Consider the following 68,511-nt stretch of genomic DNA (forward strand, 5'->3'; position numbering starts at 1 on the left):
ATAACAATTTTGGTATTTGTTAAGCGCTTAACTGTGCAGGCACTGTACTAAGCGCTGGGGTCGGACACAGTCCCTGCCCCACGTGGGGCTCCCAGCCTCTCCCGCTCTCCCAGGCTCAGGCCCCATTTTACAGAGGAGGTCACTGAGGCCCGGAGAAGTGCCGTGACCGGCCCAGAGTCACACAGCTGACAAGTGGCGGAGCCGGGATTAGAACCCAGGACCTCTGACTCCCAAGCCCGGGCCCTGTCCACTGAGCCACGCTGCTTCTCAAGACACGGGGAGCTGAGGCTATATTCTAGGCAAAAGAGCATGCAGCACGCGGTTCGTCTCCCGGGATTAACCCAACCTGTTGCTTCTTCTTTACTTCACCTGCAGTGAGGTGACTAAGGGTGAGTAGGAAGCGATTCGTGGAAAGGATTTAGGTTCTTTTGTTGGGTCCGAGCGATTAAACGCACTGCCGTGCTTCTGTCTACGGTAGTCCAGGCCGATCTTCTTGTGGCTCAGAACCCGGTTTACTTTTAGGACGAGGAGTCGTTCTAAGTCCCCGGTATCAGCGACTTAAGCTTTAGGAATTATCATCGCCGATAACAGCGTCTGTTAGCCCCCACTACGCCGAGGGGATCGAAGCAGACATTTGGGAGCGTAGGAACGAAGCCACGGAAGCCACGTGGCCTAATGGAAAGAGCACCGACCCGGGGGTCGGAGGGATCTGGGTTCTAATTTCGGCTCCGCCACGTGACTGCTGTGTAAGTCGCTTGACTCTCCGGTGCCCCGGTTACCTCGCCTTCAAAATGGGGATTGAGACTGTGAGCCCCACGGGGGGACAGCTCGATCAGCTTGCATCTGCCCCAGTGCTTGGGACGGCGCTTGGCACATAGTAAGCGCTTAGCGTGGCTCAGCGGAAAGAGCACGGGCTTTGGAGTCGGGGGTCATGGGTTCGAATGCCGGCTCGGCCATTTGTCAGCTGGGTGACTTTGGGCGAGTCACTTCACTTCTCGGTGCCTCGGTCACCTCATCTGCAAAATGGGGATGAAGACTGGGAGCCCCACGTGGGACGACCCGATCCCCCTGTGTCTACCCCAGCGCTTAGAGCGGTGCTCGGCACAGAGTAAGCGCTCAACGAATACCAACATTATTATTATTATTATTATCATTAACAAATCCCACAAACAAACAATCTCAAGCCGGGGGGCTCAGTGGAAAGAGCCCGGGCTTGGGAGTCCGAGGTCATGGGTGCGAATCCCGGCTCTGCCGCTCGTCAGCTGGGTGACTGTGGGCCAGTCACTTCGCTTCTCTGGGCCTCAGTGACCTCATCTGTAAAATGGGCATTAAGACCGTGCGCCTCACGTGGGACGACCTGGTTACCCTGTATCTGCCCCGGCGCTTAGAACAGTGCTCTGCACGTAGTAAGCGCTTAACAAATACCCACATTATTATTATTTCCCTCTCAAATCTCTCCAGCCCAGGATCAGCCAATCACTTCTGATTGGCCGACTGTAACCCCTTTGTGGGCAGGGATCGTCTCTCTTTATTGCTGCGTTGTACTTTCCGAGCGCTTAGTACAGTGCTCTGCACACAGTAAGCGCTCAATAAATACGATCGAATGAATGAATCAGTGAAGCAGCGTGGCTCAGGGGAAAGAGCACGGGCTTGGGAGTCAGAGGTCTTGGGTTCAGATCCCAGCTCTGCCACTTGTCAGCTGGGTGACTGTGAGCAAGTCACTTCACTTCTCTGGGCCTCAGTTCCCTCATCTGTAAAATGGGGATTAAAACCGTGAGCCCCGTGTGGGACAACCCGATTACCCTGGGTCTGTCCCGGCACTTAGAACGGTGCTGTGCACGTAGTAAGTGCTTAAAAATTACCAACATTATCATTATCTCAGGTTAAATTGAGCAAAGAAAATAGAACCACAGTAAAGATGACTTCACAACAGGTGACAGACACATCACGATCTGAAATTTTAATGGTCGGAGGGCAGTTCAATGAGTATCATATGGTTCGGGCATCGTTTGTATTCGCTGCTATGGTCCAGTGATGGTGAAATTTTCTAGGGTGTTTTCTATACGCCGCCTAAGATAGTATCCCGACGGCCCCAGCAACGCTAACCCTCGCCGGAGAAAAATAACCCAGATGGAATTATATAATTTGCAACAGCGGGGAAGTTTATTGAATTGCGGAAAGAAATGGTTAGCGGAGTCGGTTCTGAACAGCTTCGTTGGATTAAGGAGGAAGAGTTAGAAATGCTTAGTTGACCGCTTTGCTTGGGTTAGACCATTCCAGAAGGGAGATGGGGCAGGGCGGTTTTGTTCTCATTTCTCTCTAGGAGCTTACTGTACGCGCACTTCAGAGATATTGCTGACTTGAGATGAAACGACTTTACCATCTACTAGGTCTTCCACTATCGTCCTGGTTATTCTGGTTTTGTTGGAGTCTGAAAAGCAAAGGAGAACATCTGCAGTTGGAAATGAGACCACCGAGAACCCTTAGCAAATGCCCGTCGGAAGACAACGGCCAGAAGCGCAAATTCTTCAGTAGTGAGGCCAGGTTTGCGGGGCGGTGATTCCAACAGGACACTGCTAAATTGTACAGAGACCCTGGTAATTATTTATCAAGAGAGTTTGAATTACCTCTGCCTTGGATGCTTTTCCCTTCAGGAGGAATTGAGCTCTTGGATCCCGTACTCTTAGGACCTGATATCCGAGAACCGCTGGAAAAAAAGGGTAGAACAAACAGAGTGTCACAGCCAACTCCCTTGTTCCAAGCTCCTCCAACGTGACTGCTGCGTGACCTGGGGCAAGTCACTTAACTTCTCTGGGCCTCAGTTACTTCATCTATAAAATGGGGATAAGAGTGTGAGCCCCCTGTGGGACGGGGACCGTGTCCAATGGGATTATATCGTATCTACCCCAACTCTTAGAACAATGTCTGGCGCGTAACAAGCCTTTAACAAGTACCAGAATTATTACTGTCAATTACAGGAAAGCAAAAAAAGCCCGTGATTCGTTCCGGGCTTCCCAAAGGTTACACATGGAGACGTGAAATGTCCCAGTTTTTCTTTCTCAATTCGGTTTTCGTATCTGAGCCAAGGGAAGATTTTTCTGAGGGAAAAGGCACCCGCTCACCCCCCCTCTCCATCGAGGAGGCTGCGGTAGGTCTCGATCTCCATCTCCAGGCGGGTCTTGATGTTCAGGAGCTGTTCGTACTCAGCGTTCTGGCATTCGGACTCGCCCCGGATCTGGCAGAGTTGTTCCTCCAGGCTGCTGATCTGGTGTTGAATCTGGGAGAGTTGCAGGACGTAGCCGGATTCCGTGTCTGCCAAAGTGCCTTCCAGGGAGCTTTGCTACCAGTTTGCAGAAAGAACAAATTCCTGAAGAAGTGACTTGTAAAAAAGCTCCTTTTAAGCACTGTAACATTAATTCAATCAGATAACCCTCCTCCCCAACCCCCAAAGTCGCTGATTTAGTAATTCTAAATGGCGGCCTACTTGGTTCAAAATGCGCTTCGGAACTAATTCCGCCTTTTGTTGGGAGACAGCAGAAAAATTGGCACCTTAAGCTATAGCCGTAGGAGCTTTTCAGCTTCTTTATTGCCCTTATTTTGATCTGTGCCTCTTCGGAAGACTATGATTCTGAAGATCCTGACCCCGACGGGGGCAGTGGGATGCTTGGGGAAGCGGCAAGAGTTATGCTCCTTAATCACCTTCTGACACCGCAGATTCCCGAGGGTCGAGGACCCTCTCCCTTCTGCGTTGTCTGTACGTCTGCCCCGGGCTGTATCCTTTGGACATTTGGTATTCACCCCACCTACGTCCCCATAGCTCTTATTCACGTGTCCGCAGTTCATCTGTGTTAACGTCCGTCTCCCGCTCTGAACTCCGAGCTTGTTGTGGGCGGGGAAAGTAGTCCCCGACTGTGCTGCATTGTACTCTCCCAAGTGCTTAGTGCAGTGCTCTGCACACAGTAAGTGATCAATAAATACCGTTGATTGATCGATTGACCATGACTGATTCCCACCTGTGGATTTGCTCCCGGTGGTTTAGTACAGCGCTCTGCACCAGCTGAGCACTTAAAATAAACTACTCTGACTACATCCATCTGAAATGAAGCCTCATGGAGCCTTTTTGCTAGTTTTAAGCGATTCAGTAATTACGACAAGCGAATCCTTCTGGATTCCGATTTGTGACATCGCAAAGGTTTGCCGGTCGCCGCTCTCTCATACCGTGGCAAAGAGGGACTGGAGCTCGATCTCCAGGGCTTGGAGGGTGCGCTTCAGTTCCGTCATCTCACCCTTGGCCGAGCTGGCCTCCCCGACATCGGTGAAGATCTGGGCTTGAAGTGATGCGCTCTGCAGAGTGATGGTTCGCAGATATGTCGTCGGGGTTGAAACAGGAGCACGACGGCAGAATGCAGTGGGGTTTTATGATCGGCGATTAGGGTGACCTACCCGCTTATTGAACTGGTCTTCGGCCTCTCTGCGGTTCTGCTCAGCGAGAGCCTCGTACTGGGCACGCGTGTCGTTGAGCAGCTCGGTCAGGTCCGTCCCCGGAGCGGCGTTCATCTCCACGGTCACGTCCCCGCCGGAGTTTGCCCTCATGCTCTTCGTTTCCTGGCATTTGAAAGAGAAGAGCGTTTCGGTAGAAATCAGGCTGAGGAAGAGTAGACACCCGAGCCTCGTCCCTGGAGGTGAAGTGAGAATCAGAATGCCTCTCATAGGATGTTGGAAGCGGGGTGGCCTAGTGGCTAGAACACGGGCTTGGGAGTCAGAAGGACCTGGGTTTCTAATCCGGGTTCTGCCAGTTGTCTGCTGCGTGACCTTGGGCAAGTCACTTAACTTCTCTGTGCCTCAGTTACCTCGTCTGTCAAATGGGGACTAAGACCGTGAGTCCCATGTGGGACGGGGACTGTATCCGACCAGATTTCCTTGTATCTATCCCACCGCTTAGTACGGTGCCTGGATAATAGCAATAATAACGTTGGTATTTGTTAAGCGCTTACTCTGTGCAGTGCACCGTTCTAAGCGCTGGGGGAGATACAGGGTAATCGGGTTGTCCCACGTGAGGCTCGCAGTCTTCATCCCCATTTTCCAGATGAGGGAACTGAGGCACAGGGAAGTGAAGTGACTCGCCCACAGTCACCCAGCTGCCAAGCGGCAGAGCCGGGATTCGAACCCATGACTGCTGACTCCCAAGCCCGGGCTCTTTCCACTGAGCCACGCTGCTTCTAATCTAACAAGAGTTAATCAAAAGCCACAGTTTTTATGATTATTCCTTCACATGGATTATTTTCCATTCAGTCAGACAAGGAGGAAAATCCCCTGCTCACAACGGGGCAAAAATGTGTTTTCCTACCTCCTCGTGATTCTTCTTGAGGTAAGCCAGCTCTTCGGTCAGGCTTTCGATCTGCATCTCCAGGTCTGATCTGGTCATGGTCAGATCATCGAGGACTTTACGCAGGCCATTGATATCGGCCTCCACACTCTGGCGGAGGTACAGTTCATTCTCATACCTGAAATGCGAAGTGGAACGTGCATCATCTAGTCATTCAGTCAGTCAGTAGTATTTATTGGGCGCTTACTATGTGCAGAGCACTGTACTAAGCGCTTGGAATGGACGAATCGGTAACAGACAGAGACGGTCCCTGCCCTTTGACGGGCTCACGCTCTAATCGGGGGAGACGGACAGACGAGAACGATGGCGATTAAATAGAGTCGAGGGGAAGAACATCTCATTAAAACAATAGCAAATAAATAGAACGGATGAGCATCTCATTAACAAAATAAGTAGGGTGATGAACTAGGTAGGTTAGCAATACCCCGGAACGTTTAGTATTTCGATTAATGAGGTTAAAATGAATTAAACAACTGGACCGCAATTCTAATTCAAAAACGATAAAAATGGAAATGTCTGCCACTTTCTAATTTGTTCAGGAGGATTGCTTGGCGAAAAGAAGCTTCTGTTGTTTGTTACGTAATAGCATCTAGTCGTAACTTTACGCGTTCTTTGTGCGTCTTGGATATTTAAATCCAACATGCTAATAATTTTGGACAAACGAGATGAATTTTTATCCAAAAAACAGATTAGAGATGACAGGAACAGTTTTTCTCCTCAGCTGTAGTTGTTCTGTAGGTTTTATTCTACTCACTTCATCCTGAAGTCATCAGCAGCCAGTCTGGCATTGTCAATCGGCAAAATAACGCTCGCGTTGTCAACGGTAGCGGTCAAAATCTATAGGATGAAAAGTGGGGTAAGATGAATTTTTGTACGCTCCTTGCCCCCCTTGAAAAATTGCCCAGGCGTGCCTATTTTCTCACCTTATTCTTCAGATCTTCAATGATGAGGTAAAACTTGCCGTAGTCACGGCCGGAAGCAGGATCCCTAGAGCCAGGGCCCAAATTCACGTACCACTGCTTGATTTTGATCTCCAGATCGGTATTGGCCTCCTCCAGAGCCCGCACCTTGTCCAGGTAGCTCGCCAGGCGGTCGTTGAGGTTCCGCATGGTTTGCTTTTCGCCTCCGGAGAGAAGGCCATCCCCCACGCCACCGCCGGCGCCGCGGGCGTAACCGGAAAGCCCTCCTCCACAAAAGCTCGCCCCTGACCCAAATCCGTGACCGCCCACTACGGCGGTGCCTCTGTATCCGCCTCCGTAGGCCCCTCCGAATCCGCCTGCAGCTCCGCTGAAACCACAGGCCCCGGCCCCTCTAAATCCCCCCGCCCCTCCAAATCCACTGCTGCTGAGAGCTCTGCCCCTTCCTGGGCCACATGTACTTCCTCCACTCAGGCCTCTCCCCCCACCGGACCCTTTCGAGGATCCACTCCCCCCATCCTTGGAGGAAACCCTAGAGAGGCATGACATTCTAGAACCTCGAAGAGATTCAGCTTGTCTAGAGGTGAAGTAACTACAAAAAGTAGACTCAGCCGGTCGTCGTGGGGCCCTTATCGGTATATGTGTATATATAGGCTCCCAGGGTGGTTTCTTTCCAAATTCTGATTCTTCGGGGCAGTTGCCCACTAATTCCTCCCGGGATAATTTTCCCTTTGTGATATTCGTTGGCTTCATTTCTTTAGAAAAGCGAGTTCCCTGAGGGGATTTGGAATGTCATGATGCAGAAGGGAGGGGTGAAGCCACATTTTTTTCATTAGCTTTTTAATCCTTCGGATTCCGATGAGCAGGCATTTTCTCTCCTTTCCCTTTCATTCTATTCCATCTGCCGCAGAGAAATCCAGCGGCGGCCATAGCCGGGATGGGTTTGGCAGAGAGCGTGATTTAACCTGGAGGGAGACGAGAACCAGATTTCCCACAGAGACCCGTCGGTGTGGGCTCTGTACCTTCCTGGAAGGGTGTGAGCCTCATTATTCTAACCCTATTAATGCCTTTTTTGTCTTGGGAAGCTTTCTTCTCGAGCCTGGGAATGGAATTGTTTGTATTTCTCTTTGGCATTTCTTAGGGCAACAAAATGGGGCGTAATTTACCCGATGTGGACATTTCCTTGGAGGGGAATCTTTAGCTCCCATAGATTTGGGCACCATTCAAGAAGATAGATCGGCACCCAAAACATTTATCACTGGGAACAACTAGGCTCTGTTCAAATGTGTAAGACACAAACTTCTTCTTCAGGACCTTGATGGCTCTCTCATCCAGAACAAGGAGAAGCGCGCTTGAAAATTAATAAGAGATATAAATATGCAGACACATAGTTGCTGTGATGTAGAGTGGCACGACGGGGAGAGTGTGGAGGAAGCAGTCGGAGGCATCTTCTTGGAGAGGGGAGTTTTTAGTGGGATTTTAGTGGGGTTTTAGTGGGACGGGGGGAAATCCATTTTAGGGGGAGGGAGGGAGGAGGGAAATGCCCTGAGCAATGGGTCAGAGGAAGGAGACTTGGGATTAGGTGGTGATGAGGAGATTGACTTGGCAGCTACCGAATACTTACAAGTGGGGTGTAACAGGAAAATAAATCAGATAAATAGGCGGGGGCCGGTTCTGGGAGAGCCGTGAAACCCATAAGCAGGACTTTGGGATTTATAGCACGAGAGCCCATGGGGAGTTAGCTATTGGAAGTTTGGACAGAAGGTGTGTCGTGTTCAGATGGTGGTTTGGAAAGATGATTCGTGTTGCTGCTTGTAGAATAGACAAGGAAGAGTTTGGAGGCAGGAGCCCTTGTAAGGAGACTGAGATGTGAGTTGGGCTTCTCCCAAGGAAGAGGTGAACCCATTGGGTATTATTGAGCAAGAACTGGCAGGATTTTGAGGCAAAATGAATGCCTCTTCTCCACTCTCTCACCCCTGAATCTTCTGGAGAGAAATTATTTAATCCTTCATTTCCTGGATATCCTTTTAATAATAATAATAATAATGATAATGTTGGTATTCGTTAAGCGCTTACTGTGTGCCGAGCACTGTTCTAAGCGCTGGGGTAGACACAGGGGAATCAGGTTGTCCCACGTGGGGCTCACGGTCTTCATCCCCATTTTACAGATGAGGTAACTGAGGCACCGAGAAGTGAAGTGACTTGCCCAAAGTCACACAGCTGACAAACGGCCGAGCCGGGATTCGAACCCATGACCTCTGACTCCCAAACCCGTGCTCTTCCCACCGAGCCACGCTGCTTCTTCAGATAGGTCTCATCTGAAGACCTGTATCTCTATACATATGAAGATGCAGAGATGAATAGAAACAGAATCTTGCTAAAATTCTCTCGCTAAGAGTTTTTGATCCTTCAGATTCTGGATCTCTGCATTTATTAATTCACATTATTGATTTCTAGACCCAGGTAATAATAATAATAATAATCATGTTGGTATTTGTTAAGCGCTTACTATGTGCAGAGCACTGTTCTAAGCGCCGGGGGAGACACAGGGTCATCGGGTTGTCCCACGTGAGGCTCACAGTCTTCATCCTCATTTTACAGATGAGATCACTGAGGCCCTGAGAAGTGAGGTGACTTGCCCACAGTCACACAGCTGCCAAGGGGCAGAGGCGGGATTTGAACCCATGACTTCTGACTCCCAAGCCCAGGCTTTTCCACTGAGCCACGCTGCTTCTCAAGAAACCCCGGAAACATAAATCATACAAAATATATCCCTAAAAAGGATGGAAACTTCAGAAAAGATGATTAAAAATTCTCGGTTCATTTGCACATTTGATTTATTTTGGTTTCCGAAGTATTTCCATGACGACGGTTAAAACTACTTGAGATTCTCAAACTGGGTCAGTCAAAAAACACTTAGGTTACAAGAACTACACTAAGTTAGGAGAAGCAGGGGAAGCAGTGTGGCTTCGTGGAAAGAGCACGGGCTAGGAAGTCAAAGGTCGTGGGTTCTAATCCCGCCTCCACCACTTGTCAGCCGTGTGACTTTGGGCAAGTCACTTCACTTCCCTTGTGCCTCGGTTACTTCACCTGGAAAATGGGAATTTAGACCGGGAGCCCCACGTGGGACAAGCCGATTTCCTTGTTTCTACCCCAGCGCTCAGAACAGTGGTTGGCGCATAGTAAGCGCTTAACGAATGCCATCACTATCGTTATTTATTTTTATCCATCAGATGAACGGATCACATGAAGAGTAAAGCAAGGTTGGCGGTTGGCCATAATTCTCCAGGTGTCCAATACGGGTGAGTTGCCCGTTCGTCATGGTGGTGACCGAAACCGATTTTCATGAACCGAGTCAGCTGATGATTTGTCCGGAGAGATTTTCAAATCAGTACTCGGGCAGTGGTAGTTATCGAGCGCTGACTGTGGGCAGAGCTTTGTTCTCAGTGCTTGGGAGAGTACGATGAAGAGAGTTAGATGTGCGTTAGATACGTCTGCAGAAATCACCCCTCTTCCACCCGATCAGATCTGGCGTGCACGTTTGCTTTGCTGCCCGTGATTATTCTAGCGGATGAGTTGCCATTTACATTTTGTATTTTTCCACCCTTTCCACTGTTGGGTGACCGTTGCTTCAATTTATGCGTGTGGATAGTTGGGTGGCTTGCATTTTTCACTACAGTTCATTTTTTATTTGTGTAGTTTAAGTACTTGAATCAGGCATTTATTTAATTGATCGTTTGCAACCGTTGCCTTTTTATATATTAAGCATAAGTGCTTGGGGGTTTGACCAGATTTCTTAGGAAATATCTTGACTCCTTGAACTCTTTTCCAGATTATCCCTACAAGATTGCAAGTTCTTTGAGGGCAGGGATCGTTTCTACTAATTCTGCTGTGCTCTGCTAACCCCTTAGAGAAGTGCTCTGCCCTACTCAGTAAGTACTTTTTTTGGGGTATTTGTTAAGCGCTTACTAGGTGCCAGGCACTGTCTTAAGTGCTGGGGTAGACACAAGCTAATCAGGTTGGACATAGTCCACATCCCACATGGGGCTCCTAGTCTTAATCCCCATTTTACGGACGAGGTAGCCGAGGCACAGAGAACTGAAGTGACTTGCCCAAGTTCAAGCAGTGGACAAGTGTCGGAGCTGGGATCAGAACCCAAGTCCTTCTGACTACCGGGCCCGTGCCCTATCCACTAGGCACACTGTTTTTATTGCTCAAGAAGTAATATAAATTTCATTCAGTAGTATTTATTGATAAATAAATATAATATATATATGGATAAATAAATATAAATAAATACTATTGATTGGATTGATTTTTTGAAGTTGAGAGGGATTTTAAATAGGAGAAGAGAAGGTAAAAAACGCGTTTTAAAATCCCAAGAACTAAGGCTTCGAAGCCCAGATTTGATCATTGAGGCCATCTCGTTTTGATTGTGGCTCAAGGTCAAATTCATGATGATGGGATCTTTGCTATTTGCATTTTTCGTGAAATTAGACATCATCGGACCAAAGTCAGTGAAGAATTCCTGAACAGACTGACCATGTAATTACGAGAGAGAGATTCCTTAGCCGGGGAACGAAGAAATTACACTTGCCTGTTCTCCCGTTGAGGTTTACACTGAGGTTCACTAAGGAGCGGAATGAACTCGCCGACCGTAATGGTCATCGATTTGCTCACTGGATCTTTAGGAATAATTCCATAGTATTTATTGAGCGCTCACTATGTGCAGAGCACTGTTCTAAGCGCTTGGAATGTACAAATCGGTAACAGATAGAATCAGTCCCTGCCCTTCGACGGGCTTACAGTCTAATCGGAATAATAATAATAATAATTCGACTCTCTCAACTGGAAAAAGTTTCCCATTTGGAAATTTCTTTTTTCCATTTGATTTCTCTTGTGGTTGTTGAAGCCCTCATTCTCTAAAAGCCATAACATCCATCCTTCCCCTTTTCCTCCTCATATTTGGGACTTAAACCCAGCTCCAAGTAAGATTTCTTTTTAAAACTAATCATCTGCTGGGGCCGCACAGTGATGTGGAGTAAAACCAACGATCGGTTGATAATGTTTTCAATCTTTTTAAACGTATTTGTTAAGCGCATACTCTATTGCAGGCACTGTACGAAGCACTGGGGTAGATACAAGTTCATCTGGTTGGACACAGTCCATATCCCACATGGAGCTCACAGTCTTAATCCCCACTTGACAGATGAAGTAACCGAGGCACGGAGGTCTTGACTTATCCAAGGTCAAACAGCAGATGAGTGGCAGAGCCAGGATTAGGACCCAGGTCCTTCTGACTCCCGGGCCCGTTGCTCTATCCACTAGGACGTGCTAAAATCTGCTTGCTCGGAGAACAGGAGTATGAAAGGAGCAAGAACAGACAGTCAATTGATTGGGTAGCCTGATATCTGAGCAGACAGAATTAGTTTATCTAGGTTCAAAAGTGTCAGTCCTGTTGGCACGGTATCATAGAAGCAGCGTGGCGGAGTAGAAAGAATACGGGCCTGGAAGTCAGAGGAACTGGGTGCTAATCCCAGCTCTGCCAGTTGCTTGCTGTGTGACCTTAGGCAAGTCCCTTAACTTCTCTGTGCCTCAGTTTTCTCAACTGTAAAATGAGGATTCAATATCTGTTCTCCCTCCTGTTTAGACTGTGAGCCCACGGGGACTGTGTCCAACGTAATTAACCTGTACCTACTCCAGCGCTTAGAACAGTGTTTGACACGTATGAGGGACTTAACAAATACCATAGAAAAACTTCACTAATAATGGGTCGTTGCTTAGTATTCATGTTGCCTTCACCTGATGGGCCCCAAATGGAAAATTCTCTCCAGAAACTTCTCCTGGCTTGGGCAGACCTACACCCTTCGAGGGGCCTCCACCAAATTTTATGGCTTCACCTTCTTTTCACCCTAATGGGCACCATCTTCCGTCAAGCTCTCATCATACCTGACTTTATCAGCATCCTCATCGTTTCCAACCTCTCCCCCCCGTTCAATCTACACTGTACCTAGCTTCCTGGACCGTCTTTCTAAATCATCATTCGCCGGATGGCTCTGCTCTCCTCAAGTACCTCCAGTGCTACCAGTTTCCCAGCTCATCAGGAGGACGAGCCTTAGGAGGCTTTCAAGGCTCTCTGTCACTGCCCTCTTCCACTCTCCTGCCCGCGTTAAGCTTGACTCCCAGCCCGTGCTCTTTGCTCCTCCCCAAATTACCTTAATATTATAGCCTGCAACCTCTCGTTCGTGACTCACGACACTGCCTTCCCCTTCGGATCAGTGGACCACAGTTCTCCTCATCTTCAAAGTCCTTCCGAAATCCCACCTCCTCCAGGAAGCCTTCAATGATTAAATTCTGACAGCTTTAGTCCTCATGTATTTTAGGATACATGAATTCTTTTTTATTCATTATCTATTCAGTCACTCTTCTTTCCAAACTTTCTTTCTTTTCTCTACTTCCACTGTATATAAATAATACTGGGTTTGCTCTCTCTCCCCATTGGAGTGTAAGCTCTTTGAGGGCGGGATCCAGGCCTTTTGCTTCTATTCTCCTCTTCCCAGTGCTTATAAAGTGTTCCGCTCACAGTAGAAGTTAAAGAAATACTAATGATGATGACGACGATGACTTTCCTTCCAACGAACCGTTAGTTGTCATAAATTAGTTGCGTATGTCGTGCCCGCTGAATGCGTAGCTTCAGGGTAAAGGACAGTCATGATCTAAAATTGATTTGCAGATGTTAAGGTTTATTAAAGCATTAAGAAATTGAAACAGAATAAAATTTTCAGGATGCTAAACAGGCTAGTAGTGGGAGCGAGGATTGTCTTTCGTGCACAGTGATGATGCTTCCAGATGCATCACTATCCACGGATATGCCCGAGAATAGTCAGACAATCTCCCCCTTTTGATTGAAAGCGAAGAAGGCAAGATCTCGGTAAGTGAAAAGGAAGCGGCAGAAGTTTTCTTTAGAGTGGTACGTTATCCAGGTGAGTGCTGAATTCTTCCCCTTGTTTGAGGATGTCTGAGCTGACAGCTCCGGTTTTCGACTCATCTTCATTTACTCTGAGGCTTCTCCTCCAGTGAGTGGAGCCGGGTTGTAAGTACTTTACTGCGCTGGTCCACCTCCTCGAGAACTTTTTTAACCACGATAGTTTTGGAAGGTTCTGAAAGTGAAATTTTTAAAAGCGATCAGCTCACAGAAATAGATACGCCGTACACTTCTTAACAAAACTTCAAGGAGCTTGGGTTTCTCACAAGCCGAACATACGGAGATGGTTTCTATTTAGTTTCCAAACTAGTTTGTTTAAAAGCACTTCTCAAAATGGGGCTGCAAAGGGAATTTGTTATTGTGATGTTTTGTTAAAGTGGGAGATGACTGTAGCAAAGTCTCTCAAGAATAATTGTGTTTTAGTTAAATAGAGGGGGGTGTTCAGTTACTGTATTTAACAGGGTCGGAGGGTGGAACATCTAGCAAGGGTGACTGTCATCCTTGTTATCACATCATCTTCCTCAGACCGTTGAAGGTATGACCACTTGTTACTTTCATTTAAATCAGTCTCCACAGTTGAAGTGTTGCACCCAAATTCTTATTTTTAAAATAAAGTGTGTGTGCAAGCACATAAGACCATTAGAAATATCATTATTGGCTCAGCCTGGGCCATCCAGTTCAGAATCCCATCTCCCGTAGCGACAATATGTGCTTAACGGAACTGCGCGATGACTCCCTATCTATCCTAATGTTTAGAGATGAACCATTTAGCAAACTTAACTTACCCCTTTATGGCCCTAACTTTCCCTTTAGTAAATCGAAGAGTCAACGTATTTATGGAGCGCTTACTGTGCACTTCCTAAGCACTTGGAAAAGTACAATCGACTTGGTAGATGAGATCCCTGCCCAAAGGAGCTTGTTCATCCACAAATTCATCCAAACCACTCCCTACGCCTTCCGCTGTATAAATTGACGGACGAGTGGTTCACAGTATCTTCGTACACACACACATGTATATGTATTTAGTGATATGTAGGGATGGATAGAGAGAAAGGATTGGAATCTTTCCTCAGGAATGATGAGTGAACCCTGAGACTTCGGGGTTGAGAATCTCAATTGATTCGAGCGCTGAGGACTTGTCAGTCGCGTTCTCGTGGGGCATGAAATGCAGTGAGCAGGTTGACGGTCAAGGGTACAGCACAGTGCAAAAGGCAGAGTCTTTTGTATGTGCAAGATCTACTTATGGCCACGATGACCTCAGCAGAGAGCTAATTCTGTGATGCAGTGCTCTAGCCTGGCACGCGGCTGGTTGCCTTGGAAGTTGCTCAGGTCTTCGTGCCCACATATTTTAGGGGGTCCCGGGGGAGTCCGTCCCCTCTGTGGAATGCCCTGGGTGGTTCGTCAGTCATCGCTGTTACTCACTGACGGCACAGCCCCAGCAAACGGAACTGGGCCTAGGACCCGGGTGTCCTGATTTTTAAAGCCGGGTTCTTACCACTGCATCAACAGAAGGGCAGTGTATGTGTGTGTGTGTGTGTGTGTGTGTGAGAGTGATTGTGGGTGTGTGTGCACATAAATACATGGAGAGAGAGAGAGAGGGGGGGGGCTGCCAGAAAAAGAATTCCATTCTGATTACCTTTGAGTTGACTTGCCAGAACTCCAGATGCATAACCTGTAGACTTGAAACTTCCAGACTTACAGGCACTGTGAAAGGATCAAACAATTTATCGTATTTATTGAGCGCTTATGGGGTATCGAGCAGCGTGGCTCAGTGGAAAAGAGCACAGGCTTTGGAGTCAGAGGGCATGAGTTCGAATCCCAGCTCTGCCATTTGTCAGCTGTGTGACTGCGGGCGAGTCACTTAACTTCTCTGCGTCTCAGTTACCTCATCTGTAAAATGGGGATTAAGACTGTGAGCCCCGCGTGGGACGACCTGCTTCCCCTGGGTCTCCCCCAGCGCTTAGAACAGTGCTGTGCACATAGTAAGCGCTTAACAAATACCAACATTATTATTGAGCGCTTGGGAGAGTTCAGTGTAAGAGAGTTGGTTGATACAGGCTTGAACCCATTGTCCCGGACGATGTTTGAGGGAGAGATTATTCCAGACCTTAAATGCGCTACTCTAATGCTCCTCTCCAATTAATAGAATTGATTGACAGTGTACAGTGTTTGCAGTCCTGTACGAGGCATCTGGGACGGTACAATGCATTTAAAAGGCAGGTGCCCTGGCCGCAAGAAGCGTACAGTTTAATAGTGAAGACGGAGAGAAAATAATTTAATCTGATTTATCTAATTTATCTAATAATCTAATCTAATCTAATAATTTCCAATTCGATTAAGGGAAAGGAAGAATGCCTATGGAAGCGAGTAAGTGCTGAACTCCTCGGGAGCGCTACGGGTGGGATTGAGTGCGTGGGTGTGTAATTGGCTGAGTGCTAAGTTGGAGTGGTTGGAGGATACAGCCTGGGTTGGGAGGCAAAAATGAATTGTCAGAAAGTGTCCTTCTGTCCTACTGAAAGTTGGCAACATTCTATGGCAGATTCAGAAGGTAAAATTTTTAATGCTTTCTTTCGGGTCCCCTGAGATGGTGGCACGATGCTTACCTACCATAATAATTCATCAAAACATCAATCGACTATCGGAACTCCCTGCACATCTCTCAGGAGAAATCTGACCAGCTGACATTCATTCTTTCACTCCCCGACAAGGAGTGGCAGAGAGATCAAGTGGGATGCAGAGGAATCTCTCAGCCCCTCTTTGCCCAGATTCCCTTGGGCCCCCTCTGTCTGGCCGCCTCACCCACCATGAGTCCTGGCCTCCCCTTCAAGCCGGTTGTCCCGGTTCCCCGACCTGAGATTGCTTAAGGGAAACCTTGTAATAATCTATTTTCAGAATCGTTTTCTTCTCCAGGCAGAGAGTGAGCCATTTGGACTCCCTCCCCGCTTCCAGCACCCTTCCATTCACGTCCATTTTACTTCCACAGGCAAGGCTGTGTTATTCACACCTCCAGAATAGTCCCACCTACCCATCCTCTCCGTCGATCAGGCGGCAGTAGGTCTCGATCTCTTTCTCGAGGTAGACCTTGATGTCCAGCAGCTGCTCGTACTCCAGTTTCTGGCCCTCGGTTTCCGTTCTGACCTGTTGCAGCTGTTCCTCCAGGGCCCCGATCTGAGCCTGGATTTGGGAGAGCTGGACGCAGTAATTGCCCTCCGTTTCCGTCAAGGAGCATTCCAGCGAATGTTTCTGGGGGAAGAACGTGGATGCGTATCGTGGATATCTCAAAGGGGAAGTTCGGAAAGCCGCCTGGCCTAGAGGAAAGAGCACGGGCCTGGGAGCCGGAGGACCTCCGTTCTAAATCCGGCTCTTCCACTTTCCGTCGCTTAACTTCTCTGTGCCTCAGTTTCCTCATCTGTAAAATGGGGATTCAATGCCTATTCTTTCCCCCATTTAGACCGTGAGCGTGTAGAACGAGGACTGTGTCCAACCTGATTATTTTGTACGCACCCCAGCCTTAGTACAATGCTTGGCCTCATAGTAAGTGCTTAGAGAAGGAGCGTGGCTTAGTGGGAGTCAGAAGGACCTGGGTTCTAATCCTGGCTCTGCCACCTGTCTGCTGAATCACCTTGGGGAAGCCACCTCACTTCTCTCTGCCTCAGTTACCTCATCTAGAAAATGGGGATGAAGACTGTGAACGCTGTGTGGGAAAGGGACTGTGTCCAATCCAATTACTTCGTATCTACCCCAGCGCTTAGTACAGTGCCTGGCACAGAGTAAGTGCTTAACAGACACTATTATTAACCGATGTCATTATTATTATTATTATTATTCTATTGTTGGCTGGACGCGGACTTGGAGGCATAGCTTTTTTACCTCTTCCATTTCATCTCTCACCCGCCTCGGCTCTCAACGAATCAAGGCATTTCCCCCTTCAAAGGGAGCACATCTTCCCACCCCCTTCTCTAGTGCCCGCAAACCCTCCATTTTCCGGTGTTAATGAGTAAATTCGGTAATAGCAACCATTGAAGAGCTAAAGGGAAGTGGTCTCCTGCCTACCGTGGCCAGAAGGGACTGGAGCTCGATCTCCAGGGTCTGGAGGGTGCGTTTCATCTCCGTGAGCTCGTTCCTGGCCGAGGTGGTGGCCCCAACGTCTTCGGAGATCTGCTGCTGCAGCGACGCGCTCTGAAACAGCAGAAACAAGCCAGTCCAACCGCTGTTTTGAGCGTACCTTTGAGACGCCCGATGGGTCTGTTACCCGAGACTGACTCACCTTCTCGTTGAACCAGGCTTCGGCATCTCTGCGGTTCTGCTCAGCCAAATCTTCGTACTCGGCCCTCATGTTGTTCAGGAGGACGGTCAGGTCGACGCCCGGGGCCGCGTTCATTTCCACATTCACGTTCCCACCGGCGGCGCACTGGAGAGCTTTCATTTCCTGGAAGGGAGGAAAACATGAATTACCCCAGAAATGCAGAATCCCTGCTCGATCGATCGTATTTATTGAGCGCATATTATGTGCAGAGCACTGTACTAAGTGCTTGGCAGAGCACAACTGAATTAGCAGGCGTGCCTTCTGCCCATAACGAGCTTACGGTCCGGAGGGGGAGACAGACATTAGCATGAATAATTCAGAGACTACTTCTGAATCTTTTCATCTAAAAGTCCAGTGCAGGAAAAAAAAAAATAATCATGAACTCTAGGATGTAAGAAATCTCTGCGCTGGGTCAAACCATTGATCCATCTAGCCCAGTATTTTGTCTGTGACAGTGACAATAGGATATTTAGAGGAACCACACGATTACTGCCTCATGCACATCCATCCTAAACGTTTGGATTTATGGTGAACATACCTCTCCTTCTAAAAGTCCTTGATGGGTCTGTCGGCCAATAACCTACCAATTCCCTCTGTGAGCCTTCTCAACATCTCAAGCTTATCCCCCCACGGTCTTAAATTCCTCCCTCGTGACTTGTTGCGGACCTCTCGTCCATTTATATTGCCCAACCCCTCGTGAACCTGCTGATCTTTTCACCCTGAACAACTTCTGTGGAAAATATCAGCCACTTTATAATAATCGCGGTATTTGTTAAGCACTTACTACGTACCGGGCATTGTACTAACCCCTGGGTTGAATATAAGCAAATCGGGCTGGACACGTACACATACAGATGAAACCTCGATACAGTGAGAACTGATACAATTCCATAAGCAACTTGCAATAACAAGGGCACTCACTTTAAAATTATCCTCACAGCTCTACGTGACAGTGGCATCGCTATTTCCGTTACACTGTAATTGGGTTTTCCCTACAGATTGCACTTGCCTGGCAAATTTTCACCTCTGTTCCGGCTTATTCTTTCTAATACGTACTATTATCATTCCTCCTCTAGACGGTAAGCTCCTTGTGGGGAAGGATTGTTTTGTATGCACTCAATACAGTTCCTTGCACACACCAGGCACTCGATAAATAGCACTGATTGATTAGTAATAATGTATCAGAATGGGATGAGAGGACAACACTACCTTCTTGCCAAGGCTTTAAATCTGTCTTTTGTGATTACTCATTTCCCGAAAGAGACATCTGCCCTTCAGAAATATTCCTACCTCCTCGTGGTTCTTCTTGAGGTAGGTCAGCTCCTCGCTCAGGGTCTCGTACTGGATCTCCAGGTCCGTCCTGCACAGGGTCAGCTCGTCCAGGACTCGCCGCAGGCCGTTGACGTCGGCCTCCACGGTCTGGTGAAGAGCCAGCTCGTTTTCAAACCTGAGGAGAGTTTTCAAAGGCGGTTCAGGGCCAGGCGGATCAGTTCGGGAAGCGTCGACCACAAAACCAAATCCTGCGCTATCTGAACTTTGCAATAGAGAAAGCTCCAAGTTGTTGAAATGTGTTGTCCTAAGGACAACAGATGGGCTTTCAGGTGGTAGTTTCTCTTCAGCACGAATTATCTGGGGAAACAGCCTCATAACTTGGTAAAGATTGAACTTTGATTCAATAAGGCCGTCGGAACGATCACAGAAACATTTCACGCGGGGGACAGAAAATAAATGAACCCTTTCGTTGTGCATTAGTAGCAAGGACATTTTCCCCCTCTATTTACTTCATTCGGAAGTCATCAGCTGTCAGTCTGGCATTGTCGATCTGCAGCACGGCACTGGCATTGCAAGTGGTGGAAGAGATAATCTGGAAACAAGATGATTGATTGTGAAAAACACTGAAGGGCATCACATTTACATTTCAAGAGCTACAGCTGAAGAGATGGAAAAAAAGAAATAATATAAAGACCCTTCAATGCTTGGTATCACTTTTGTCATGGACTTAAACCTTCTCTATCCAATGAGGATAGATATAGGTAAGGGTATGGGTAGAAATACTGCAGTCTATGGTGGATAACTGAGAGGATTTGTACATTTACTGAGTGAAGGGAATCTACGGTCTTAAAAATTTCACCAACGTTATTTCTCCTCTGGAAACCTGCCAGGTTTCCAGCCGATTGCACTTTGTGATACAGAGGCAACATCCCTAGTGGGAAGGAGACCTGGGCTCTTATTGCGACTCTGCCCCTTGTCCGCTATGTGACCTTGGACATGTCACTTCACTTCTCTGGACCTCAGTTACCTCATGTGTCAAATGGGGATTACGTCTGTGAGCCCCATGTGGAACAACCTTAATAATAATAATAATAACCTAATCATTTTGTATCTACCCCCAGCACTTACTACAGTGCCCGGCCCACACTCGCTTAACAGATGCCACCTTAAAAACCCCCAGGAAATCCTAATGTCTTACTAATTTTTTTTTAAGTGTAGGTGGACAACGAGTTTAAGTCATCTACTTTTGGGAGACGTTAAGCTTTCCAGCTAACTAAACTTCAAATGTCAGTTCAGGATCAAAAGCCAAATCTAAGGTTTCTCACCTGATTCCTCAGGTCCTCGATGATAGGGAAATACCTACTGTAGTCATGGTCGAGTCCCCGGCAAGAACCGGGACCGAATTTCTCGTACCAGCCCTTGATCTTCTGCTCCAGGTCGGCGTTGGCCTCCTCCAGGGCCCGCACGTTGTCCAGGTAGGAGGCCAGGCGGTCGTTCAGGTTCTGCATGGTCACCTTCTCGTTGCCGGACAGGAGCCCGCCCTCGGTCCCGACGAAGGCCGAGCAGGAAGCGCTTCCCAGGTTCCCTCCGGACGAGCCGCCCCCGAAAGCGCAAGAAAAGCCGCTCCCGATGCCCGGGACCCCGCAGCCATTCCCGGCCCCAAAACCGGCCCCGCTGGCGGACAGCCTGACGGAACCCGCCGGGGGACGGGAGCAAATCCTCCTGGATCCACTGGAAAGTCGGAGAGACATCGTAAGGCCGAGATTAGAGCGTGCCGAGGTCTCAGGGAAACGCAGGTGGAGCGGATGAGGTCTAGGTCGCCTCGCTCGTCTTTTTATACTCAGTCGGGCCAGGGTTTCGGCCTGAATTCTGCCAACCCAGAGAAACCTTGGTATGCCAGCTCAGCAGCTTACCCTAATTGAATGGTCCTCGCTAATGAGTATTTAACCCTCGTCGGTCCATTCCCGTAGGTGGGTAGTTGCCCTAGGGTGGCTTGTTATCTCCAAAATGGGGCGCGGAGCATCAGTGTCAGAGCCCTTAGTTCATTTTTAATTTTGGATGATTAATCCCTCCCTTCGGACCTCCGGAGGATAAACGCCCTCCGTCCGACCTTAATGAAATGAGGAGGATAATTCAGCTTCGGGTTTCGGGGACCACGGTTCGATTCCGAAATCCCCGAGGATTCTCTTTTCCCAAGAGTTGGGGTTGAGATGATAGGATGAGGTCCGGACCCCCGACCCTCTCCTCGAGCTGTCCGAGTTTCCATCCGTAGCCATTTCTAAAGAGACACGAATCTGGTAATCTGACAATCTCCCAGGTGAATCACGCTACTGATTATTCCTCAGTTTTGGGAGATATTCATTTCTTCTGATCTTCGCCTGTAATTACCAGCCAAGCCGTAATTGCTGTTGGGTTTGGTGGGGGGAAGAGGTGTCATTTGGGAGAGTTTCTAGCCCTACCCATTAGGAAGCTTCCCTGGAAACTGGCCCGACATCATTCTCTGCTTAGGTTGCAGGTGAGCAGGGTGGAGTTGGATAGCTTAAAGCAGTCAGGGGATTCATCTTCATTTCCTCAAATTCTTCACTGAACACGTGAGGAAATGTGATATCAGATCCCGTCCTTTTCATCCTTAAAAGCCCCGGGAATCTGTAACGTACGATATAGCGTAAACAGTACCGGGATCTTGATGTGCCGATGAATCCGTCGGCATCCCAGCATTGCTTATGACATACTGGTTTTAATGGCTTCCCTTCCGTCAGGATTCTCCAGTCGAAAAATGTTGGTTTTCTCTCTTTTTTTCCGTGGTACTTGTTAAGCGCTTACTACGTGCCAGGCGCCGTACTAAACTGTAAGCTCGTCGTGGGGAGGGAATGTGTCCGTTTATTGTTACACTGTTCTTTCCCAAGCGCTTAGTACAGTAAGCATTCAATAAATACGATCGAGTACTAAGTGCCGGGGGAAATATGAGCTAATCAGGTCGGACACAGTCCACGTCCTGCGTGGGCTGCACACTTTTAGTCCCCGTTTTACAGGTGCGGTAACTGAGGCACAGGGTGGTGAAGTGACTTGCCCAGAATCACACAGCAGATTATGGCAGGGCCGGGATTAGAACCCAGGTCCGTCCGACTCCCAGTTCTGGGCTCTATTCACCCCGGCTCTGCCACTCGTCAGCTGTGTGACTGTGGGCGAGTCACTTCGCTTCTCTGCGCCTCAGTTACCTCATCTGTAAAACGGGGATGAAGACCGTGAGCCTCACGTGGGACCACCTGATGACCCTGTATCTCCCCCAGCGCTTAGAACGGCGCCCTGCACGTAGTAAGCGCTTAACAAATACCAACATTATTATTAGGCCGTGCTGCTTTTAAGCCAGGACGTTGAAGTCGTTTAATTTCCTGGTCTAGAAGCCTGTGTTCGTCCTGTTGAATTTCTTTCTTATCACTAATCACCGCCCAAGAGGAGCAGGGTCCATGGGAGAATGGACCAACATCCCACCTATTTGGATGCAGAGAGTTGGAGAGGGTTGGCAACGTGACCGAGCGTGGCCGTGGAGCGTGGCCCAGGGAAAATATCATGGGCCTTAGAGTCAGAGGACCTGGCTTCTAAATCCCACTTTTGCCACTTGCCTGCTGTGTGACCTTGGACGAGTCACTTCCCTTCCCTTCGTCTCAGTTTCCTCAACTGTAAAATAGTCTCCCTCCCGCTTAGACGGCGAGCCCCACGTAAGACAGGGACCTAATGGGTCCGACTTAACTTGTATCTACCCTAGTGCTTGAAACGTGGTGTTTAACAAATACTATTTTGGGTGGTGTTACTGTTATTTAGACCTCCTCTGTCGTATCCCCTATCGGCCTCCTCTCTGACCCCTCTGCCTCCACCCTCAAGTCCATATTTCACTCTGCTGCCTGGATCATTTTTCCGAGAAGAGTTCGGTCCACGTCTCCCCACTCCCCGTGAGCCTCCAGTGGTTGCCCATCCGTCTTCACGTCAGAGAGAAACTCCTTACCGTTGGCTTTAAATCACTAAATCAGCTTCCCCCCTTCTACCTCACCTCACTGATCTCCTGCCACTTCCCGGGCTACCCAATTCGCTCCTCTAGCACCTTTTTTATCCACTGCGCCCCGATTTCATCCATTTTGCCACCGATCCCTTTCCCGCATCCTCCCTTCGGCCTGGAACCCCCTCCCCCTTCACATCCAATGGACCACCACTCTCCTCACCTTCAAAGCCTTATTAAAATATTAAAATCACATCTTCTCCAGGAGGCCTTCTTCGATTAAGCCCTCGTTTCCCCTACTCCCCCTCCCTTCCGTGTCACCCTTGTTCTTCGATCTGTATCCTTTGAGCGCTTGATGTCTGCCCCACCTTCTGACCCGCAGCACTTAGGTACATATCCGTAATTTAATTTAATGCCTTTCTCCCCCTCTAGACTGTAAGCTCGTAGTGGACCTGGAAAGCGTCTGCTAACTCTGTCGTACGGTACTCTCCCAAGCGCTTAGTACGGGGCTCAACACCCAGTAAACACCCTCTAAATACCATTGACTGATGTTTGGACGGGTTAGTTTCCTAATAACAGCAGTACGTGTTAAGCGCTTACTAGTGCCAAGCACTGTTCTAAGTGCTGGGGTAGATACAAGGTGATCAAGTTGGACACAGTCCCCGACCTACGTGGGGCTCACGTTCTTAACCCCCATTTTACAGGTGAGAAAACGGAGGCCCAGAGAATTGGAGTGACTTGCCCAAGATCACCCCACAGATTATGACAGTGCCAGGATGAGAACCCAGGTCATTCTGACTCCCAGGCCCACGCTCAATCCACTAATGATAATAATAATTTGGTATTTGTTAAGCGCCGTTCTAAGCGCTGGGTAGATACAGGGTCATCAGGTTGTCCCACGTGGGGCTCACAGTTTTCATCCCCATTTTCCAGATGAGGTAACTGAGGCACAGAGAAGTGAAGTGATTTGCCCAAAGTCACACAGCTGATAAGTGGCGGAGCCGGGATTAGAACCCACGACCTCTGACTCCCAAGCCCGGCCTCTTTCCACTGAGCCACGCTGCCTCCCTTTCATCCCAAAGAGTGTGGGTCAGGGAGTTAGCATTGGGTTAAATCTGCAAACTGCAATGGGAATATAAGAATTTAGAGGAAATTAAGCAAACGTACACTGTATTCACTTCCTTTCCCACAACTTCTCTTTATGGCGCAGGCAAACCACACGTCTCTCTTAATGATTCATTTACTTTTGTCATGATTCCATTCTTGAAAATGCAGCCGGTCACAAGGTACACTGAATGAGAAGTATGTCTCCTTAACCCTGAAACATAATAATAATAATAATGTTGGTATTTGTTTAGCACTTACTATGTGCAGGGCACTGTTCTAAGCACTGGGGTAGGTACAGGGAATCAGGTTGCCCCACGTGAGGCTCACAGTCTTAATCTCCATTTTACAGATGAGGTCACTGAGGCACAGAGAAGTGAAGTGACTTGCCCACAGTCTCACAGCTGACAAGGGGCAGAGCGGGGATTCGAACCCATGACCTCCGACTCCCAAGCCCGGGCTCCTTCCACTGAGCCACGGTTCTCATCTTTTTCTTTGAACATTGGCATCTCAGGATAACTTGTTATAGTTCCTGCATTAAAGTGTACCTTTCTGTTGCACCCCAAGTCCTCATAGTAATAGCAACCGTGGCATTTTTAAGCGCTTGCTATGTGCCAACCGCTGTGCTAAGCGCTGGAGTAGATGGAAGATTATCAGGTCAGACACAAGTCCCTGACCCACGTGAAGCTCACGGCCTCATTTGGAGGGAGAAGAGGTATGGAACTTCCAACTTACAAATGAGGAAACCGAGGCACAGAGAAACGAAATGACTTGCCCACGGTCACGCAGCAGACAAGTGACGGAGCCAGGATTAGAACCCGGGTCCTCTGACTCCCAGGTCTCGCTCCTTTGCCACTAATTTTGGACTGATTCAGAATGAATTGTCATCTGAGAAGGAGGGAAAAGAGTGGGAATGGATCTAGGGAAAGTGACAAATAAGAGAAGAAATCAGTAAAGAAAAGGCCGGGGGAATGGAGTAAGTTAGAACAGAGTGCCTGTAGCATTAAAACACCCATTCAATAGTATTTATTGAGCGCTTACTATGTGCAGAGCACCGCACTAAGCGCTTGGGGTGTACAGATCGGTAACAGATAGAGTCCCTGCCCTTTCGACGGGCGCACGGTCTAATCGACGGGCTTACAGTCTAATCTAGCAGACCAACTCCTGGTAATAATGTTGATATTTGTTAAGCGCTTACTATGTGCAGAGCACTGTTCTAAGCGCTGGGGGAGACACAGGGGAATCAGGTTGGCCCCCGTGGGGCTCACCCGTCTTCATCCCCATTTTACAGATGACGTAACTGAGGCCCGGAGAAGTGAAGTGACTTGCCCCCGTGTGACGGTGTATACGTGAAAAGAGAGAGGGGGAGTCACGGATTTACAGAGTCGAAAGAATCTTAGAGAAAGAGAAGACTCGAAAGAAAAGCTAAAAAGCCTTCTCCCCTTCCTGCCTTCGCCTCCAGTTGCCAGGCTTTCTTATTAGAGAAGCAGCGTGGCTCGGTGGAAAGAGCCCGGGCTTTGGAGCCAGAGGTCATGAGTTCGAATCCCGGCTCTGCCCCTTGTCGGCTGGGTGACCGTGGGCGAGTCACTTCACTTCTCTGGGCCTCAGTTCCCTCATCTGTAAAATTTACTGTGTGGGGTGGAGAGGAGCGAAGCGGGTTGGACACAGTCCCCGTCCCACGTGGAGCTCGCAGTCTCGATCCCCCTTTTACAGATGAGGGAACTGAGGCTCAGAGAGGCGGAACCACTTGCCCGAGGTCGCCCGGCAGACGAGCGGCGAAGCCGGGATTAGAACCCAGGTCCTTCTGACTCCCGGGCCCGTGGTCTATCCACGCAGGTCACGTTCAACCAGTGCTAGCCGTGAACATTTGCTAGATCCTCATCGGCGAAAATTATTTGAAAAAGTAATAATAATAGTAATGATAATGACGTCTAATAAGCACTGACCGTGGGTCTATCACCGGACTGAACTCTGGGATAGATGCAAGATAATTCGGTGAGACACAGTTCCCGTCCCACATAAGATTCACAGTCCAAGGGGGAGGAAGAATAGGACTTTAATCCCCATTTTACAGCTGAGGAAACCGAGGCCCAAATAAGTGTCACTTATCTGTTTGCCGTATTTATCTGTAACTGTTCACTCTCCAACGGCTTCTTCCCCATTCTTTCAAATATGCCCACGTCTCCCTTGTCCTCAAAAAACCCTACCTGGACCCGTGGCTCCTTCCGCTCACCCCATCTCCCTCCGACCGTTCCTCCGCAAGTGCCGTATCGTTGCAATTTTTGGTGTGCAGTCGGAGAAATCCGGAAAAGCCGTCGTGTGGATTTCAAGTTCAGTTAGCACGAAAAGTGATCGATCACCCCCCACCCACAAAGCCAGAGATGTCCCCCAAGGTACGGCTGTAATCTCTCCTTCAAAAATGTGGCGGAATCATAAACAGCAGCCTTGTGGGGTACATTTTCTAATAGACTTTCATGCTAGAAATTGAAATTCGATCCATTAACTCTGGAAAAACAACGTGCAATTTCCGTATGTGGAATATTCCACAACATTAAACATCGCTCCGTGATCATTTATTCTCTATTAAGATAGATCAGAGCACAGTAACATTAACTAAATACAGCGTGGCTCAGAGGAAAGAGCCTGGGCTTCGGAGTCAGAGGTCTCGGGTTCGACTCCCGGCTCGGCCACTCGTCAGCTGGGTGACTGTGGGCGAGTCGCTTCACTTGGCTGGGCCTCAGTTCCCTCATCTGGAAAATGGGGATTCACTGGGAGCCTCACGACCTGATGACCCTGTATCTACCCCAGCGCTTAGAACAGTGCTCTGCACCTAGTAAGCGCTTAACAAATACCAACATTATTATGATGATTATTCTTCTTAATAATAATAACAATGATAATGGTATTGGTTCAGCACTTATTATGTACTAAGCGCCGGGTTGAATACAAGCTAATCGGGTTGGACACAGTCCCTGTCCCCCGTGGGGCTCACGCTCTCAACCCCCATCCTACAGATGAGGTCACTTAGGCGAAGAGAAGTGAAGCGACCTGTCCAAGGTCACACAGCAGACCCGTGCTGGAATCAGGATTAGAACCCACGACCGACTGACTCCCCGGCCCAGACTCTAGCCACTACGCCAAGCCGCTGCTTCTCTGCAGGACTTTGCACACGTAAGCGGTAGAGATTTTTCAGCTTTGGTGAAAAACTGGTCCCCTTTGGGTTGCACAGCCACTTTTTTCTTCTTCAGAAAGCACCTTGCAGTGCTGAAAATCCTGAACATTTCTGCACGTTTTCAAACTCCTCTCATCATCAGGGTCTTCGGTCATTTTAAAAGCTCTTCTGCCTTCTTCTACTGAGGCCCGATTTTATTAATCCCCGAACCGCAGCTGGGCGTGGAGCTAGGATTCTAACCTCAGGGACAACCACGCTGAAGGGATCCTCCACCGTTGGGGAGCGGAGTTCCTCTGCTTGATCCAAAAGCAGCATAAAATTAGGATGAAGCGGCGTGGCTCAGCGGAAGGAGCCCGGGCTTGGGAGTCAGAGGTCGTGGGTTCTAATCCCGGCTCCGCCGCTTGCCAGCTGTGTGACTTTGGGCGAGTCGCTTCTCTGTGCCTCGGTTCCCTCGTCTGTGAAATGGGGATTAAAACTGTGAGCCCCCACCTGATGACCTCCTATCTCCCCCAGCGCTTAGAACAGTGCTTTGCACATAGTAAGCGCTTAACAAATACCACCATTTTATTCTCCCCTTCTGGCACAGAGCCCTCCTGAGAGCTCACCTCCTCCAGGAGGCCTTCCCAGACTGAGCCCCCCTTTCCCTCTGCTCCTCCTCCCCTCCCTATCGCCCCGGCTCCCTCCCTCTGCTCTACGCCCCGCCCCTACCCCACAGCACTTGCGTATATAGGTACATATTTATTATTCCATTTATTTGATTAATGATGTGTACCTATCTCTAGTTCTATTTATATTGATGCTATTGATGCCTGTCTACTTGTTTTGTTGTCTGTCTCCCCGCTTCTAGATTGTGAGCCTGTTGTTGGGGAGGGGTTGTCTCTATAGGTGGCCGAATTGTACTTTCCAAGCACTTCGAACAGCGTTGGGCGCACAGTAAGCGCTCAATAAATACGACTGAATGAGCGAATGAACAAGGGACGGGGACCGTCTTCCCTGATTAACATCTACGCCAGAGCGTAGTACGACGCTCGCCAACGGAGTTAGCATTTAAGCCCTCCACCCCCAGCCCCCCAAATCCCTCCGGCCCTTGCAGTGTCTCTCAGGATGACACTTGAGGCTGTAGTTACTTGGGAAACAGACCCAATATGTCTCCGGTTTCCAGTCTTACTCTACCGCGCGGAGACCAGAAAAAGTCAACGACAAACGAAAAACCCAAAGCAAACTGGTATTTCATTTCCTTAACGATAAAGACACTGAATTATATAGTGTTCGTGGTGAGGCTCAGGCAGATTCCTGCCAAGAACTGTGGTGTCTGTTAAGCGCTTACTATGTGCCGAGCACTGTACTGAGTCCCGGGGTGCAGTCAGCTCAGACACAGTCCCTGCCCCGTGTTAGCGGACCGGACACGGTCCCTGTCCCACAGACAACTCTAGACGGTAAGCCCGTCACAGGGCGGGGGATCGTCTCTATCTGTTACCGATTTGTACATTCCAAGCGCTTAGTACAGTGCTCTGCGCATAGTAAGCGCGCAGTAGGATGAACAGTCTAAGGGAGAGGCAGTGCGGCCTAGTGGAAAGGGCGTGGGAGTCAGAGGATGTGTCACTCACGTCTGCTTGTCATTTATCTTCTCTGTGTCTCAGTGACCTCGTCTGTAAAATGGGGATCAAGACTGAGAGCCCCATATGGGACAGGGACGGCGTCCAACCTGAATAGCTTGTACCTACCTCAGTGCTTAGACCAGGGCTTGACACGAAGTAGACGCCTAACGAATACCGCAGTTATTACTAATATCCCTCCGATTTGCCCTAGGCTGATGAGGATTGCCTGAGGCAAGCACATTTCTCCTGCGGGCAGACACCCTCGCTGAGGTGTTCAAATCCCATTTTTACCCGATTTGCTTCAGCAGTTGATTTTGTAATCCACAATCTACTCATAATACCCCGGTAAGAGAGGTCAGAGACATTAAATATTCAACGGCCAGAAGTCCAGGAGATCACCTTTAGGGTTTTGACTGGGCAGATCGAGCACTCGGCAGTTCACCAACTTCACCAAGTATTATATCTGTTGCTGACTGTGACCGCCACTCTCGAATCTATCATTTGTGTGACGTGACCCCGGTGTGGGCCTAGCGTAACGGTCAGAAAAATCCAGAGCAGTAGGAGTGACTTGCAACCGGAGAATATTTATTGAAACAGCCACAGACAGAAACAGATTGAGGCTCTGGTGATCCTAAAGAATCCACGGAAAGAGTAAGGAAAGAGGCAGAAAAGAGAGTAATGTCTAGACATTTTCGATTGAGGAACAGAAATAGCTTGAGGGGTGATCGAATCCGTAACGTGGGGCGAAGGAGGCTTCTTCAATCACTCGTTTCCTTCGAGACATTTAGGAAGGGACCCTCTGTTCCATGGTGATGTTGCTTATCTTCGAGGATTTTTCTTCGACTGAATGAACTCTCAGCGAAACAACTTTACCACGTTGATCTAGCTCCTCAACTACTGTCTTCACTACGGTGGTCTGTGTGGAGTCTAGAAAGGCGAGAGATGAAAAGCTTTAATCTTTATTGGCATCAGGATCTAGCATTACCCAGGGGTGATGTGCTTCTGGCTCCTTACCCTCTTTTTCAACATCCTCATCGGCAGTGTACTGAATAGATCCGTGTCCGGCAGTCTCTTTGGCCTCGGAGAAGATGCCCTGGGCTCTAACGCCCGGCCTCGCCCCGGCATCGACATTTTTGTTTGGAGCCTTGGGAGGGGGGCATTTGGGCATCCTAAACGGAATCTGCCTCGTGGTAGGAGTTCCTGGTGTTAAAATCGTGGCTGGATGGCTTCCTAAATCGATCAAAAGAGCACTGTCTTAAGCAGTCGGGAGAGTCCGATACAACGGGGTTGGTAGGCCCGGAGGTGACAGCCTATGGTCTAAATTCCTTCCCCTGTCACTTTAGCCTGCCCAGGCGATTCCATGGGGAGATAACCTGGACAAAGAAAAAGGAATCTTCCAGTTACCTTTGGATTGACTTCCTGAACCTCCGGGGACATAACCTTTCGACTTGAGACACGACGATTTGCATGCTCTGAGGAGACAAGGAAGGGTCAGGTTTACTCCTTTCAGTGTCCTCTTTTTGAGAAATCCCAAACCAACCACTGCCCTCTGGTTGGAATCAACTCTTCGGGATTCTGGTTTTAACCTAGTAGCCATTTTCTCAACCGCTCTTTCGGGAAGCTTCGTCCCCTCTGGAATTGATTAAGAATTTTCTGAACAAGCTACCCGCCCGATAGTAGCGGGATTACCGCATCCGGTAAATGTCGAGGCTAGACGTGGCTTTGTGTTTAGATTAATTCGGAGGGGGATTTGGGGATGAACCAAAAATTGATTGAATCGAAAATGAAGGACCGAGGGAAGTTTGCTATTAACCCTGACTTGCTCCCTTTGTTGTTCTCTCCCATCCCAGACTCACAGCACTTAGGTACATATCTGTAATTTATTTATATTAATATCCACCTCCCCCCTCTCTAGACTGTAAGCTCGTTGCGGGCAGGGAGCGTGTCGGTTTAGCGTTGTACTGTACTCTCCCAAGTGCTTAGTGCAGCGCTCTGCACATGGTAAGCACTCAATAAATACAACTGAATGAAAGAATGAAATGAATGAATGAACTCCGTGGTGGACCAGGGCAAGCCATTCAGATCCTCAAAGTCCCCTCAGCTCAGCTGTTCAGTGGGAACAAAGTGAATCTCCCTCTCAAGGAGAGGATGAGGAGTCCCCGGTGCCTTGGTGGTAAAACCTAAAGGAAGACATCAGTCCGTCAGTCCTACTTAGCGAGCACTTACTGTGGGCGGAGCACTGGGCTAAGCCCTGGGGAGAGTACAATAAAACAGAGTTGGTAGCTCGGGTTCCCTGCTCTCAAGGACCTTGGGTCAGGGCACTGTACTGAGCTCTTGAGAGGGAACAACTGAGTAAATATGCATCATCCCTGCCCACGGGATCTTACAATCTAGAAGGATCCGTGATAAATACTCCAGTGAGACCTCTGAGGATCAAGGGCGGGTGGTTCTCCAGGATTTATATCTGCCTGTCCTTCATACAATATATTCCTAATTATCTTTGGCGTTCAAAAAAGGGGGTTTGGTTCTGCTCCCTCTTCTTACATATCTTAGAACCCCCCCAGTAGCTGTTTAAAAGCTTCTGAAGCCATAATAATAACGTTGGCATCTGTTAAGCGCTCGCTATGTGCGGAGCACTGTTCTAAGCGCCGGGGGAGATACAGGGTCATCAGGTCGTCCCACGTGAGGCTCATTTTACAGATGAGGTAACTGAGGCACAGAGAAGTTCAGCGACTCGCCCACGGCCACACAGCTGACAAGTGGCCGAGCCGGGAGTCGAACCCATGACCTCTGACTCCGAAGCCCGGGCTCTTTCCACTGAGCCACGCTGCTTCCCCTAAGCTATGTGACAGTAGGAGGTCAAAGCAGGTCATCTTTCCCTCTCTACAGGCTCTAATTCTGGGGTGGGTTTGTATTTGGGAAACTTTTGACTTGAAGGAGTCTAATTTCCCGTAAGAACGTTGACTCCCCCAAACAGCCCCCAGACAAAGCTCGTAAACATCCCAGAGTGCTTTTTTCTTCCCGGCTGGGTTTACTTACTTATCTTCTCCATCTATCAAGCAGCAGTAGGTTTCGATTTCCTTTTCCAAATAGATCTTAATATCCAAGAGCTGTTCGTACTCCAGCTTCTGTCCTTCGCTTTCGGTTCTGATCTGCTGCAGCTGGTCCTCCAGGGCCTCGATCTGAGCCTGGATCCGCGTCAGTTGGATGCAGTAGTTTCCTTCCGTCTCTGACAAGGAGCATTCGTAGGAATGTTTCTGAGGAGAGAGCCAAACGATCCATCAGTCGTATTTCTTGAGCGCTTCCCGGGTGCAGAGCACAGTACTAAGCGCTCCGGGGAGTACAGTACAGCAGAGTTGGTAGACACGTTCCCTGCCCAGAATTAGCTCACGGTCTAGAAGGGGAACGTGATTTATAGCCTGGAAGAAACAGAAGGAAGATGGGGGAAGAATGGCAAATGTTGCTGAAAGGAATGAGAAGTAGTGATCATGGAGAAGAAAGCTATGCTTCTTTTGCTGTACAAATCGTTCTGCCTTCCAACCAGAAAGATTACGATGTTCTAAAACTCAGTATTAGTCTTTCAACTTTTTTTGGTATTTGATAATAATAATAACAACGTCGGTGTTTGTTAAGCGCTGACTAGGTGCAGAGCACCGTTCTAAGCGCTGGGGGAGATACAGGGTAATCAGGTTGTCCCACGTGAGGCTCACAGTCTTAATCCCCGTTTTCCAGATGAGGTCACTGAGGCCCAGAGAAGTGAAGTGACTCGCCCACGGTCACCCAGCTGACGAGCGGCAGAGCCGGGAGTCGAACCCATCACCTCTGACTCCGAAGCCCAGGCTCTTTCCACCGAGCCACGCTGCTTCCCCGTGGAATGCTAATGCTAATGATAATGAAAATTAACGATAACGGCATTTGTTAAGCACTTACGACGTGGCGGGCACTATACTAAGAGCCGGGGAGGATACGAGCAAGTCGGGTTGGACACAGTCCCTGTTCCACGTGGGGCTCACAGTCTTGATCCCCATTTTCAAGATGTGTCAAGCACCGTTCTCCGTGCTGAGGTAGCTACAAGTTAATCTACACGGTCCCTCTTCCACGTGGGTCTCACAGTCTGAGAAGGAGGGAGAACAGGCTTCGATTCCCCATTTTACAGTTGAGGAGACTGAGGCCCAGAGAAAGGAAATGACTCGCCCAAGGTCACGCAGCAGGCAACTGGACAAATTGAGGATTCGGTCAACTCTCCCTTGGGAAATCAAGAGGCTTCGCTAGAGTTGTCAAGTGCTTAAATCGGTTTGGCGACAGCCGCGACGTACCATGGCCGAGAGCGACTGGAGCTCTATCTCCAGGGTTTGGAGCGTTCGTTTCAACTCCGTGAGCTCGTTCCTGGCGGTGGCGGTGGCCCCGGCATCGTCGGTGATCTGCTGCTGCAGGGAAGCGCTCTGCAACGTGGCAGATCGGTCAGTCAGTCAATCAATCGCGTTTATTGAGCACTTGCCTTGGGCAGAAACTCTTGGAAGAGTACAATTTAACAGAATTAGTAGACCCAGCCCCTGCCCGCAGAGGATAGAAGGGGAGACAGACATTCAAATAAAATAAATTACAGATATGTCCATGAGCAGTCGGAGGTGAATTCGTCGGATTGGAATGAAGAGGTAATTTGAAACGGCAACCTGGCTGGACTCACCTTCTCGTTGAACCAGGCTTCGGCGTCCCTGCGGTTCTGCTCGGCTAGATCTTCGTACTCGGCCCTCATGTTGTTCAGCAGGACGGTCAGATCGACCCCCGGGGCCGCGTTCATTTCCACATTCACGTTCCCACCCGCCGCGCACTGGAGAACTTTCATTTCCTGGAAGGAAAGGGAAGGAACGTGCCGTCTACACCCACCGAATTGTGTTCGTAGCGAATAATAATAATAACGGTGAGATTTGCCTAGCGTTTACTGTATGGCAGGCACTGTACTCGGAGCTGGGGGGGATAGAAGCAAATCGGGTTGGACCCAGTCCCTGTACCCCTTGGGGCTCACGGTTTTACAGACGAGGGAACCGAGGCTCGGAGAAGTGAAATGATTTGCCCAAGGTCACCCAGAAGACAAGCGAGAAGGACCCACGGCCTTCTGACCCCCAGGCCCGTGGTCTATCCACTAGACGCCTCCGCTTGGTACCGTGGACGCTTAGAGCCGTCCCTGGCTACGGAACGGGCCTTCTGCCTGCCGAGGGGAGTCCAGTTCAGAGGTCTGGCAGCCAAGCTCCTACCTCCTCGTGGTTCTTTTTGAGATAGGTCAGCTCCTCGGTGAGGGTCTCGTATTGGATCTCCAGGTCCGTGGTACAGAGCGTCAGCTCGTCCAACACTCTGCGGAGTCCGTTGATGTCAGCTTCGACACTCTGGTGGAGAGCCAGCTCGTTTTCATACCTTAAAAGAAGGCGACCATTAGGAATGGGCAAACGGAGAACGGAACGTCCGCCCTGCACGGCATTTCTATTATCGAAACTCCTCAAAGGCGAGTTATAGGCGTATTTTTTTAATTGCATTTTTTAAGCGCTCGCCGTGTACCAGGAAATGTACTGAGCGCTGGGATACGAGCTGACCAGGTCCATGTCCTACGGGGGGGGGCTCGCAGTTTTAATCTCCATTTTACAGGTGGTAACGGAGGCGCAGAGAAATCGAGTGACCTGTTCGTGGTCACATGGCAGGAGAGTGGTGGGGGCGGGATTAGAACCCAGATCCTTCTGACTCCCAGGCCCACGCGCTCTCCATCAGGCCACGCTGCTTCTCAAGCGACTCTCGTGTTAAGCTTATTCAGCCAGCCTGAGATCCAGTCTCCTCTGGGGATTTTGCTTCAGGGAAGAGTTGGGACCCGCGAAAATCTGAACCGATGAGGCGAGGGTGTCATTTTCTTCCTTTTTTTCTAAAAGAACTCGAATCCAGTTTCTCCGACGATGGAGTCCGATGAAACTGGGGATCATTTTTAAGACAAACATCCGAAAAAGCGGGCTGTCTTTCCCGACATTATCTTTCCACCTACTTCAGCCTGAAGTCATCAGCTGTCAGCCTGGCGTTGTCATTCTGCAGAACTATGGTGGCGTTGCAGGTGGTAACGGAAACAATCTAGGAAAGAGTTCTAGAAGGTAAAGGAGTGTTCTCGTGCGTGTTATACAAAACTCAATACTGTCAGTACGTTCTCCACAGGGGACTCACGTGGATTACTATTAATAACAATAATAGCAATAACATTGCTCTTTATTAAAGTGCTTATTATGTGCTAAGCACTGTATTAAATATTGGGATAGAACCCACGCTGTCAGATCAGACGCAGTTCCTGTCCCACATGAGGCTCACTGTCTAAGTAGGAGGGAGAACGGGTATCGAATGCTGCGTTTTACGGATGAGGAAACCGAGGCACCGAGCTTTGAGGTGACTCGCCCAAGGTCACTTAGGAGGCAGGTGGAAGAACCAGGATTGGAACCCAAGTCTTCTGACTCCAGGCCCAGGCTTTTTCCACTAGGCCGGTCACTTTTCTAGTCATTTAATATGTATCTAATGTCCAGATCTGTGGCAAGCATCTGTTGGGGGGGGCTAAACGACTATGTAGTCACGTTTCCCTTATATTTAAATGGATTTTATTCACTGACTATTTTCGTGTGAAACAAGGCATCGGATTTGCAACAGATATTTAGAACTTAATGTTGAGGATTGTACCTATCTCTGTACCCACCCCAGCGCTTCATTCAGAGCCTGGCACGTAGTAAACCCTTAACAAATGCCATAAAAAAAATCTACGGGCACATGAAATCGCGGAAACAAGTCCTGTGTAGTTAATTCAAGGGAAATAGTAATTGTAAATTCAAATGAACACGTCTGGGATTTGTCATGAAAGTGATTTCTCCGTTGTGAAACGGTGTGGCTTAGTGGAAAGGGCCCGTGCCTAGGAGTCAGGAGACCTGGGTTCTAATCCTGACTCCACCACTTCCCTGCTGTGTGACCTCAGGCAAGTCACTTAACTTCTCTGTGCCCCACTTTCCTCGTCTGTAAAATGGGGATTCCAAACCCGTCCTCCCCCCCTACTTAGAATGAGAACCCCGTGTGGGAGAGGTAACGTGTCCGATCCGATTAACTTGTAACTACTCCGGCGCTTCAGCTGTGCTCGACGTATACTCAGCACTTAACAGATCCCGTAATTATTGTTATTGGTCCTAAATTCCATCTCTCGAATGAGCAGAACGTTCTCCTTGTCCACGTGTTTACGGACGAGAAACCCGAAGGCATAACCGATGCAAAGATCGAAAAAGCGTGGATTCTTACCTCGTTCTTAAGCTCTTCGATGATTGGGAAATACCTACTGTAGTCGTGGTCGAGTCCCCGGCAAGAGCCGGGGCCGAATTTCTCGTACCAGCCCTTGATCTTCTGCTCCAGGTCGGCGTTGGCCTCCTCCAGGGCCCGCACGTTGTCCAGGTAGGAGGCCAGCCGGTCGTTCAGGTTCTGCATGGTCACCTTCTCGTTGCCGGACAGGAGCCCGCCCTCGCTCCCGATGAAAGCGGAGCAAGCCCCGCCACCCAAGCCCCCAACCCCACCGCCACAAAAACCTCCCCCCGACGGACCGCCCCCGAAAGCGCAAGGAAAGCCGTTCCCGACGCCCGCTACCCCGCAGCCATTCCCGGCTCCCAGGCCCGTGCCGGTATTGGAAAGTCTCCCAGGCCCGGCACCAGCCCTGGAGCAAATCCTCCTGGACCCACTAGAAAGTCGGAAAGACATGGCGGCAGAAAAAGAGCAGCCCTTACCCTCGGCGCGGCAAAGCCCAAGTGTAGAGTACGCCGATCTGACCTCCTCTTTGGCCTTTTTATACCCAGTCGGCGAGGTGTCCCTCTCCTCTTGACGCCGACCGACAGGAGAACATATTAATTCCTGACTAATTATCGGTTTCCATCCTTGGGTGATTTTTAATCCCCTCGTTATTTCCACCTACATACCGAGTCCGGTCCGTAGTTGGAAAGATGACTTATGGTTATTCACGGAGCTCCCCAAGGGGCCTAGTGGGGACTTATCACCCGGATGAGTAATTCTGCCCCATCCCTTACCTCCCCCACCCCCCGAGGAAAGGATCATTTATTTGCTTCCAGGAAGCAGGGTCTTCAGTTTGGGGAGCTACATTTTCCTTCCAGTCCAATAGGGTTGATTCCCCCCTTTGACCCGGGTCTGTTTTTTTAAAAATTCTATTACTATGTGCCAGAGACTGTGCTGAACACTGGAGTGGATACCAGCAAATCGAGCTGGACACAGTACCTGTCCCATGTGGGGCTCCATCCCCGTTTTAAAGGTGAGGTGACTGAGGCAAAGAGAAGCGAAGTGACTTGTCCAAGGTCACGCAGCAGGTAAGTATCAGAGCCGGAATTAGAACCCGTGACCTTCTGCCTCCCAGCCCGTGCTCAGTCCCCTACGCCATGCTGCTCCTAAGTGCTTCCTCCGTCTCAAATACTGTCCCAAGCACTGGGGTAAATGCACGTCAATCAGGCCGGACGTAATCCCTGTCCCACAGGGGGCTTGCGGTCAAAGGGAAGGGGAGAACAGGTGTCGAATCCCCTTTTCACAGCTGAGGAAACCGAGGCACAGAAAAGCGAGCGACTCACCCGAGGTCATACGGCAGAAAGGCGGTGAACCACGTCCTCCGTCTCCCAGGCCTTTCACTGGCCACTCTGCGTCCCACTAGGCCACACCGTTTCCCACCTAGAGGTCTGACCCTCTTGACTTTGCCCGGCAAGAGCTATTACTGATCATTCAGTAATCCAGCGAGGTGGGGATATTTGCTTTTGAAAAGGAAAGCATGTTCGGGGGCCCTTTGCTTCTTCCACTGCCTGACTTTCAGTTTCACCCTGGGAGTGGATAGCGCTGAAATCTCTGTCGAAAGGTTTGAAATCCCTGTGGCAATTATGTCGGTTGGCGTCCCTTTACGTGATCCAGAAAGTGGAGGATACTTTCGATCTCTTATTTGTACCCCTTGAATCCTCAACACACAACTGCTTCCGTTCAGGATCGATGTTCCAGGCTTTTTGAGAAAGGGGTGTAAATACGGGAGCCCTGTTTCTCGCGTAAGAGATCTGTTCTGTGTGAGAAGCAGCGTGGCCTAGGGGATAGAGCAGGGGCCTGGGAGTCAGAGGATCAGGATTCTAATCCCAGCTCCAACCACTTGTCTGCTGTCTGACCGGGGGCAAGCCATTTAACTTCTCTAGGCCTCAGTTACCTCATCCCGCAGAGTGGAGACGAAGACCGTGAGCCCCGTGTCTCGAACCTAATTAGCTTTCATCTGCTCCGGCTTAACGAACGCCATTTAAAAAGAGAGCGAACCAGAAGCGGGTTTGTAGGGCAATGGAGGGAAAGCAGTTGTTTCCACCTCAACCGAAAGGGTAGCCGGGCCCAGCTTCTTAAGGTGAAGGTCCAGAAACTCCAAGTGTCGGCTAACGTTCTGGATGCCCTAGAGACCGTCGTGGAAATCCTCTGTGTGTCAAGTTCTCGGTCAAATATAAAATGAAACAGTTCCACGCGGCCTCCAGTCAAACGCTGACGGGGTCTGCTAATTCATGACCGCGAAGTCATTTGAAAGGATGCGAACAGAACGTACATATTAATCGTCTTAATTACTGTTGTCAAGGTGACTATTCGGGGCCTTTATCAACTAGAATGGATCAGTTCGTAGGGGTTCCCGATTAGAGGTTTGGCCGCGTTTGGGAGACTCAACCTCCTGATAGGAGATGGCCATCGGGGCGTCAGCGAGTGGGCCGATGAGGAAATCATACCGGGCGGGGGGGGGGGGGGGGCCGCCGGACCTGACGGGAAGGTCTTGGGGCTGCGATAGGGAGGGATGACTATCTCTTACTCCTCACGGTTTTAACCTCTACTGCTGTGAAACCGTAGATTCCCTAAGCGGCACGGCACCATATTAAAGCGATGTAATAGATGCTTTTCATCCTGTTTGGGTGTGCTCCACTACAAGATTAGAGCACTGCCCCGGGTTTCTGAACTCTGCACCTTATTAAGCGTACTGGCTAAGTACCGTGGCCTGTAAACTGTGCTAAAAACTCCTGGCCGTCGTCTGACAGGCGTAATAACGATGGTATTTTTTAAGCTCTTACTAGCTCTGGGGTAGATACAAGCTAATCAGGGTGGACACAGTCCACGTTAACAGTAATAATGATGTTGGTATTTGTTAAGCGCTTACTGTGGGCAGAGCACTGTTCTAAGCGCCGGGGTAGACACAAGGGAATCAGGTCGTCCCACGTGGGGCTCACAGTCTTCAGCCCCATTTTACAGATGGGGGAACTGAGGCCCAGAGAAGTGAAGGGACTTGCCCAAGGTCACCCAGCAGACAAGTGGTGGAGCTGGGATTAGAATAATAATGATGTTATTTGTAAAGCGCTTACTATGTGCCAGGCACTGTAATAATAATAATAATAATAATGTTGGTATTCGTTAAGCGCCTACTACGGGCAGAGCGCTGTTCTAAGCGCTGGGGTGGACACAGGGGAATCGGGTCGTCCCACGTGGGGCTCCCAGTCTTCATCCCCATTGTACAGATGAGGTACCTGAGGCGCAGAGAAGTTTAAGTGACTTGCCCACAGTCACCCAGCTGACAGGTGGCCGAGCCGGGATTCGAACCCACGACCTCTGCCTCCAAAGCCCGTGCTCTTTCCACTGAGCCACGCTGCTTCTCCACTGTACTTACCGGCGGGGTGGATTCCAGCAAATTGAGGCGGACAGAGCCCCCGTCCCACATGGGGCTCACGGTCTTGATCCTCATTTGACAGACGAGGTAACTGAGGCACAGAGAAGTGAAGCGACTTGCCCAAAGTCCCACAGTAGACAGGTGGCGGAGCCGGGGTTAGATTTCGGGCCCTTCTGACTCCCAGGCCCGTGCTCTATCCAATAGGCCACACTGCTCTTCTGTTGATTTGAGTTGTGACTTTGTACAGTTATTTAAACACTTTTGGCCTCAGTGTCCGGTCTGTGAAATGATTTAGAGAAGCGGCGTGGCTCAGTGGAAAGAGCACGGGCTTTGGAGTCAGAGATCGTGGGTTCGAATCCCGGCTCCGCCACTTGTCAGCTGGGTGACTGTGGGCGAGTCACCTCACTTCTCTGCGCCCCAGTGACCTCATCTGGAAAATGGGGATTAAGACGGTGAGCCCCACGTGGGACAACCTGATTCCCCTGTGCCTACCCCGGCGCTTAGAACGGTGCTCTGCACCTAGTAAGCGCTTAACGAACACCAACATCATTATTGTTATTGATGAAAATGTCCGCTTTCTGTTTAGCATGGTCCGCTGGGTATCAGTATGTTCGTGTTTATAGGCCTCTTTAAGGTCCTCGGATGAAAGATGTTGCGTTATCCATGAATCTCTACTTCTCTATAATTCAGCTTATAGGAACTCACCTTGCCCCTAGTAAAAGCTGAATATATTATTTAAGCCATTTCCGAGATAAGGGCAACGCTAAGTAATTAGTCTCAAATGACAAAAACAAGTCAATATCAAGGCTGTGCCGGAGTTGGGAGCTCTGAATTTCCAACCCAGACCTCAGACTTCTTCCCGGGACCTGTCAAGATCTGCCTTCTGGTCTCAGTCAGACCAGAATTCTGGCTCGGAATTCAGATTCCGAAGTCGGAGAGAGAATTTCTGAAAATGGAATGGCTTTGGAAGAAGCGTCATGGCCCAGTGGGTAGAACACGGGGCCTGGGAGTCAGAAGGGCCTGGCTTCTAGTCATGGCTCTGGGACTTTTTTTAAATGGTATTTGTTAAGTGCTTACTACGTGCCAGGCACTGTAATAATGTTGGTATCTGTTAAGCGCTTACTATGTGCAGAGCACCGTTCTAAGCGCTGGGGTCGATACGGGGTCATCAGGTTGTCCCCCATGAGGCTCACAGTTAATCCCCATTTTACAGATGAGGTGACTGAGGCCCAGAGAAGTGAAGTGACTTGCCCACAGTCACCCAGCTGACAAGCGGCAGAGCCGGGATTCGAACCCATGACCTCCGACTCCCAAGCCCGGGCTCTTTCCACCGCGCCACGCTGCTAGTGCTGGCATAGGTACAGAATAATCAGAGTGGACACAGTTCACGATCCTCATGGGGCTGACAGTCTTAATCCCCATTTTACAGACAAGCGGCGGATCCGGGTTAGAACCCAGACCCTTCTGACTCCTAGGCCTGTGCTCTATCCACCGGACCCCGCTGCTTCTCTGTCCGACGCGTGACCTTGGGCGAGTCATTTAACTTCTCTGTGCCGTAGTTACCTCATCTGTAAAATGGGGGTTAATTCTGTGAGCCCCAAGTGGGGCGTGGACCTAACACATACCAAAAAAAAAAAAAAAAAAGAATAACTGGTGCTTTCTGAGAAGTCGCTTTCTGATTTATGGTTCTTCCCACCATGGCAGAGGGACAGGGATTGAGCTAGAGACTAATCTCCTTTCGTCCTTGGATCCTGCAATTTATCCTTGTCAGTCTGGGATGAAGAAGGGTGGGGAAATTGTTGTCTGGCCTAGATTTTGCAGATATCTGGGGAACAGCCCAAATTGGGAGAGTATAATATAACACTCTAACACCCTCAGCCGGAGGTGAAGCTGGTCAGCGTAAAGGGGTCGGACTTCGCCAGATTCTTTTTGTAAAATGAAAGGTGGTTTTTGAGGTATTTCCCCTGGATTCACTGCCCTGGGGAACATCCCTGGGAAGGAATTTTTACCAGTAAGATAAGCCCATGAAAGAGTTCATTTTTCCTTTCTGTTAGCACTGCCCAGGGATAATGGTGGTGAAGGGTCAGGAACCAGGGTTCTGCTGTCAGGAATTTTCTAGAGAGGAGTGTGACTCTGGATTTTTTTTCTCCTGGCTGTGAAAATGCTGGTTGGCTTTTCCAGTGGAAATGTTATTGATTTCTTATCCATGCGGGTAAGCGTGCGGGATTAATAATCGATTTTCGGGCAGAAAATGGTATTAGGCTCAATCAGTGGTATTGAGCACTTGCTACGTGCGGAGCACTGTACGAGTGCTTGAGAGAGTCCAATTCATTCATTCAATAGTATTTACTGAGCGCTTACTATGTGCAGAGCACTGTACTAAGCGCTTGGAATGGACGAATCGGTAACAGAGACAGTCCCTGCCCTTTGACGGGCTTACGGTCTAATCGGGGGAGACGGACAGACGAGAACGATGGCAGTAAATAGAATCGAGGGGATGAGCATCTCATTAAAACAGTAGCAAATAAATAGAATCAGGGCGATGTACCTTTCATTAACAAAATAAATAGGGTAATGAAAATATACGCGGTGCAACATTCCCTGGCCACAGTGAGCTAGAGGTAAAAGTTTTGGGTGTTAGATGGTCCATCTTCGACCCTGAAAGTAGATGTCAAGGAGAAGATCCATCCTTATGCCCTTTGATGCGTCCATGGCGGATAGAATTCTTGTAAGCACTGCTCATTTTCTTCGGATTATGTTCTGTTTTGTTTTTTTTCTGCAAGTTGATAATAATAATGATAATAACTGTGGTATTTATTAAGCCAAGCTCTCTTCTAAGTGCTGTGGTGGACACACGATAACTAGGAAAGTGGGTATTGAATCCCCATTTTACAGATGAGAAAACTGAACTTCACTGTAAGCAGAAGTCAAGGGCTTTGCCCAAGGCCCCCCAGCAGGCGAGTGACAGAATTGGGAGTAGAACCCAGGTCTTCTGACTCCCAGACCCGTGTTCTTTCCGTCGTGTTTATTGAGCGCTAACTGCGCGCAGAGCACTGTACTAAGTGCTTGGAAAGTACAGTTCAGCAATAAAGAGAGACAATCCCTGACCACACGGGTTTACAGTCTAGAAGAGGGGAGACAGACATCACAACAAGTAAACAGGCATCAGTATAGATAAATAGAATTATAGATATAAAGGCATCACGACAAGTAAAAAAGCGATAATAGAAATGCGAAGAATTATAGATATGTACATACTGACACAAGTGCTGTGGGGCGGGGAGGGGGGCAGAGGAAAGGGAGCGAGTCGGGGAAGGGAGGGGGAGCTGAGGAAAAGGGGGTCTTAGTCTGGGAAGGCCTCTTGGAGGAGGTGAGCCTTCCAGTAGGGCTTTGAAGCGGGGGGCAAGTGTGGTCGTTTGGAGGATTTGAGGAGGGAGGGCGTTCCGGGCCAGAGGAAGGACGTGGGCCAGGGGTCGACGGCGGGGCAGGCGAGAACGAGGCGCATCGAGGAGGTTAGCAGCAGAGGAGCGGAGTGTGGGGGCTGGGATGTAGAAGGAGAGAAGGGAGGTGAAGTAAGAGGGGGCGAGGCGATGGACAGTGAGAAGTTTTTGCTTGATTTTGCTTGAGTTCTAACCCTGGCTCTGCCATGTGTCATCTGTGTGACCGTGGGCAAGTCACTTAACTTCTCTGGATCTCAGTTACCTCATCTGTAAAATGGGGATTAAGGGTGTGAGCCTCACCTGGACCAGCGACTGTGTCCAACACAATTACCTTATATCTCCCCCAGGGTTTGGTACAGTGTCTGGCACATCCTAAGCACTTCACAAGTACCGCCATTATTATTAGTGAGCTGAGTTGGCAAGGAGAACATAAATATTCTTGTAGAATCGGAAGTTACCGGAAATGTTTACCCAAAGGCAGGGACAGGGCTTTGCAAGTATCTGTACGAACTACTAAAACAATGAATGTCAATCCTGTGGTTCTGGTAAAAAACGATTCCAGTAAAATCAGTAAAAATCAGTAAAAATGAGGCCTAGCACAACCCTTGCAGACCTTCTCCATTCAAGCAAACATGGCCTACAAGCAAAAAAAGTGAGGGAACCTGGAACATTTTCTTTTCCTCCCCACATATGCTCATTTTTTCCCACTTCTTCTAATGGTATTTGTTAAGCGCTTACTTTTTGTAAGTAGTATCTGTTGAGCTCTTACTAGGTGCCAGACACTGTACTGAGTGCTAGGGTAGATGCAAGCTAATCAGGATGGACACAATCCTTGTCCCGAATGGGGCTTACAAATCTTCATTCCCGTTTTACAGATGAGGTAACGGAGGCACAGAGAAGTTAAGTGACTTGCCCCAGGTCACGCAGGAGTCAAGCGGCAGAGCCAGAATTAGAACCCAGGGCCTCCGTTGGTTAGTGTGGAACAGCATCGTGTTTGACACTTCTGAAGTAGGGAATCCAGTCTTCTTGCTAGATTATTTTTCTGAGAAATCTGGGACGTTTAGTGGGTTGTGTTGAAGGCAAGTTTCCTTTTAAAAAAACTTGCAGTAGAAGCAATTGGCCTGGTGGAAAGGGCACGGGCCTGGGAAAGAGAGGATCTGGGTTTCGATCCTGGCTCTGCCACTTGCCTGCCAAGTGACTTTGGGCAAGCCACTCAACTTCTGCGCGCCTCAGTTTCCTCATGGGGATTCAACGCCCTTTCTCCCCCCTACTTAGACTGCGAACCCCATTTAGGACAGGGACTGTGTGTGACCTAACTGACCTGTATCTCTCACAGCTCTCGGACCGGTGCCTGACGCGTAATAGTCATCATTATGATGGGGTTACCTCAAAATTAGGGAATGGGGTTGAAAGCAGCAGTCGCTTTAATAGCTGCTCTCTTCAGAGAGGCTTTCTGGATGCAGAGATGATCAGGATCAACAGTGGTGATTTGCAGCAGGTAGAACTTTTATTGCAACACCACCGGAGAGAAACGAAACAGGCTGTTTCATCTTCGAAAATTGCTATTTCCGAGCCAGCGGAGAGGACGGAACGCAAAACCCGTCTGAGCCCCTAATGCCTTGATTCACAACCACTTCCTCGGACGTTCCGAAGTTGCGTATTTGAATGTAGGCTCTTCCCGGTATTCTTTCGGGTTGGATCCTTAAGAGGGCATTCTTGGCTCCGTCTTGATGTTTATTTTGGTTGACTTTTCCTCAACTGAGTGCACTCTGGTGGACAGAACTTTACCACGGGGATCGATCTCTTCAACGACAGTTTTTACCGTGGTGGTTCTGGAGGAATCTGAAATGGGACGCGTAATCAAGCAATGGTATTTACTGAGCGCTTACTGTGTGCCGAGCGCTGTACTAAGCGCTCGGCCGGTCTATCAACCAGTTGCCGGCCACCTCTTGGAGTCATCCTGGGTTTGTGATGGGTCTCTGTTAGATTTCCCACAAATCAGCGGGCCTTATGAAGCGCTGATTCCTTTTTAACGCCCCCTAAGCGAGTGATTACTGAGAATGGATAATCTGGCTTTTGCCAAAATCATAATGTAGTAATAATGAAACTTCTTCCTCTCCCGGGGGTAGTTACAGCACAAACCAGAGCACAGAAACGTGAATAAATTCAGATTACCTTTGGCCTGATGTGCGGGCCCTGCAGATCCGTAACCTATGGATTTGAAACACGCCCTGTGGAAGAGGGAAGTTTGGAGTCGTTTCATTTCTCTTGGTCACGGTATTTTCTAACGCAACAGTGATTTGAGAACCTGTAGAACCTCAAAGCGGTTGAATATTCCTTGAACCACCCCCATGGTCATGGTTTGGAATAGGGTCATTGGAAATTTTTGCTTGCTGTCAAACCATGATCCGTGATTTCGAGAGAGCATTTTTTTCTCAGAGGAAGTCCCACCTACCCATCCTCCCCGTCGATCAGGCGGCAGTAGGTCTCGATCTCTTTCTCGAGGCAGACCTTGATGTCCAGCAGCTGCCCGTACTCCAGTTTCTGGCCCTCGGTTTCCGTTCTGACCTGTTGCAGCTGTTCCTCCAGGGCCCCGATCTGAGCCTGGATTTGGGAGAGCTGGACGCAGTAATTGCCCTCCGTTTCCGTCAAGGAGCATTCCAGCGAATGTTTCTGGTGGGTTAATAAGAGAAGGGGCGAGGGAGAGAATGTGACGATGTAGACCGTAAGCTCGCTGTGGCCAGGTAATGTGACTGCTAATACTGTTGTATTGTACTCTCCCAAGTGCTTAGTACAGTGCTCTGCACGAAGTAAGTCCTCAATAAATACGAACGATTAAATATAGACGGACTTGTAGCATCCATTTGGGTCGAAAAAAGGCTGTACCGTGGAATGCAAATTTTCATTTTTATCCCACCGTCTAATTACAGATCGTCTACTGCATCCATAAGCCCTTTGGCCCCTTCAAATTCGACTTTGATTTCCTTTTATTTCGGACTCTCCCTGGGGGAGTGAGCCAAGTGCAAAATCTATAACATCCCATTTCTTCTACAAAAACACTCTGGGGAATGCAGTGACTTCCCGGTTACCCAAGTGGAAAATTGATTGATTCCTCCAGGAATCAGGGCTTAGGGTGTTTGCTGTTCTAGAAAGCTCTCCTTTAGACATTTAGGATTGCTGCATGGGGGAAGCTGAAATTTTTTAAACCTAAACTTTTCGCAATTACTTTTGTCATCCTGGATTCTACATTTTTCATTCTTCATGTTCTTTATCTTTTATGGTATTTGTTAAGTTCCCACTCTATGCTAGAAACTGCTCTTAGTTCTGGATTAGATAGAAGATAATCAGGTTGGACACAGTCTTTGCAAGCTCAAAAGGAGAACGACAAATGAAAGGCTTTCCGGTCAAAATAATGTTAAAAGTCAGCAATTTTCTGATGAAATGATTAGTTTTTTGGGGTTTTAAAATGACTTCTCCATCTCGATGCATCAAAGGAATGCGATCTGCTAAATCCAACTTTGAACTTGGATCCAGGTGTTAGAGGCTTCTAACGAACCAGGGTTAATGTGCATTCTCTAATGAACCACCGGTCGGCAAAGCCACAATAATAATTACGCATGAAGAAAGGATTTCTCTCAAGGGTTTCTAAATCTCACAGACAGATCTGCTCTCCACCCATCACTTACCGTGGCCAGAAGGGACTGGAGCTCGATCTCCAGGGTCTGGAGGGTGCGTCTCATCTCCGTGAGCTCGTTCCTGGCCGAGGTGGTGGCCCCGGCGTCGTCCGAGATCTGCTGCTGCAGCGTTGCGCTCTGAAACATCGTCGGCCTGGATTAAGCCCAAGTCTGATGCATCGCAGGAGAACCGTCACCCGACACTCTAGCTGGGGTAGTTTTACCTTCTCGTTGAACCAGGCTTCGGCGTCCCGGCGATTCTGCTCGGCTAAATCTTCGTACTCGGCCCTCATGTTGTTCAGCAGGACGGTCAGGTCGACCCCCGGGGCCGCGTTCATTTCCACGTTCACGTTCCCACCCGCCGCACACTGGAGGACTTTCATTTCCTGGAAAGGAAGGTGCAGATGAGCGGTAGAAAGGGCTGCGTTATACAGAAACCAAGACAAGTCTGGTCGAATCTCTCCAGGTTTCAAAGAATAGAAGAGAATAGAGAAGTAGCGTGAGCCAGTGGTTAGAGCACGGGCCCGGGAGTCAGGAAGACTTGGGTTCTAATGCCGGCTCTGCCACTTGTCTGATGTATGACCTTGGGCAAGTCACTTCTCTTCGCCTCAGTTCTCTCGTCTGTAAAATGGAGATGAAGGCCGAGCCCCATGTGGGCCAGGGGTCGGGTCCTGCCCGGTTTGCTGGTATCCATCCCGGGGCTTGACACATAGAAAGGGATGAACAGATATCAAAATTATTATTATCAGAATAGAATAGAATATCAATGATCCAGGCCATAACCCTCTACATTCTAAGCCTGGATCCAAATTGGTTATCATTTTCAGTGTCCGGAAGAGATTCTTCCCTTTGGTCTTGGTAGATGCTCCCTCTTAATCGCTACTTAAAACCTTTCTTATTTACAGTGCCCAGGGTGGGATGGTGGTGGCAAGAAAGAAAATGTGTGGTTGCTGGGTTTACCTCCTCGTGGTTCTTCTTGAGGTAGGTCAGCTCCTCGCTCAGGGTCTCGTGCTGAATCTCCAGGTCCGTCCTGCACAGGGTCAGCTCGTCCAGGACTCGCCGCAGGCCGTTGATGTCCGCCTCCACGCTCTGGTGTAGAGCCAGCTCGTTTTCGAACCTGAAATGGCGGCCGGAGATTGTTTTGGTGCAAAATGGGAAATGGCCGCATTTACTGGAGTGCACATTCCCTTTAAACAGAAACTCGGGTGAAATTGGAAACTTATCCCAAGCCCAATTGTGCTTTCTGAAGCCCGAGAGAACCAGTTCACTAACAACTTCGGTAGCGGTATTAATAACCTTAACGTTCACTTCTTTGTGTTAATTTGGAAAAGCGTTTCCCACTTTGACTTGTCTTATGCTGTCGAGTCGTCCTCGACCCGTAGCGACGCCTCGGACACATCTCTCCCAGGGCGCCCCACCTCCATCTGCAGTCGTTCTGGTAGTGGATCCGTGGAGTTCTCTTGGTAGAAATACGGACGTGGTTTGCCATCGAATCCTTCCGTGCGGTGAGCTAAAGTCTCCGCCCTCGACTCCCGTGCCGCTGCTGCCCAGCATGGGTGCGTTTTGGACTTGTAGCCAGTTACCTTCCACTCGCTAGCCACCGCCCGAGCTAGGAACGGAACGGACAGGCCTCTGCTTGATCCTCCCTCCCGTAGCCGAGACTGGTAGAGGACTGGAAACTCTCCGGGTGTGACCCTGAGAGGTGTTCACTTCTACTATTATTACCAATCCTACTATTACTAATGATATTTGTGAACTCTTTGCTATGTGCCAAGCCCTGGGATAGATACAAGATAATCCTAGTTATTCTTCCATTCATTTGTTAATGAGACATGGTGTGGAATTCCTTTTGCTCAAGGGATCCTTCAGTCGATCCACCAAAGGGACTTATTGAGTGCTTACTGCGTGCAGAGCACTGAATTGAGAGCGTGGATGAGAAGAGGAAGGAACGTTAAAGGGCATCGCTGGTTTGGTTCGTTGTTTAAGTTTCACCTACTTCAGTCTGAAGTCATCAGCTGTCAATCTGGCATTGTCATTTTGCAAGACCACGCTGGCATTGCTTGTGGTCGCTGAAATGATCTGGAAGACAGAACGAATGAAGCATTAAAAAAAGGAATTTCGGGCCATCATTTCTCCAGATACCCAAGGCACTCGTCCACAGCATGGGCCCGGGAGTCCGAGGACCTGGGTTCTAATCCTCGTTCCGCCACTCGTCTGCTGCGTGACCTCGCGCAAGTCCCTTAACTCCTCTTGTGGTCCGGTTCCCTCGGCTGCAAAATGGGGATCAAGTGAAGACTGTGAGCTCCGTGTGCCACGTGGACTGTTTCCAGCTTGATTAGTTAGGATCTTCTCCAGCACTCAGTACAATCTGTGGCACATAAGAAAATGATGTTGGTAGTCGTTAAGCGCTTACTATGTGCCAAGCGCTGGGGTAGATACAAGGCAATCAGGTTGTCCCACGTGGGGCTCACGTTCTTCATCCCCATTTTACAGATGAGGTAACTGAGGCACCGAGAAGTCAAGTGACTTTCCCACGGTCACACAGCTGGCAAGTGGCAGAGCGGGCTACGAACCCATGACCTCCGACTCCCAAGCCCGGGCTCCTGTCACTGAGCCACGCTGCTTCTCTAATAATAAATAATAATAAAATAAATAAAATAATAATAAAAGCTTAACAAATGCCATAGAGACCCCCAAACAGAAAGAAGTCATTAAAAAAAGTAAAAATACAGTTGGATTTCAGTTGAAATTTCTCAACGAAGGTTTTTAATTTGAAGAGAAAAATTGATATTCATTTGCTGTACCAAAGCAAACAGCAATCGGAGGAATTTATACATTTACACTGATAATTCCATCTCATCTGGTTCTAAGAGTATTTATTAATACTGTGTGTAGAGCACTGCACTCTAGTCTGAGATGACTGAGCACATAATAATAATAATGTTGGTATTTGTTAAGCGCTTACTATGTGCTTACTATGCACTGTTCTAAGCGCTGGGGGAGATACAGGGGAATCCGCTTGTCCCACGTGAGGCTCCCAGTTAATCCCCATTTTACAGATGAGGTCACTGAGGCCCAGAGGAGCGAAGTGACTGGCCCACAGTCACCCAGCTGCCGAGTGGCAGAGCCGGGAGTCGAGCTCATGACCTCTGACTCCGAAGCCCAGGCTCTTTTGCACTGAGCCACGCTGCAGATAGTGCTCCTGAAGCCTTTTGCCCAGTGAAAGTAACCATGGGTGAGCATTAAAAGGTCTCTGGACCTGATAAAGAGTGAGTAGCAAGAGGGTTGGGTTTTTTTTTTTCCATTTTGGGACCCTCACAATTGCAGAATTTGAATCAATCCATCCCTGAAATCTATTGAGTGCCTTCTGCATCCAGAGCACTGTTTGAAGTGCCTGGGAAAGTAATAATTATTATAGTATTTGTTTAGTGCTTACTATGTGCTTAACACTGTTCTAAGCGCTGATACGATATGACAGAGCTGGCGGATGATAGTGTTGGTATTTGTTAAGCGCCTACTATGTGCGGAGCACTGTTCTAAGCGCTGGGGTAGATACAGGGTACAGGTAGGTACAGATACAGGTTGTCCCAAGGGGGGCTCACAGTCTTAATCCCCATTTTACAGATGAGGGAACTGAGGCCCAGAGAAGTGAAGTGACTTGCCCCCAGTCACACAGCTGACAAGGGGCAGAGCCGGGAGTCGAACCCATGACCTCCGACTCCCAAGCCCGGGCTCTTTTCACCGAGCCACGCTGCTTCTGCAATCCCTGCCCACAGGAAGCGGTGGGGCCTAGTGGAAAGAGCACGGGCCTGGGCGTCAGAGGGCCTGTGTTCGAATCCCAGCTCTACCACTCGCCCACTGTGTGACCGCGGGTAAGTCATTTCTCTTCCCTGTGTCTCAGTGTCCTCGCCTGTAAAATGAGGATTCAAAACCCGTGCTCTCTCACATTTATACAGAGATCCGCATGTGGGACAGAGACTAACTCGATTCACTTGTATCTACCCCAGCACTTAGAACAGCGCTCGACACACAGAAGATGCTCAACAAATACCGTGATAATGATTAGTCTTATTAAGAACCTTATCGTCTACTGGGGGAGAAAGACATTCCAAGTAATGGCTGCGGGAGGGAGTAGCGGAGGATAAAGCAACGCATGTAGGCGTCGAGAAGCGGTGTGGCTCAGTGGCCAGACCGCGGGCCTGCGAGTCAGAGGATCCGGGTTTTAATCCCAGCTCTGCCACTTGGGCTGCCGTGTGATCTTGGGCAAGTCACTTCACTTCTCTGGGCCTCAGTTACCTCATCTGCAAAATGGGGACGAAGACCGTGAGCCCCATGTGGGATGTGGACCGTGTCCAACCTGATCAGCTTGAATGCCCCCCCCCCCCAGTGCTCAGCGCAGGACCTGGCACGTAGTAGGCGCTTCACAGATACCACAAACAACAAACATGTGGTTTCTTACCTGATTCCTCAGGTCTTCGATGGTAGGGAAATACCTACTGTAGTCATGGTCGAGTCCCCGACAAGAGCCGGGACCGAATTTCTCGTACCAGCCCTTGATCTTCTGCTCCAGGTCGGCGTTGGCCTCCTCCAGGGCCCGCACGTTGTCCAGGTAGGAGGCCAGCCGGTCGTTCAGGTTCTGCATGGTCACCTTCTCGTTGCCGGAGAGGAGCCCGCCCTCGCTCCCGACGAAGGCCGAGCAGGAAGCGCTTCCCGGGTTCCCTCCGGATGAGCCGAAAGCGCAAGGAAAGCCATTCCCTGCCCCAAAGCCCGGGCCACCGGCGGACGGCCTGACGGAACCCGCCCCACCACAAGTGCCGACCCTCCTGGACGCGGAAGTGAAGCGAAGCGACATGGCGCCTGGGTAGGTGGACGCTTATGCCTCAGTTGGGTGTCAGGTTCTGGTGGAGAATGCCTTTCCCCGACGGTTTTGTTTGGCTTTTTATATACAGCTTTCAGGGTGTTTTCTCGTTATGCTTTTCCTACTTGGAGCAAAGGGTGTCGCCGGCTCAGCACGAATTATCCGTAATTGGATGATTTTCCTAATTGACGCTAACCGCTGCTGGGTCCATCTGTGGGGGCGGATAGTTGCTTTTAGGCTATCTGTTATCTCAGGATGAGAGCAGGGTGGAGTGCCGTCAAAGTCACTATTAGGTTTTTAATTTGGGATGAGTAATCCCTTCCTGCCTTCCAGATTTCAGGAATAGAGAGTTCCAAAGGGGATCCTAGGCCAAGGGGATCCTAGGATTACTGTCATTTGTACTCATTTGCCCCCAGATCGGCTCCTCTCCATTTGGTTCGCTTAGGAGTAGGAGCTCATTAGCAGGATTTGATTCCTGTAATTAGAATTCCCCATTACCACCGACTCAGGGCCTTCTGATCTGCTCGTCCTTTGTACTTCGGGGATCAAGGGATTCCACTCTAGGGGGTCTGATGGAGCCCCCTCAACCGGCCAGCCCACCGAGCACTGAGCAGAGCAGGCGCTCGGTAAGTGTTGTCGCCGAAGAGGAAGGTCAGAGTCCCATTATTCCGAGGACTTGGAGCTAGAACTGAGATGTCCTCACACTTCTAACTAAAATTCAACATGATCGTGTATCTTTTCTTTTTTTAAAACGGTATTTATTAAGTGCCTATTATGTACCAGACACCGTACTCGGAGCTGGAGCAGATAGCAGATACTCAGGTTGGACACAGTCCATTCCCACAGAAGGCCCGCAGACCTAACCCCCATTTTACAGATGAGCAAACTGAGGCCCGTAGACGTTCAGTGACTTGCCCAGAGTCTTACAGCGGAGAGGTGGAGGCCTGTGCTCTTTCTCCTAGGCCGCGCTGCTTCTCCGAATATTGGAATATTGGACACATCCTTGTCCCACGTGGGGTTCTCAATCTAAGAAGGAGGGAGTACGTTTTAATTCCCATTGTACAGTTGAGGAAACGAAGGGTCAGAGAAGTTAAGGGACTTGCCCAGGTTGACAGAGCAGTCAAGCGGCAGAGAAGGGATTAGAACCCAGGTCCTTGGACTCTCGGGCCCATGCTCTTTCCACTAGGCCACGCTGCTTTTCTGTTGACTGAACCTTGGTGCTGATTCATCCCCACTTTCATCCTGTGCTCTCCCCAAGTGTAGTGTAGACCACACGCTCTCTCTCGCGGGAACTTCTGTCCACTCGCTCTGAATGCTAGGAATCATAAGAATATCCGTTAAGCGCTTACTATGCGTCAAGCCCTGTCCAGAGCCCTGGGGTAAATACAAGATGATCAGGTCCCACGTAGAAGCGAGAGCAGGTATTGAATCCCCATCTTGCAGATGAGAGGATTGAGGCGCAGAGAAGTTGACAGACTTGCCCGAGATCGCACAGCAGGTAAGTGGAGGAGCGGAGATTAGAACCCAGGTCCTCCGACTCCTGGGCCGGTGCTCTTAAGATTAGGCCTTGCTGCTTCTGCACCCTCTGTTGAAAATCAGTAACGCGGAGAGAGGGGCCCACAGCGGTTTCAACCGCTCTCCGTTTAGACCGTTAAGCACACTGTGGGCGGGGATTATGTCTACCAACCCTGTCGTACTGCACCCTCCTGAGCGCTTAGTACACAGTAGGCTCTTCACAGGGCAAGCACCCGGTAAATAGTGTCAATGATGACGATCCATCCTTGAGCATTTTGCCCTTACTCCTCTCCTCTGCGGGGTGATGCTGGTCATCTCCTTGAAGACTTTTCCTCTTCTTTCCAATACATTTCTCCTCCGTTGCCGCTCTTGGTATAATATTCTCTATTCTCCTGCCTCTGAATCCCTTAGCCTCTTTTACCCGGATTTTGGAAAGAGCTCCTGTTAAGCTGGCTGGAATTACTGCCTCCTTCCTGCCGCTTTGAAGTTACAATCCCACATTGCTGTCGGGCATTTTTATTACATGGTTATTAGCTTAAATTCATGGGTGGGGCCTACCTCAGCTGGAGTCTTCTTCTAGTTTGCCCGGTCATCCATTATCTCTGGGAACTCCTGGGGCAAACCCGGCTATGGACTGGGAAAGGAAAGGGAAGAAGCCACTTCCCTCAGGTTTTTGGTTTTCTGAAGGTATTTGTTAAGCGTTTACTATTCGCCAGGGACTGTACTAAGCTCCGGGGAGATACAAGCTAATCAGGTTGGACACAGGCCGTGCCCAGTGAGGAGCTCACCGCTGAAACCCCATTTTACAGATGAGGTAACTGAGGCACAGAGAAGTGACTTGCCCACGGTCATAGAGCAGGAAAGTGACAAAACTGGGATTAAGACTCAGGCCTTCCCACTCCCGGGCCTGTGCCGCTTCTCAGCTTCTTAGTACCACAGCTGGAGTGTTTTACTTCACTTCAGACACATATTCTGGTGATGGAGTGGAGCAAAATAATAATGGTAATAATAATTAGGCTATCTGTTAAGCCCTTTCTATGTGGCAGGCACCGTTCTAAGCGCTGGAATAGATGCGGGTTTGTCAGGTTGGACACAGTCCTTGTCCCATCTGCGGCTGACAATCTAAGTAGGAGACAGATATTTAATCCCTATTTTACAGATGAGGAACGTGAGGCTCAGAGAAGTTAAAGTGACTTGCCAACACAGCAAGCAATTGACAGAGCTGGAATTTGAACCCAGGTCCTCTGACTCATTTCCCCTACTCCCTTCGGTGTCACCTGTGCACTTAGATTTGTCCCCCTTAAGCGATTGATATTCATGCCACCCTCCCCACAGCAATTATATACATATCTGTAATTTATTTCAATATCTGCCAACCCCACTGTAAGCTCACTGGGGACGGGGAACTTGTTTTTCATCTCTGAAATCTGGCGTCGCTCTGGTCTTGTGCGAGAGACTTCCATCCTCCAACTGGGGCAGAGAAAGTCACGGCCCCTGACCGGGAATTTTCTCTTTAGGGAAACAAGCCGTTTCGCTACATCCAACCTTTTCAAATTCCGTGGCCTAATAGAAAGAGCACGGGCCAGAGAGTCAGAAAGACTTGGGTTCTAATCCTGGTTCCGTCACTTGCCTGCCGTGTGACCACGGGCAAGTCACTTCGCTTCTCTGTGCCTCAGTTACCTCATCCGTAAAATGAGGATTAAGACTGTGAGCCCCACGTGGGACATGGACTGTATCCTACCCGATTAGCTTGTATCTACCTCAACACTTAGTTCAAGGCCTGGCAATGAGCCACTGAACCAGAGGTTCCAGGCTCTCATGGTAGTATTTATTGAGCATCTACTGGGCGCAGAGAACTGTACTAAACCTTTGGGAGAGTCCAGTAGAGTCCATGATCCCTGTCATCAAGGAGTTTGGAATCTACTGGGGGAGACAGAGCGTAAAATAAATTTCAGCGAAGAGGAAGTCATAGAATTAAACTCATGCACATAAGTCCCTGAAGTAGAGGGGGATTGAGGACGCAAGTGCTTTGGTAATGCAGAAGTACTGAAGTGGGAGTTTAGCCCTGTGGGAGGATATGGCATCGAGAGGAGAGATTATCAGGGAAGGCTAGGAGTTGTGTTGTTATTCAGGCCAATTGCAAACCACAAGCCCGTACCCTCGGCATTATCCTCGACTCATCTCTCTCGTTCAACCTACGTATTCAATTTGTCACCGAATCCCAGTGGTTCTATCTTCAAATCATCAGGAAGATAGATCTGCCCTTTCCTCTCCATCCGAACGGCTTCCACGCTGATCGAAGCACTTATTCTAACCCATCTTGAGTACTGCATCAGCCTCTTTGCTGACCTCCCTGTCTCCTGTTTCTACCCCACTCCAGTTCATACTTCACTCTCTTGTCTGGATCATTTTTCTTAAGAAAACATTCGGGTTGTCTTTCCCCACTCCTCAAGAACCTCCGGTGATTTTCCATCCACCGCGGCATTAAACAGAAACTCCTTAGCATTAGCTTTAAAGCACTCAATCACTCCGGTCTTTCGTATCTTACTTCCCCGATGTCATACTACGGCCCAGCTCTAATACCAGTCTTCGCAGTGTACCTTGATCTCGTCCGTCTTGCCGCCGAACCCTCACCCACATCCTGCCTCTGGCCTGGAACTCCCCCCCCCCTTCTTATCCGACAGACCGCCACTCTCCCCACCTTCAAAGCCTTATTAAATCCCATCTCCTCCAAGAAGCCTTCCCTGACTAAGCCCTCATTTCCCCTACTTCCTTTCCCTTCTGCATCACCCTTGCTTTTGGATCTGTACCCTTTGACTTGTCTCATGCCGTCGAGTCATTTCCGACCCCTAACGGCACCGTGGACACATCTCTCCCAGAACACCCCGCTCTCCATCTGCAATCGTTCTGGTAGTGTATCCAGAGAGTTTTCTTGGTAAAAAATACGGAAGTGGTTTACCACCGCCTCCTTCCACGCAGTAAACTTGACTCTCCCCCCTCTTCTCTCTCCTGTGCTGCCCAGCACAGGTGAGTTTTGATTTGTAGCAGATCGCCTTCCACTCGCTAGCCACCGCCCAAGCTAGGAATGGAACGGACAGGCCTCTGCTTGACTCTCCCTCCCGTAGCCGAGCCTGGTAGAGGACTGGGAACTCTCCAGGTGTGATCCTGAGTGGGGTTGTACCCTTTAAGCACTCGATATTCACCCCATCCTCAGCCCCCTAGCAATATGCAAATGTAAGTGGAAATATCTGTAATTTTTTGAATGTCTGTCTTCCCCTCTAGACTTCCAGGGGTGCTGGGGACCTGCTTACCAACTTTGTTATACTGTACCGTCCCAGATGCTTAGTACAGTCTTCCGTGTACAGTAAGCGCTCAAATACGATTGATTAATTTCTTGATTGGTATTGAAGTTGAGGCTATCCCATAAGAATGAATTTTTCCATCTTTCTCCAGTTTTAGTGTGTGCATGTGCGTGTGTGTATATATATATATATATATATATATATATATACGTGGGTGAATAAAGGGAGCGGTGCAGAAGGGAGTGGGAAAAGAGGAAATGAGGGCTTAGGCAGGGAAGGCCTCTTGGAGGAGATGGGCCTTCAATGAGGCTTTGAAGGTGGGGGGGAGTAATTATCTGTTGGATACGAAGGGGGAGGACGTTCCAGGTCATTGGTAAGAGGTCGTTGGCTAGATAGACGAGATCGAGGGAAGGAGAACTGATATTTAATCTCCATTTTACAGATGAGAAATCAGAGGCATAGAGAAGTTAAATGACTTGCCCAGGGTCACACAGCAGGCAAGTGGTGGAGCCGGGCTAAGAACCCAGATCCTTTTGATTCATAGTCTTTCCACTAGGCCCTGTGGATTCTCAATCTCCTGGAGACCTTCCAAATTCTCCCTATTACATGCCTCTCTAGCTATAATCTAAATATATTATTATTCAGAGAAACTGAAAATCTTTCAGTCTCCAACTTCACTTACATTGCTAAATTTTACTTTAAAACAGTTGCAAAGACACTCTTATTTAGATTTGTCCCAAGTATCTCATCCCCAGATTTGTAAGGAAAGGAGGCGATGCCGAAATGACTTGCAAATGTAATGTTTATTTAAGCACCCGAAAATGGAAATAGTTTATTTAAATTAAAAACAAATGAGCCCAAAACCCTACCACCTGGAAAGAGCAAAGAAGAAGCAGAGGCACTTTCAATAAGCATCTTTTCTTTAAGAGCAGAAAATCCTTTTCTTCTGATAATTCGAACCGTACACAAGGCTTGATAATCTCTGACTGAACCTCTTCTGGTTAGAAAGGGGTTCTCTGCTCTGTTTTAATGGCACTTAGTTTGGAAGACTTTTCTTCAATGGAGTGGACTCTAGATGAGAGAACTTTTCCTCGTTGATCTATCTCCTCAACCACTGTCTTCACCAGGGTAGTTTTGGATAGATCTGGGAAAGAACCAGAAGGGTAAAGCCATTTGAAAATGTTAACATGTTGCAAATGTGCTCCTGTGTAACATACGGTATCGATCTCTTATTAGCGTCACTAGGAATCACCATATTTCCCCCTATATGTTGGGCATTTAGTACTCATCCCACCCTCAGCCCTAGCGCTTACATACATATCTCTATTTATATTAATGTCCGTCTCCACCTCTCGACTGTAAGCTTCTTTATTTTATGGCATTTGCTAAGTACTTAGTCTGTGCCAGGCACTGAAAGAAGCGCTGGGGCAGATACAAACTGGTCAGGTTGGACGGAGTCCACTTCCCCCATGGGGCTCACATTCTGGATTCCCATTTTACAGTTAAGGTAACTGAGGCACAGAGAAGTCAAGTGACTTGTCCAAGGTCATGCATTAAAGAAGCGGAGGAGCCGGCCTTAGAACGCGGGCCCCTCTGACTGCCAGGCCCGTGCTCTGCACGTTGGAGCACAGTCTGATTCTTCTGCTTGCTGTAGGCTGGAAATATGTCTACACACTCTGTCGTATTTTACTCTACCTACTGCTTAGGACAGTGCTCTGCACATGATGTGTATATATCTGTAATTCTATTTATTTATATTGATGTTATTGATGCCTGTCTACTTGTTTTGTTTTGTTTTGTTGTCTGTCTCCCCCTTCAAGACTGTGAACCCTTGATGGGTAAGGATTGCCTCTATCTGTGCTGAATTGTACTTTCCAAGTGTTTAGTACAGCATTCTGCAAACAGTAAGGGCCCAATAAATATGATTGAATGAAAGACTGTAAATGCTTGATAAACACCATTGATTGGTTGATTGATTGATTTCATCAAATGGGGCACTTTCTGAGCTTGCGAGACCTACATTGCCTTCATTCCCTGGATCAACGTCATTTTATCGTAGGCTGCACCTGACTACCGGAAGGCAACGGACCCTCTGACACCCAGGAATATTATTGGAAGCGGCGTGATGTTCACAATACCTTTACTTGGACTTCCCAGTCCTCCAGGTACATAGCTTTTGGACTGGAAGCAGGATCTGTGGAAAAAGCAACACATTTTTTTTTCATTGGTGAATGATGTTCTCCTGACTATGAAGATAGTAAGGAATGAGATTTTACTGTCCGCAACAGAGTTCGGTTTGATAGGAAAAGGAATATTAAGTTCTGGAGGTGTCAGATCTGAAATGAAGTTTGTTTTTTATGTGAGGATTTTAGCTTATTGATCATAGTTTACTAAGGATCAGCAGGACCTAGAGTCAGTTATCAGTCATTCACTGAGTGCCTACTGTGTACAGAGCACTGTGCTAAGCATTTGGGAGAGTGCAATATAACAGTGAACGGGCACATTCTCTGCCCACAACGAGCTCCCAGCCAAAAGGGGAGAGGCCTGGGAGCCAGAGGACCTGGGCTCTAATTCCAGTTCCGCCACTTGCCTGCAAGTCATTTAACTTTGTGCCTCGGTTACTTCATCTGCAAAATGGGGATTAAATCCCCCTCCCTCTGACTTGGACCGTGAGCCTCGTGTGGGACAGGGACTGTGTCCAACTTGATTATCTTGTATCTGCCCCAGTACGGTGCCTGGCACATAGTAAGTGCTTACCAAGTACCATAAAAAAGAACAAAAGCTCGTCATCCGTGAGGAATAGGGGTGCTTTCCTGGGTGGAGCGGGCACTGGAGGGCTCAGGTGCATCTGGGCACCTGATGATTCTGTCCCTTGGTAGAAGCAGATTGGGATGGGCAGGGTGGGCATAGGGAGGAGTAGAAAGTTAAAACTCCCAAGTGCCTGTGAGACTTGCAGTCCCTCCAAAACATGAGCTGCTGAGACTGGGGAAAGAAAAGTGTTGATATTTTCAGACACACCAAACTAATGGGCAAGACTGGCTTAAGGGAGCACTAACCCTCTGCCGATTGAAAGAACGCACCTCCCCTCTACAGAAAAGCCAGAGTCCCGGGAAGCTCCCCCAACCCTGATGATGAAATTCCATTTATGACATTCTTCCTTACCCCACTCCAACTCTCCCCCCACCACCTCTTTCTCTCTCTCTTTCCATATATGCCACTGAAATTCACCCACGTGTTCATGTGTAACTTTCTTCCTTTAGGGATGTAGGGCCTTAGAAAAAAACAGGTGCACATGTATTTTTATCCAGCATACCTGCATACATGGGGATTGAATGGTGTAATTTATTTCAGACCAACGGTATTGGCTTATCCTCTATTCCTACGATCCCATTTGCCAGTGGGTTTAATGCAAGTCAGTCCAGGGGTGTTCTCGAGGGAGGTCTTTAAGGAAATGGGGGCGATGATAAGATTAAAATTATACAAGGCAAAGGGCTATCAGGAAGAATGCAGTGAGAAGAAAAAACCCTCATGGGATGAGGGATGATTCGTCTGGGGTTCCGGGAGGGTTCGGGGTTGAAAGGAAATAAGATGTAGGACTAGGGTAGTGCAAACTCTCGAAGGCAACTATTGGAATTGATTGGGAAGGTAAATGGAATATTATTATTAAAGTGATTTGAAGAAAGGGGCCCAGTGGCCATACAGTAGAGGGTAATGTGGTAATAGCTTTTACTGACTAGGGTAAGTAATAACGATGGCATTTGTTAAGCGCTTACGATGTGCCAGGCACTGTACTAAGCGCCGGGGTGGCCAGAGGAGTCGGGAAGCCAGTGAAGAGGAGGTTAGAGGTTAGAGTAACTGAGTTAACCCGTTGGCAATGGAGTGGAAGAGAAAATAAGGAGGAAGAAGAGGTAAAGTCTTTGGCTAGTGACATAGAATTTTTAAACGCTTTCCAAACCCCGGTACTTACTCTCCATCGCCATCGATCAGGCGACAGTAGGTCTCAATTTCCTTCTCCAAGTGAATTTTGATGTCCAGAAGCTGCTCATACTCCAGTTTCTGGCCCTCAGTTTCAGTGCGAATCTGCTGCAGCTGGTCCTCTAGGGTCCCGATCTGGGCCTGGATTTGGGAGAGCTGGACGCAGTAGTTTCCCTCCGTCTCTGTTAAGGAGCATTCGAGCGAGTGTTTCTGCGGGTGAAGGTGGTGATGTCAGTCAGTCGGTCAATCGTATTTATTGAGCGCTTACTCTGTGCAGAAAACTTACTAAGCGCTTGGGAGATTACAGGAGAGCAATATAACAGACCCGTTCCCTGCACGCAGCTCTAGAGTTCCAGAGATTTCCTTTTCTCTGTTTTTACCTTTAAAAGCATATGTTTAGGGACCTAACGTTATTTCGCCCCGCCAGGAATCCCCCGGACAAATGGGCATTTCCCAGAAACCTCTGGGATGAAGGTTTGGGAAGCAAATATTCTATTCCGGGGAATGGGGACGGTGGCCACTTGGGCCTTTCAGATGCTCCTCGGCCTGCAGTCCAAAGCCATTGGACTAAGCGCTGGGGTGGCCAGAGGAGTCGGGAAGCCAGTGAAGAGGAGGTTGGAGGTGGCCATTCACTGTGGCCTGGACCCAACCCCAGCTCTGTGGGTGCTCCCAGAGGTCGGCGGGATGAGACCGACATTTGAGGATGCAGGCCAGGAACAGCTGGGCAGAGTGAGTTCACGTTCAGGAACCACGGCCTCATCATTCCTGAGGTGGAGTCCATCATGCATTTCTGTTGGACTCTCCTGTTTGTCTAAGGAAAAACATGTCTTCTAGAAAGGACTCTCCTTCAATAACCCTTCCCCTGGGGTGGTCGGATTACCGTTTTTTTTTTCTGGAGTTCTGCAAGGACAGGCATTCTGCTGTTGGTTGGAAAAAGGCCTGTCAGTACTTTACATCATTTAGCAGTCAGTAAAGTGTGTCTCAGTAAGGAATAATTAGAAAAGAACATTGTGTTGTACTTGGCTGAGGGCGTGGGGTGACACTTATTTAAGAATCTGAACCCTTTAAGGCAAAATTTCGATTTTATTCGTTCTGGCTTGTGGGTTGAATACTCCAGATGGCTCAGGGAAGGCAGTTATTGATTTTTTAGAATGAAATGGTTTAATTTTCTCTTAATTTGGCAGAATCTGAGGCTCTGCATCCTTTCCTGATTGGGGTGGGGATACTGGTGGGAAGAGAAGCAGTGTGACCTAGTGGATAGAGCCCAGGCCCGGGAGTCATAAAGATCTGGGATCCAATCCCGGGTCTGCCACTTGTTTGCTCTGTGACCTTGGGCAAGTCGCCTAACTTCTCTGGGCTTCAGTTCCCTCATCTGTAAAATGGTGATCAAGACTGTGAGCCCCAGGAGGAGCAATGGATTGTGTCCAACCTGAATAGCTCAAATCTACCCCGGGGCTTAGAACAGTGCCTGGCACGTAATGAGCACTTAACAAAGGAAAAAAAAAAAGTCTCCCTTGGCCTCTCTGGGGAGAAGGATAATGGAGACTCTTTTTAAAATGGGATTTGTTAAGTGCTTGCTATGTGCCAGGCCCTGGATTAAGCACTGGGGTAGATACAGGTTGAACACCGTCCACATCCCACATGGGGCTCACACTCTTAACCCCCATTTTTCAGATAAGATAACTGAGGCGCGGAGAAGTTAAGTGACCTTCCCAAGGTCACCCAGCAGGCAAGTGACAGAGATGCCCACTACGTCTCCAGGAGGGAAAGATTAATCTTGAATGTTTCCAATAGCCAAAACCAGTCTGATTTGGGGCTTCGCCCTACCGTGGCCAAGAGGGACTGGAGCTCGATCTCCAGGGTCTGGAGGGTGCGTCTCATCTCCGTGAGCTCGTTCCTGGCCGAGGTGGCGGCTCCGGCGTCGTCCGAGATCTGCTGCTGCAGGGTGGCGCTCTGAAAAGAGATTTGCCGACCATTTAAGTCTAGTTAGGAGAGGTCGGGATAGGAGGGCGGGACCCCACTAGGCATGAGGGACTCACCTTCTCGTTGAACCAGGCTTCGGCGTCCCTGCGATTCTGCTCGGCCAAGTCTTCATACTCGGCCCTCATGTTGTTCAGCAGGACGGTCAGGTCGACCCCCGGGGCCGCGTTCATTTCCACGTTCACGTTCCCACCCGCCGCACACTGGAGGACTTTCATTTCCTGGAAGGGAAGCGTTTGAGTCCTGTTGAGAATCAGATGCTATTTTATGGCCGCTCCTATTGATGAAACCGCTTTTTAAAAGCCGATTCTAGATCCTGAAATTGGCCATCTGAATGTTGGTTGTGTGATGCGGAGGAAATCCTTTCATTATTGCATCCAGCTCCTTGCAGGGATCTTCCTACTTCCCTTCTCCAGATTTCTTCAGTATTTCCTGAACCACTGAGGTGAGAGTTCAGAATCTAGGCAAGATGGGGACTGTGAGCTCACCATCTTGGATGGACAGGGTGTCTCTCTGAGCAGGTGAAACGTACATTAGGCAAAATCACATCTTTTGGGGGAAAGCTACTATCTCTTGGGTCGGAAGCGTCCCTGGAAGATGGTGGCTTAAACTGGGTTTCAGTGGACCAACGTAAATCGTATGAATTGAGTGTTTATTGTGTGCAGAGCACTTTACGAAGCACTTGGGAAGTTACAATGCAACAGAAAAGCAGCGTGGCTCAGTGGATAGAGCACGGGCCTGGGAGTCAAAAGGACCTGGGTTCCAATCCCAGCTCCACCACCCGTGACCTTGGTCAAGTCACTTAACATCTCTCTGCCTCAGGGACCTCATCTGTAAAATGGGGATAAAGAGTGTGAACCCCATGTGGGACAGGGACTGTGTCCAGTCTGATTAACTTGTATCTACCCCAGTGCTTGGAACAGTCCTTGGCACATAGTAAGCGCTTAATAAGTGCTATTATTGTTATTGTCAGAGTAAGTAGACATGCTCCCTGCCCCAAACACGCTAATAGTCTTACAGATGATAGAGAAAAATCATCAGCTCAGGGGAAAGGAAGGCCGCCTAACATTTCTTCTCGGAGTCACAGAACGAAGCCTTAGGCAGGGAGAAGGAAAGTGAAAATGATGGTTGAGCTACCTCCTCGTGGTTCTTCTTGAGGTAGGTCAGCTCCTCGCTCAGGGTTTCGTACTGAATCTCCAGGTCCGTCCTGCACAGGGTCAGCTCGTCCAGGACTCGCCGCAGGCCGTTGATGTCCGCCTCCACGCTCTGGTGTAGAGCCAGCTCGTTTTCGAACCTGAAATGGCGGCCGGAGATTGTTTTGGTGCAAAATGGGAAATGGCCGCATTTACTGGAGTGCACATTCCCTTTAAACAGAAACTCGGGTGAAATTGGAAACTTATCCCAAGCCCAAATGTGCTTTCTGAAGCCCGAGAGAACCAGTTCACTAACAACTTGTTAACGGTATTAAGACCTTTGACATTCACTTTTTTGTGTTAATTTGGAAAGTGTTTCCCACTTTGACTCCTGCTGTCGAGTCGTCTTTGACCCACAGCGAGCTTTTGGGGACCGATCATATCATTCAGTGGAATAGAAATCTCCTTGTCGTTTTGATTGATCGAAGCTAAGCCCCGGGAGGGTGTAGCGATAACAGGACACACATTCCTTGTCCTCGAGGAGCTTACAGTTTAACGGGGGCAACCGCTAAAATGTATTTAGTCGAAGCAGGAGGAGGAATAAGGCAGGAAATAGCGCAAATCTATCTGGATGAAATGGCTGAATAAAAAAATGATAAATAATTGAACGTGCAAATAAATATATAAATGAAAATGTACATGAATGTGGTGGGTAGGAATAAAATAGTTAAATGTTGTGATTGGGCTGTTGTGATTTAATTGGGGGAGGCTTTGGGGAAGAGGAGGAGGAGGAGGACAGGTAGGGATTTTAGGAGGACTTTGAAGATAGCACTGTAGGGAAAATCAGCTGAAACCCAATTCCCTGAAAGCTATTTTGACAATTCCACTACCACTATTGTATTTTATTTTTGTGAGTATTTTTAAATGAAAAACTGGGAACCGATTAGGTGAGTACTGTAGAATGAATGATCTTTTTGATGACTGCCTTCATTTCTATTTGGGAATCAATACTAATTAGAAGAAATTTATTCAGCACTTACGTGTCAAGCACGGTACAAGATAATCGGGTTCCACATTTTACATAGGAGGAAGAATGGGTTTTGCATCACCGTTTTGCAGAAGGGGGAGCTGAGGCACAGAGAAGTTAAGTGATTTGCCCAAGGTCACACAGCCTGTAAGTAAGCGGTGGAGCCGGCATTAGAACACAGGTCGTCTGACTCTCGGGCTCGTGTTCTTTTTCCTAAGCCACTCTACCTCTAAGGATTACATTTAATTCTCAAGGAACAGAGAAAATCATCTTTCTGGGGTAAGATCATTCATTACCAGTAATGGATTGGCCACTACTTACTTTAATCGAAAATCATCAGCGGCTAGCCTGGCATTGTCAATCTGTAGAACCACGTTGGCATTACAGGTGGTGGAAGAGACGATCTGGAATATTTTAGAAGAACAGACTAAAGAATCATTTTATCACGCTCAAGTTCAATGTGCCAAAACGACTGCAAATTTCAGCTACTCTAATGAAATTTCCCCTAAGCGCTAAAAGGATAACCAAACATTTAAAACTTTCCAGATAGATGTGGGTTTGTTTCCTGAAATCTTTCTCTGTAAAATGCTGCGTGGACCTATTATTCATTTATTTATTTGAAATTTTTTAATCACGTACTGTGTGAAAGACACCGCACAAGCTCTGGGGTAGATAACGAGTTGATCAAGTTGGATGCAGTCTCCGACGCAATTGGGGATCACAGTATCAATCCCCATTTTACACGAGATAACTGAAGCACAGAGAAGTGAAGTAATTTGCCCAAGGTCCCACAGCAGGCAAGTGTCAGAGCCGGGATTAGAACCCAGGTCCTTCTGACTCCCAGGTCCCCGCCCTGTCCTCTGATAATAATGGTGTTATTTGTTAAGCGCTTACTATGTGCGGAGCACTGTTCTGAGCGCTGGGGTAGATACAGGGTAATCAGGTTGTCCCACGTGAGGCTCACACTCTTAATCCCCATTTTACAGATGAGGTAACTGAGGCACAGAGAAGTGAATTGTCCTCTAGGCCATGTGCTTTCATTGACTGTATTGCATGTGAAATAATTTTAAAATCAGTGCCTGTCCAGTGGTGAAACTGAAGACACAGGTTCCTTTGAGGGAATTAGAGCTTCTGAAACTCACAACCGTGAATATTCATATATAAAACCCGTAGAAAGAAGAATTCCTTCCTCTTCAGAGTTTACCACACAGTTCAGTAGAGGTTAGGCGCCGTCGGGGTTTGAATTCATTACTTTAATTGAAACAGCACGGCCTAATAGATAGAGCACTGGCCTGGAAGTCAGAAGGACCTGGCTTTTAATCCCAGCTCCACCACCTGTCCGCTGTGTGACCTTGGGCAAGTCACTTCACTCCTCTGGGCCTCAGTTAGCTCATCTGTAAAGTGGGGATTAAGACTGTGAGCCCCATGCGGTACGGGGACGGCGTCCAACGTGGTTAGCCTGTCTCTACCCCAGCGCTTAGAAGAGTGCGTGACACGTAGTAAGTGCTTAAAAATACCATCATCATTATTATTACAGTGGTATTTGTTAAGAATTTACTACGTGTTAAGCAGATTAACACTAAGAGCCCCATGTGGGAATGGACTAAGTCTAACTTGATTACCTTGTATCTACCCCAGTGTTTAATACATAATAAGCACTTAACAGATACCATAAAAAGCACTATACTAAGAACTAGATAGGACTATTCCACATTGGGCTCACAGTCCAAGGATGGGGGACAGAAACTAGGTATCTAATTCCCAATTTCCAGAAGTGGAAACCGAGGTACAGAGAAGCTAAATAACTTGCCTAAGAAGGTACATGGGCAGGTAGCAAAGTCGCGATTAGAACCCATGTCCTCTGACACCCAGGCCCGTGCTCCATCCACTAGGCCGTCCTACTTTCATCCCTTTGTCAGGATGCCAGAGTTATCTAGCTGAGCACGCTCTGAAGGGCAGACGAAAATAAAGGGCCAAATCTAGGGTTTCTCACCTGATTCCTCAGGTCCTCGATGACTGGGAAATAGCGACTGTAGTCATGGTCGAGTCCCCGGCAAGAGCCGGGACCATATTTCTCGTACCAGCCCTTGATCTTCTGCTCCAGGTCGGCGTTGGCCTCCTCCAGGGCCCGCACGTTGTCCAGGTAGGAGGCCAGCCGGTCGTTCAGGTTCTGCATGGTCACCTTCTCGTTCCCGGACAGGAGCCCCCCCTCGCTCCCGACGAAGGCCGAGCAAGAAGCATTTCCGAGGCTCCCGCCGATGTGGTTTCCACCTGGGCCGTTCAAACTGCTTCCAAAGCTTCCTCCGGCCGGGCCTCCACCCAAGGAGCAGGAGAAGTTGCTATTCCCACAGCCCGCTCCAGGCCGAGAGCAACCTCTCCTGGATCCAGCGGAGAACCTCAGGGACATGGTCGTTCGGGGGCAGCGGCCTCGTTCAAGTGGGATCGGAGAGCTGAGTGGAGAGGTTACCGTGGTCGGGTGGTTTCGCCGTTCTTTTATACCCAGTTGGTGGGTTGTGTCCGGATGAATTCCGCCTGCCCGTGGCAAAATCTCTTTGCCAGCTCGGCGTGATTACCCTTAATTGGATACTTTTTTCCTAATTAATCTCTGCGTCCATCTCTGTAGTAAGGGTAGAAACCTTGGGAGAAATTGGGAGAAATTACTATCTCAAAAATAACCCAGGGTGGGGCTTGTGACAGCCAAGTGGGAACTTTTCATCTGAGGTGAGTAAACCTTCCCTTTCATCCAGACCTTAAGGATGTTCCCCTTATCGCTAGAATGAAAGGCCTCAGCAAATTCCCTAGCTGATGCAAGAACGTAATCTACTTCCCTCACGGGTTATGTAAGATTGTGATGAACGCTTCTCACCCCCGTGGGTTCCTCGTACTCCTCCTTCCGGAAAAGAGCGTGGCTGAAGAGGGTTTTGCTATCTTCTTCCCCCTTTGGGAATTAATGTCTCGAATTCTTTCCCGGAAATCATTCTCCCGGTGAAAGACATTAGCCGTAAGACATCGAGAGACAGTGTGGTCTAATGGTTAGAGCGCCGGTCTGGGAATCAGAGCAACTGGATTCTAATCTCGGCTCTGCCACTTGCCTGCGAGGTGATTTTCTCAAGCCGCTTTACTTCTCTGTGTCTCGGTTTTTTCCTCTGTAAAATGGGGGTTCAGTAACCTGTTCTCCCAGCTACTTAGACAGTGGGCCCCGTGTGGTAAAGAGATTGGGTCCAGTTGACTTATAAAGTGTCTGCCCCGTGGCGTGGTTCAGCGCTAGACACGTAGGAAATGCTAGTTTGTTGTGGGCGGGAAATTTGTCTGCTAACTCTGTTGTAGTTTACTCTCCCGAGTGCTTAGTAGAGTGCTCTGCACATAGTCAGCACCATTGATTGATTAACAAATGCCCCTATTATTAAGACAAATCTTTTCTGCAGTTGATTTAAATCCAGTCTCCAGAATTATTTAATCTAAATATACATTCCCGTGAAACCAAAAACAATCTTAACCCTGTCGGCGTATTTCTAAACTTGTAATTGCTTTTAAAGTTTCAATTTGTTGCCAAAATACTTGGAGTTTGAAGCCTGCATCGTTGCTTGCTCAACTTGGGGGCCTGCATTTTCTACGTTGGCGGGGGCATTTAGAAGAGCAGATGGTTGAGGCCAGTGTTTACGATGGCCGAGAAACAGCTTTCTCTGCATTTTAAGGGGGGAGTGGTGCGGGTTGCCCCTCTCGGGTCCGCAGCTGGAGAGTTTCCGGTACTCTACGGTCTCGACTACGGGAGGCAGAGTCAAGCAGAGGCCTCCCCGTCCCATTCCTAGCTTGGCCCGTGGCTGGCGAGCGGAAGGCAATCTGCTACACGTCGAAATTCTTCTTTGCTGGGCCGCAGTGGCGTGGGAGAGAGAGACTCAACCGCTCGGAAGGAGGCGGTGTTCATCACCTCCGTGTTTTGACCGAGAAAACTCTGTGGATCCACTACCAGAGCGATTGCAGGCGGAGGTGGGGAGTTCTGGGAGAAACGCGTCCGTGGCGTCGCTGTGGGTCGGAAACGACTCGACGGCGTAAGATAGGACAAGATGTGGGTAGGAAAGAGGTGTGGGGGACAGAGGTGAGAGGGTTTTCCCCTGATTCCTTTGACTCTAACGGGCTAGTCTGGAATCCTCGTTCAGTG

General features: G+C 48.9%; 5 protein-coding genes and 1 non-coding gene across 6 annotated transcripts; all 6 read right to left on the reverse strand.

Annotated features, from left to right (window-relative positions):
* Positions 1-2,134: 2,134 nt before the first annotated feature.
* LOC100091718 (keratin, type I cytoskeletal 24-like) lies at positions 2,135-6,510 on the reverse strand. The gene is made up of 7 exons (XM_029075436.2): positions 6,310-6,510; positions 6,141-6,223; positions 5,348-5,504; positions 4,219-4,323; positions 3,123-3,340; positions 2,628-2,707; positions 2,135-2,431 (listed from the first exon to the last, which is right to left on the reverse strand). Exons 1-7 carry the CDS (start codon positions 6,493-6,495, stop codon positions 2,328-2,330), a joined length of 933 nt encoding a protein of 310 aa, XP_028931269.1. The 5' UTR covers positions 6,496-6,510; the 3' UTR covers positions 2,135-2,327.
* A 6,534-nt stretch (positions 6,511-13,044) lies between these two features.
* Positions 13,045-20,617, reverse strand: LOC100091723 (keratin, type I cytoskeletal 25). Its single transcript, XM_001520473.3, has 8 exons — positions 20,192-20,617; positions 19,376-19,458; positions 18,885-19,041; positions 17,556-17,717; positions 17,342-17,467; positions 16,314-16,531; positions 14,925-14,992; positions 13,045-13,463 (listed from the first exon to the last, which is right to left on the reverse strand). The coding sequence occupies exons 1-8, from the start codon at positions 20,615-20,617 to the stop codon at positions 13,354-13,356; spliced, it is 1,350 nt and encodes a 449-aa protein (XP_001520523.2). The 3' UTR covers positions 13,045-13,353.
* An 8,681-nt stretch (positions 20,618-29,298) lies between these two features.
* On the reverse strand, positions 29,299-36,711 carry LOC100091728 (keratin, type I cytoskeletal 27). Its single transcript, XM_001512845.4, has 8 exons — positions 36,037-36,711; positions 34,760-34,842; positions 33,990-34,146; positions 33,422-33,583; positions 33,051-33,176; positions 31,774-31,991; positions 30,139-30,206; positions 29,299-29,661 (listed from the first exon to the last, which is right to left on the reverse strand). The coding sequence occupies exons 1-8, from the start codon at positions 36,484-36,486 to the stop codon at positions 29,519-29,521; spliced, it is 1,407 nt and encodes a 468-aa protein (XP_001512895.1). The 5' UTR covers positions 36,487-36,711; the 3' UTR covers positions 29,299-29,518.
* A 7,681-nt stretch (positions 36,712-44,392) lies between these two features.
* Positions 44,393-51,414, reverse strand: LOC100091669 (keratin, type I cytoskeletal 27-like). The gene is made up of 8 exons (XM_001512952.3): positions 51,022-51,414; positions 48,559-48,641; positions 47,523-47,679; positions 46,787-46,948; positions 46,575-46,700; positions 45,344-45,561; positions 45,064-45,119; positions 44,393-44,730 (listed from the first exon to the last, which is right to left on the reverse strand). Exons 1-8 carry the CDS (start codon positions 51,412-51,414, stop codon positions 44,591-44,593), a joined length of 1,335 nt encoding a protein of 444 aa, XP_001513002.1. The 3' UTR covers positions 44,393-44,590.
* Positions 51,415-55,972: 4,558 nt separating this feature from the next.
* LOC114815290 lies at positions 55,973-56,110 on the reverse strand. The gene has a single exon (XR_003763054.1). It is a non-coding gene; the product is annotated as a small nucleolar RNA SNORA7 (small nucleolar RNA).
* A 933-nt stretch (positions 56,111-57,043) lies between these two features.
* Positions 57,044-66,759, reverse strand: LOC100091735 (keratin, type I cytoskeletal 28). Its single transcript, XM_001520480.2, has 8 exons — positions 66,346-66,759; positions 64,674-64,756; positions 63,330-63,486; positions 62,252-62,413; positions 62,040-62,165; positions 60,205-60,422; positions 58,376-58,431; positions 57,044-57,381 (listed from the first exon to the last, which is right to left on the reverse strand). The coding sequence occupies exons 1-8, from the start codon at positions 66,757-66,759 to the stop codon at positions 57,239-57,241; spliced, it is 1,359 nt and encodes a 452-aa protein (XP_001520530.1). The 3' UTR covers positions 57,044-57,238.
* Positions 66,760-68,511: the final 1,752 nt, after the last annotated feature.

Source organism: Ornithorhynchus anatinus, chromosome 11 (genome assembly GCF_004115215.2).
Source record: "Ornithorhynchus anatinus isolate Pmale09 chromosome 11, mOrnAna1.pri.v4, whole genome shotgun sequence".
Lineage (NCBI taxonomy): Eukaryota > Metazoa > Chordata > Mammalia > Monotremata > Ornithorhynchidae > Ornithorhynchus > Ornithorhynchus anatinus.

Excerpts from the sequence above, each read along its gene's own strand:
- LOC100091718 (XM_029075436.2), bottom strand. The coding sequence starts at position 6,495 with ATGCGGAACCTCAACGACCGCCTGGCGAGCTACCTGGACAAGGTGCGG. Across the intron at positions 5,505-6,140 it reads GCTGATGACTTCAGGATGAA|GTATGAGAATGAACTGTACC; the intron begins GTGAGTAGAATA and ends TTCGCATTTCAG. Across the intron at positions 4,324-5,347 it reads TCAAGAAGAATCACGAGGAG|ATCTTCACCGATGTCGGGGA; the intron begins GTAGGAAAACAC and ends CTTCAAGCCCAG.
- LOC100091723 (XM_001520473.3), bottom strand. The coding sequence starts at position 20,617 with ATGTCTCTCCGACTTTCCAGTGGATCCAGGAGGATTTGCTCCCGTCCC. Across the intron at positions 17,718-18,884 it reads TCAAGAAGAACCACGAGGAG|GAAATGAAAGCTCTCCAGTG; the intron begins GTAGGAATATTT and ends CCTCCCTTCCAG. Across the intron at positions 16,532-17,341 it reads TCCAGTCCCTTCTGGCCACG|AAACATTCGCTGGAATGCTC; the intron begins GTAGGCAGGAGA and ends TTCTTCCCCCAG.
- LOC100091728 (XM_001512845.4), bottom strand. The coding sequence starts at position 36,486 with ATGTCTTTCCGACTTTCTAGTGGGTCCAGGAGGATTTGCTCCAGGGCT. Across the intron at positions 34,843-36,036 it reads TCGAAGAGCTTAAGAACGAG|ATTGTTTCCGTTACCACCTG; the intron begins GTAAGAATCCAC and ends ACTCTTTCCTAG. Across the intron at positions 34,147-34,759 it reads GCTGATGACTTCAGGCTGAA|GTATGAAAACGAGCTGGCTC; the intron begins GTAGGTGGAAAG and ends CCTTCTTTTAAG.
- LOC100091669 (XM_001512952.3), bottom strand. The coding sequence starts at position 51,414 with ATGTCGCTTCGCTTCACTTCCGCGTCCAGGAGGGTCGGCACTTGTGGT. Across the intron at positions 48,642-51,021 it reads TCGAAGACCTGAGGAATCAG|ATCATTTCAGCGACCACAAG; the intron begins GTAAGAAACCAC and ends TCTGTCTTCCAG. Across the intron at positions 46,701-46,786 it reads AAGCCTGGTTCAACGAGAAG|AGCGCAACGCTGCAGCAGCA; the intron begins GTAAAACTACCC and ends ACGATGTTTCAG.
- LOC100091735 (XM_001520480.2), bottom strand. The coding sequence starts at position 66,759 with ATGTCCCTGAGGTTCTCCGCTGGATCCAGGAGAGGTTGCTCTCGGCCT. Across the intron at positions 62,414-63,329 it reads TCAAGAAGAACCACGAGGAG|GAAATGAAAGTCCTCCAGTG; the intron begins GTAGCTCAACCA and ends CTTCCCTTCCAG. Across the intron at positions 57,382-58,375 it reads ACTGGGAAGTCCAAGTAAAG|ATCTATCCAAAACTACCCTG; the intron begins GTATTGTGAACA and ends GTTCTTTCCCAG.